Source organism: Diachasma alloeum, unplaced genomic scaffold (genome assembly GCF_001412515.2).
Source record: "Diachasma alloeum isolate Michigan unplaced genomic scaffold, Dall2.0 Dall_scaffold_00336, whole genome shotgun sequence".
Classification (NCBI taxonomy): Eukaryota; Metazoa; Arthropoda; class Insecta; order Hymenoptera; family Braconidae; genus Diachasma; species Diachasma alloeum.
In genome coordinates, this window is record NW_021680475.1 from 20,772 (window position 1) to 88,729 (window position 67,958).

Here is a 67,958-nt window from a genome sequence, read left to right on the forward strand (position 1 = left end):
CTCAAAGAAGCCTTGTTTGAACCGAAAATAACGTGAGCTGAAAATTACGGGATGGGAATTGTTTCGTTTGAACATACGAAAGTTTCGAAGGGATCGTTCATGCCAGATGGTGCCTTTTCACGATGAGAAGATCTCTCATAAAGTGAAATTAATCAAGGAGTACTTTGTTTCCAAGTTACAGGATTGCTATCGTATCATCACTCCTATTCCAATATATCTCCTCTTCTGGGCCATTGTGCGCACAATATTAACGATATTAACGCAATATGAGTAGAAATGGAAGAGAATCGTTATACAGAAAAAAATTTTTGATTGTCACACTGATAGAAAAGGTGGAACGATTCAGTTGCACCAAACGAGTCTTCTTAACTGTTACCGCGATTCGTTAATAGTTAACGAATCGTGGTAATAGTTAAAAAGTCTCGTTTGGTTCGACTAAACCGTTCCATCAGTGCAGGAAAATGTCATTGATTTTTAGGAATATATCACCAAATTTCAATGATAACAATCATTGATGATCAGGATCATTCTAGTCAGTGTCCAATATCATGAATAATTGACCGTTTTGACGTAGACGAAAGTCAGATTACACTGTTAAAAATTTTCGTCTGATTTTTCTGTGCTAAAGTCCGGTAATTTTTATTGTACTCAAGTTTCACTGAATTTTCAGGAAATCTTGTCATTGAAAAATAAAATATTCCATTGATTTTCTATTCCAATGAGCTGGAAATCAATAAAATACTTGATTTTTCAGTTCAATTCAGTACCGAAGCGATAAACCGGGTTAAGTCGATTTTGACTTTTAGTAAGTTTTTGATGAATATCTCGGAATCTAAGAGAGACGGCAAAATTATTCACATAATCTTTTTTATAACCCTCAATTGGCCGTACAAAAAGGTCATGACAAAAATTTGTCTATCTCTCTTAGATTCCGAGATATATGGCAAAAACTGGCCAACAGTCAAAATTGAATTATAACGCGGTTTACCGCTTCGCTACTGAATTATTCTCTAAAAGTTCAGAAAAGTCAGAAAAATTCAAGGAAAAATTGAAAATAAATATCATTTTATTTCTAAATATTCATGTTGCATTGAAAATTCAATCAAGTTGTAAAATTTCCATCTCACTCCCACTGAAACTTCATGAATTTCCGTGATTGATTCAAACTGTTATTGTTGCCTTCATCAGCAACATATGAGGATAGAATAACTCAATGACTTACGAGGATGCAATAAATCAAGTCATTTAGATTTTTTCCCGGAAATCTATAGGGACTAACTTTTGGGTGATACTGTCTTGGGATATACCTCAAAGTTCAAATGTCTGAAGTGGATGTGAAAACCCCTAAAAAAATCATGAGACATAAAAAAAATGCGAAAAATATAATGTCTAACTGATTGGCGTGTGACGATAACCAGTGGTACAACGTGCTTGGTGCCACTACACAGTTTTCTGTCTCTCGCCCGTCTGGATTATTGCCAGGATAATTTTAGCTTTTATTCGACGCTCAATAGACCATTCTAATTCCCCGAATCCAACGACTACTCGTACCTACGTATGTGACACTAGTTTCTGGATTATATCGAAGGGGGGATGGGTACGGGGGATGGGAAAAGAGGAAACAAAAAATAAAAACTCAAAAATTAAGAGACAAGGTAAAATGCATTTTAACGACCCTCACGTGCGCCTGCGGGTGACCTGGTGCTCCGGAGGTGTGTGCTATATGACTTGGTTGGCGCTCGTCGACTCGTTGGTGGAATTTTCGTTTGATATGCAAAATTCTACTCGTGATATACCGACAAACGAGAAAATGAAATGAAGGACTTTTGATGTATCCTCGTATGACACATTTCAAGGTACACGTTTTGACACTTTTGTACCACACGCCATTGTCTCATACCATTATACTCTGGCTGTTATGTTTCTGGTGGTCGTGTGACATTTTTTTTTTTCGATGGGAATATAGTGCGTTTCCTTTTTTCACTTTTTACGAATTTTTTTTATATGCATTATAATAGGGATAACCCGGGTCGTTCCATTCTTTTATGCGAACAGTTTTTTCTTTTTGCAGACTTCTTCTACTTTTTTGCTGCCTGATTTGAATTTATGATGAAGTCATTTCTCATGATTTTTTATGGTGGATGGGAAGGGCATTGTTCTATCTTTTGTGTAAAGGAGATATTCTCTGTTTTCTGTAGTTTAGAAAGTAGGGAAAATCGGAATTTTATGGACAGGCGATTAGTAACTTTCGGGAGAGTGAAATTGGATTCGATTTCGGGTAAAAAATTTTTAATTTCAGATTTCAATCAAGTTTCAATGAAAATCCATTTTTTTGAGCAGTAGAAATACGATAATTTCTCAATTCAGTTGCAGTTTGAATGAAAATATGAATATTCAGTACCAAATTATGCTGAATTTTTGAATAATTGGAAATTGACGAATGCATTTACCTGAATTCTTCAGTTTCTATTGATTTTTATGGAATAATTGACCTGAAATTCACAGTTCCCATTGATTTCTTCATAGAATTGTGAATTTTCAGTGAAATTCCTTGCAATTTTAGTGGAATAATAGTGTGTAAACTTTGTCAAAAAGCGTTTCGCAAAAATTTCGGCCAAAATTTTTTAACAGTGTAACAATCAGTGCCAATTTGTTTACTATATCTCCATTCTAAAATGTAATGAATACGACAGAAGTCATAATTGTAACATCGTAGGCCGTTGAGCAGTTTCTCAATGCCTCAACAAATCATAAAATCTTAGATTTGACTGAAATTTCAATGAAATTTCAATTTTTTAGCAGAAACACGAGAATCTCATAACTTAGTTGCATTTTCAATGAAAACATGAATATTCAGTATCAAATAACCCAGAATTTACAATTAATCGGCAATTGAAAAATGTATCTGTCTGAATTTTTATCTCTTCATTGATTTTTATATAATAATTGGAGTAAAATTTACCGTTTCCATTGATTTCTCCCCAAAGTTTTGAATTTTGAATTACAATATTCCTTGAAATCTCAGCGGAATCATGTGATAAAAATCTCCAAGAAGTGTTCCGGAAATTTCAGCTATGAATTTTTAAGAGTATACATTCTTCAAGAACAAGCGTTTTGCGTAAATTTTTTTACTACATCTTCATTTTAAAATGTAATGAATACGAAATAAGTAATAATTGTGACGTCATAGTCCGTTGGCAGGAGTTTCAGTTTCTCAATAAATCAAAAAATTTAAGATTTTAATAAAATTTCAAATTTTTCTGGTGTAGAAACCCCAGAATTCCCCAACTTATTGTCATTTGTAATAAAAGAATTAATATTCAGTACCAAATAATCCTGAATTTTCAATTACAAAATTCCGTAACATTTCAGTGGAATCATAATGTGATAAAAATTTCCAAGAACTGTTCCGAAAATGTCAGCCAAGAATTTTTATCAATACACATTCTTCAAGAATGATGATTTTTACATGTTGAATTTTTTACTAAATCTCCATTTTAAAATGCAATGAATACAAAAGAAGTCCTAATTGTGACGCCAGTCATTGCCAGTGGTTTCTCCATTTCTCGCTATTTCCCTGAATATTAAAATTCTATTCAAATTGTTGTCTCCGTCTTCACCTACACTCTGAGATGATGAATTGAAATTAAACCGTTAACCCAAGCACTGACAGCCAGATAAATCCGAAAAAATCACTCATCGTGGCTCACAGGGGGATGGGGGAGACGGGGCAGGGGGGAGGGGAGAGTGAATAAGTGGGAGTGGTGATATTACCGTGGGGTAGGTCTAATTAATGATACAGCACCATCCCACGACGCTATAACTGCCAAACCTAATGCATCTATGACAAGCCAAGAGAGTGGGCGTGTATAATCTTTTGACTCCAAGTTGATTATCCTAGTGTCCAATTGGCCCAACTCCCCCCCACTAGTGCGCCTCAAAAATAGTCGGGGCTGGCCTGTGACACATGTAAAACGTAAATATCCAGAGCTAAGACACTGGTGGATGATGGAGGGAGAGGGAAAAAAGGGAGGAAAAAAAAACAACGTGTGTGTGGAAGTGAGGGCCAACCATGTGGCATGAAACATTGGCTCAAAACTTTTCACTCTGATCTCTGACTTCGTGATTGTCGGACCCGGTCTACACTGTCAGAGGCGTCATATTCACATTCTCAAGAACATTTTTCATTATTTTCAAGGGAAACGANGGGGGGGGGGGGGGGGGGGAAGGGGGGAGGGGAGGGTGAATAAGTGGGAGTGGTGATATTACCGTGGGGTAGGTCTAATTAATGATACAGCACCATCCCACGACGCTATAACTGCCAAACCTAATGCATCTATGACAAGCCAAGAGAGTGGGCGTGTATAATCTTTTGACTCCAAGTTGATTATCCTAGTGTCCAATTGGCCCAACTCCCCCCCACTAGTGCGCCTCAAAAATAGTCGGGGCTGGCCTGTGACACATGTAAAACGTAAATATCCAGAGCTAAGACACTGGTGGATGATGGAGGGAGAGGGAAAAAAGGGAGGAAAAAAAAACAACGTGTGTGTGGAAGTGAGGGCCAACCATGTGGCATGAAACATTGGCTCAAAACTTTTCACTCTGATCTCTGACTTCGTGATTGTCGGACCCGGTCTACACTGTCAGAGGCGTCATATTCACATTCTCAAGAACATTTTTCATTATTTTCAAGGGAAACGAAAAAAACAAATCGCAATTTTTTACTCTTCCATTTTTTGGACAGTTGAAAAGAAAATTATTCAGTGAATAAACATAAGTTTAGTGATTGAATAATCGATTGATTAGTTATTCGATTGATAGCAGAAACAGTGGAGTGTGTGAAGTGCTGCGATAAAATAAAATTTCATGAATTGTGATTGATTGATTGAATGATCGATACTATGAGTGTTGTGAAGTACTAGATAAAAAATAAGTGCTGGTGATATTTCAAGACGTAAACACCCTGTGAAATGATGACCCTTATGACAGACGTGGGAAGCTATCCCTATGAAACGAGGCCCTCGTGCGATACTTACCATTCACATCACCATCACCATCGGCACTTTTACAGTTCACCGGAGGCTGAATATTTTCCGAGTTATGGAGGTGAACGGGATAGGGAGGAGCAGCAGAGAACGACTAGTGCAGATGGAAGTGCTGCATCACCGGAGAGCATTGCTTCTGGTCATTATCGGCATGATCAGCTAAGGTATTCATAACTTTATCAAAGGAAGAGGCAATTTGGATGATTACCAATTTTTTTTGTGAATGAAAAAAATTTTAAAGGCAGTTATTTGAAAGGGTAATAATTAAGGTGGTAATAAAAATGAATGATTTTCGGTAGAAATCATGGGGATTTTTTATATTGATACAAAGTAATGACTGTGAATGACAATGGTCGTTTTTTGTGATAATACACTGTTAGAAATTTTTTAGAGTTCAAGTTGAGAGCAGGTCGTCATGAAATTTTTCATTTTCATTGAACATTTAATCAAATCATACTTTTTATATTAAGTGATCATTCAAAAAACTTATGAACCGAAAATTTTTTACACCATATCATGCACGAGAATTCCTAATTAGACTAAATAAAAATTCTCTTGTTATAATTAACGAGTTTCTTCTTAAATGTTCCATAAAAATCTGAAGTGTATTGTTGATAGTTCAAAGTTACCACAATATCTGTAGATAGTTCATGTGGACTCATTTTTATAAAAAAAAACATGTATGTAAATTGAACTATAATTGTTCAGAAATGCTTGAATAAAAAAAAATCTCACTGAAAACTTAATGGAAATCCTAAATTTTAGCAGCAAAAAGACAAGAATTCTCCAAGTTCTTTGAATTTCGAATCGCAATCCAAATATTCAGTAGCAAAATACGTCGAATTTTCAAGAAATATCTGACGATTTTTATAGAATAATTAAACTGAAAATTAGTTTCCATTGATTTTTTCATCAATTTATGATTTTTCAATGACGAAATTCCTTGAAATCCCAGAGGAATTTTCTTCTCGTAAAAGTTCCAAAATGTACCGGAAGCTTTAACTGAAAAATCTGAACAATGAAGTCTGGAATTTCAAACTTATTAGATGCAATTGATTTTTTTATGGCTTTCATTCTCATCCAACAATTTCATCGAATATTCACTAAATGAATTGACTTGCCAATAACAAATATTTCATTGAAAATTAATGTAAAAAAATAGTTAATTAAAAAAAATCACTGAAAGAATGAAAAATTTAATAATTGTAGAATACTAAAATGAAAACCTATTTTATGAATTGAATTCAGCATTAGAATCCCCCAACGAGTGTAATAAAAATGGAAATGTTCCACCTCCATGATAAAGCCCTTCTCCGCTTCCCTTTATTCTCTTCCACTTCTACCCTCACACACTATCTTGTCAAATTGCTCCAAGTACCCGAGAGTATATAAAATCCAACCCCATGAATGATGCGCTCGAGATGCTCTGTTCGACGTTAAAGCGAGAAAGACCGTGAAATATTGGCTTTTTTCGTTCTTTTCAATTCGAGGAACAGAGGGTGATAGAATTTCTGGACACGGGGGGTTTATGTACAATGCCGAGAGGAGTGTTGGCCCAGTCGAGTGCCTATGGATTGAGCTGACACATTTATTGACGCGCTAAAGAAGTTTAACTCCGCGGAAATCGAATGACACGGGTGTAATGAACGGAAAGAGTTGATTGCTTATGTGTCAGGGAGTGACGATTGATTTGTTGACCTTTAAACTGTTTTCACTTTATGCAAATAGATGGGTGGAGGGTTCACGAGGGGGGATGAAGGGTCTCAATCATCTTGGTATTTGAGGAAAAAGAATATGATCACTAATTTCGGCAAGTGAATGTGGTATCAAATCACTCCTGGAAAAAAGATTTTAATTTCATAAACAGTTTAGTAGTAATTTTCAGGAGAATGACATTGAATTTGATTCAGGAGGAATAAAATAAAGAAATATCACGTTTCACTGATGACTACCTCAATCCTGATTTTGATCACTTCAGTGTTATTTTGATAATTCCACAGTGATTTAGCGATTGCATTCCCTTCCTTTGACAGATAAATTTCTGTTGTTCTGTCTTCTCTTCTTTTGACTTCAAAATTCACCGGGTTTTTGTCTCTGGCTTTCCTGCGAAGAAATGAGTGCATCAAGTTTTGCAGAAAAGCTCTCGTGCGGCGCACTCCAGTGTTTTAGCTTTCAAAACTTAAGGATATCCAAGTACTTTGGTGATTTTTTCTCTAGTGAAATGCTCTTTTACTTTTGTAGTCGAACATCAGAGCTTTCTTTTGAGCCCCATTTGATGCTAAGCTTGCGAACATTTTACAATGATTTTGTTATTTGAACTTTTCAGGTCTGAATTTGAATCTCGATATTGAACTGTTAGAAAACAGTTTAAAAATCTGAAAAAAATTAGTTTACTTTTAGATGAAGATTGATGGAATAATTAAAAAATTTCAATTGTTAAAAATTACGAGCATTTCCTATGAATAATTTATAAACAATCAATTTTTTACTATAAAAATCAATTGTTTTGATATTTAAATCGAGGTGAAATTTAAGCTGTCATTTAAATATCAATGATTTCTTAACATAAAAAACTCAAACGAAATTTAATCAATCATTAAAACCAAAATTAAGTTAACATTCATAACATTGAAAATTCAAATGCAGCTTTTATTTAATTTTCAAATAGAAATGTCTAAAAAGTGTAGGGTTCTAAAATCTTCAAATTTTTTTTCCAGATTTGCTCCCAATTAACCCTAGACTGGTCCCCTATATGAGGAAAACGTAGCAACGCGTCGTTCTTCTTTAATTTTCTTTCACTGGCCTAGTGAAATTTTTTTTCAAAAATCCCTCTGTCAATTGAAGTGTTTAAAAAATTACTGTAATTTTTCGAATATCCTAGTGTCCAAAATTTCTCAAGAACATAACTTATTTCCAAAACAGGAATTATTTTTTCCCACGTGGAGAGAAATACTCAATAAAAATATCTTTTCCGGAATTCCGGAGCGAAATGTGGTTGCAGGAAATTGAATCTAATTGAATCGAAAAATTACGACCTCCACTTAAGTTTTCTGAGTCGATTATGTAATCGGTGTTACATGAAATTATCCGTTAAGCGACGTTGTCAAAAACCCACTAAACGCGCTCGGGCAGCGTAGAGTGAATTAGGCAACGATGGAGCCGAAATAACACGGCGATTAATCCGCGCGGAGGTGACAAAGTCGCCGGTTCGCATCTGGGGACCAAACTAGAGTTAAAATTCTTTCGATCTCACCAAAAATGATGAAATAAACATTTACGAAAATTTAATGAAAGGAAATGATTTTATTTCCATCAAAGACTTTTTAAGAATACAATTGATTTGTTTACAGATCACAATCACACTATCTCCCAGACTCTGACGACGCATCGTCAATCCTGTCCGCAGATGCGTCGGGAGATCCAGAGTCGGCTTCAGCAGACGGTGATGAGACGACTAATGAAAGTGAGAGTGTAGAACACGTGCCACACCCCCACGTACTGGACGCAAGTTCACCCCATGGGCCACGAAGGTGCCTGCTGTGGGCCTGCAAAGCATGTAAAAAGAAGACAGTGACGGTTGACAGGAGAAAAGCGGCGACGCTGCGTGAGAGGAGAAGGTTGAGGAAGGTCAGTCCCTTGGCAATTCCATTCGAAAAATATCCCACACTTTATTCAGCGCGATGAGGGTCACACCACTTTTTTCATGTACCTGAATTTTTTTACGGGCAGTTTTGACCTTTTTCGAACCTTTTTTGATGTATGAAAAATCGTAAATGGGAGTCATGACATAACTTAAGTACCGAAGTGGTCAAACGGTTTAAGTCGATTTCGGCTATTGGCCAGTTTTCAATGAATATCTTGAAATCTAAGGAAGATAGCAAAATTTTTCTCATAACCTTTTTAGTAGCACTGAATTCGCTCTTCAAAAAAGGTTATTATGGAAATCTCCCTGAAATTTGGAAATATTTTTGGAAAACACAACTAAAGACTAAATTGACTTAAAGTAGCTCTACCCTTCGGCCACGCTACGCTGTACTTTTGGATATTTTCAGTTTCTAAATTTTTCAACTAAATTGCATGGAAAAAAATTGAAAAAATTTATACTCAGTCAGTATTATCTAAATTAAATTTCGCAAAGTATTGATATTTTTTCAAATATTTCCCTCTTATAAATAAATAATAAAACTTGTTTGGAAAACGGTGGATTATTTTTTATGAGGTATCAACAAAATTCTTGATTTTTTCACATCTAATGAAAAAAAATTCAGATTTTAATCTTTGATTACAATGAAAATTCTGATTTTCACATAAGACAATCTACTGGGCTAAATCCTGATTTTTAAACATTTCTTGTTTGAAAAACCAAAACGATAATTAAATTGAGAAAAAAATTAGAATTCCGAATTTAATCGAGTTTTCTGCAATTTTTTTGCAGTTTTCAATAATCTTTGAATTTACTGTAAGGGTAGAGCTACTTTAAATCATTTGACCACTTCGCTACTGATTTCTATTTTCTAATAACATTTATCATTTGATTGTTGTAAACAATTTGATAATCTCAATTTTTATTCAAGTGATTTTATGGAAGATCATCTAAAATCTATGAAATAAGAAAATTGAAAAATATGACAAATTGGGAGAATATTATAAAGAGTTCATAATACCTCCAAGACTCCTTAAAAATTAGGGACACATACATAAAAAATGAAACTTTTCTTATGTGAATCGAATGACAATAATGCGCTTCGCGCAGCCTGCTTCAAACTCGACTGATTGCACGACCTGACATAAATTCTCTTATTCTCCTAAAAAAATTGATGATTTCTTGGCAAAAGTAATTTTTTTTCAGTGTACCCCATTAAATTTCATTGGGGAAATTAATTAAAATTTATGAATATCCGTGGACAATCAACTTTTCTATCATCCCAACAATTTCACCATATTCCTTCAAAAAACCTAAATATCCTCGTTAAGTTTACGGTGAGCTGAGGCGGGTTTATGACCTGAGGAGTTGAAGGTGTAACCACGGCTAAGGCTTGACGTACTGGCCCGCAGAGTTAGTAAACTTGCGATGAGTTTATGGCGGGGATTAACCGCGGGTTAAATAGCTCCCGAGGGGCATGAAGGGGGGGGAGGTAGATTCGAGGCTAGTAACAAGCCTGGGATTAGTGAAATCTTTCAAATGTTGGAGTAACTCCTTTCATATTGCTGAAGACTGACGTGTGCCGGGATATCAGCGTAAATCACATTAAATACGGTAGCTTCACAGGAATTCTTGGGAGCGAGACGTATTTGATGGGAAGTTATTTCTTGTTAGAAGTACAACGAATTTCGTCATTGTCGGAAATGGAAATAGATGTGGGGAGATATTTCCAATAACTTTTTTTGATCTATTTGAATCTTATAACAGTTTTATTCCTCAGTGAACAACATTTCGTAATTTTGATACTTGAAAAACTTGGCTACTTAAATTGCTAAACTTTATTTGATTCACATAAATCGTCTTTTGTAAACGCTCGTAATAAAGCTTTCATGCAAACTGAAACATTATTTTTATTAGCGTTTTTATTTACATCAAATAAATAGTTTGTTAGATATAAATAAAGGAAATGAGAAACAACAACTGAGCACACTCGAAAGGCATAAAATTCATTGAACATCATTGAACATTAGTTCAACATTGTTTGAATCAAATTGTCAGGCCACATACTTGAATAACAGAGGATTTATAAATATGAGCAAATTAATTTTAGAACAGTCGAATCGTCAACTCAAGAACGAGAATGTTTTGATTTTAAGAACCCGGGTGTTCCTGAGTAAAAAAATCCCAGCTCTTATTTAAAAACCCTAAAGGGTCTGAATTCTAAAGCCAACATTTCTGTCAAATTGGAGAGAATTTACATTAAAGATATCCAAGTATCTCTTACAGTTTGGTACAGAACACACTATAGATTTAATCATTTTCTATCATCAAATTCGTCAATTAAATTGGGTGAGAAAAATTTGAAAACAATCCTGAATATTCAGCGTCACTCAAATGACATTTTGTACAGAATTATTATTCTTTAAACATTCGTTGTTTACAAATAAATAATTGAAGTTGTTCAAACTTTCGGAAACCTTATTTTTTACGCATGAAATCGATTTCAGCTAAAAATTATGAATATGAGTAAATCCGTTGCGATTTTAAACAAATGATTTTTATGATGGGAAATTGACAGTTTAAAATTTATTTATAGAAAATGCTCGTAATTTTGAAAAATTGCAATTTATGAACTATTTCATCAATCTTCCTCCGAAAGTCAATTTTCAATTTTTTTTTCAGATTTTTAAAATGTTTTCTAACGGGTCAATGTCCAGATTCGTATTCAGACCTGCAAAGTTTAAATAATAAAATCAATGTAAAATGTCCTGTCACATGGGGTTAAATGGAGCTTAAATGAAAGCTTTGATTTTCCACTACAAAAATCGGAAAGCATTTGGATATCCTTAATTTAAGTCTAATGATACTAGATTCTAGTAGAACTAGCTGAAAATGAGATTTTTTTCTCTCATTTCCAAGGAAATTTTCTCGAAATAAATTAAAAAATCCCTCATTTTCAGGATTGCTTATTCGTTTAATTTCAGTACCGCAGAGTTGTGAAATTCAAAAATTTGTCCTGGAAGCTAAAAACTTCTTTTTTCGTGAGAAGACCCGGTAAACCGCGATTCTAACCTCGCTTCGCTCGGTTTGATCGCTTCGCTTCGCTTCGCTCGGTTTGATCGCGGTTTACGGGCCTTCTGACGAAAAATTCCATTCATCACACGGTCCAAATGTATTTTCTGACGAATGTGGCTTTGTAGGCCGAGCCGAAGGCGAGGCCTATAATCACATTCGTCAGAAAATACTTTGTGGACCTTGTGATGAAAATAACTATTATTGTATAGGAATGAGATCGTCGTTTAAATATCTAATAGAACGAATTTATTAACGTGTTCCAAACAAAGAGTTTTATTTGCTTCCAATGCTTCATTTCCGCGGGTGCATTCGTTATTCAATTACAGTTCATATTCATCCGTTTATTATCCATATTGACTAAAAACATGATCTGTTATTCCTGTCTGTATTTGAGGTAATAATATTATATTCAGGAATGATGAATACAATATTATTATTTCAAATACTTTGACAAAGGACAATTTAAATAAATTCGGGGTATTTCAACAAACAACTCAAACATCCCTAAACCGATAAATATAATGTGATTTCAGGTGAACGAGGCATTTGAAGTACTGAAGAGGCGGACGAGTAACAATCCTAACCAGAGATTGCCCAAGGTAGAGATATTGAGAAACGCCATTGAGTACATCGAGAGCCTCGAGGCACTACTCCAGGGCAATAGATCGACGACTGGTCAGGATCACGTCTCGGAAAATACCGTGAGCAAATCTTCTTTTGTTCTACTCGCTATTTGGTGGAGTTCACTCCGCCGACTTTATTCGGTTTTAATTATTACCCCCGCCCCCTCCGCCGGGATTAAGTTTAAATCTCTTGAGTTACGTTCAACGGAGGTAAGAGTAATTGAAAGAGAGCAGAAGGAAGTTCAATTTAACTCGGAATTCCCAAACGAGGGCCTGTGAAAGAGTCCATCTCCGTGATTTCTCGTAAAAAAAAGGGAATAAAAATGTTATTTTTATGATTGAATTTTTATCGACTCTTGGGTATGGACATTGTGGAAAAGTAAAGGAGTTGAGGAAGGGCTCGATTAAGAGTTTATTCATGCACGCAGAGAAAAGTCGGATAAAAATTACCTAGAAAATCGTGGGAGAATTTACTGAACGAAAGGTAATTGTGGAGCGAAATGCAATTCAGTGAGAACGTATCTGCTTGTAGAAGATATTTCACGATTCGTTCGGTAAAAAAATACATCTAGGATTGAAAAATTTATCCTTCTTTAGAGTAAAATTTCCCACATGCATCTGAAGGTCATGGGCACGAATGAATATGGAATTTTACTGAACGCGTTCGGTAAAAAATCATTCTCCGTTGCAGAAAAATTATACGCAGTATTGAGCAATCAGTCGCGGTCACTGGGATAATTTTTGATAGAATGCAGGGTAAATTTTATAGTTTCGGCACAGATTACCCTCACGCTCAGTCAATGTTCCAGGGCGAAAGGAGAAAAATTCACTATTTGTCTCGCACTTTTTCTCCGATATAGAGTTGTTCGGTAGCTTTTTTTCTCTAATTTTCTTCTCTGTTTGTCCTAATTCAAGAATATTCTATTATTCTTAATTTTAGAATTAATACTTTCCGCTCAAAAATATTAGTACAAATTGCTTGTTAATGAACTATTTTTAAAATGGCAATTTCCGATGTTTGCAATTTTTCGATTTATTCCTCAAGTTTCCCTGGAAAATAGTGTTTACAGTTTTTTCCACATTTTCAAAATATTTTCCGATCATTCAAAATGGAGAATCAAATTTTGACCTTCAATGTTCGAATAACAAAACAATTAACAAATGACTGGTAACCTCGATTCAAATGGGGCTTCCATAGGAGGTTTGAGATTTAATTCCAAGTGTTGAAGAAAATTCCATCGATTGAATGAACAACGCATTTATAAAGCTTCCATGTGCACGGAGTAAAAAATACCAGAAAAATTACTGTGCTTGCATGGTAAAATGGGTTCATTTGGATGGACCCGGAAAAATTACCGCGCGCTACAGGAATTTTTTTCGGATTTACCGCGAAAAATTCTTATACTCCACAGCAAATTTTCCGTTGCTGGCTCGTAAAATTTTTCCGAGTTCGTCCAAATGAACCCATTCTACCGTGCCCGTAATTTCTCTGGTATTGTTTCTCCGTGTGGAAGCAAAAACACTCAAAGTACTTGGATGCACTTAAATTCCGAAAAAGTTGGAAAGGTATCAATTGAGATGAACTTCGGAGTTGGTTACACGGAGAGAAAAGTCGAGTAAAAATTGTCTATAAAATCGCGGAGATTTCCAAATGGCAATTTCATAAATAGTACTTTTTTATAGCACATCTTACGATTCGTTTGGTTAACAAACACATCTTGTATAGCAAAATTTTCCTCAATGATAGGGTATTTTTTCGATATCTATAATGCATTTTAATTAGAAATCATTGTTCATCACAGAAAAATTCCCATACATATGTGAATGTTTACGCAATATTGAGCGATTATTCACGTTCACAGGAAAGTTTTTGCTGGGATGGAGGGAAAATGTTATTGTTTCGACCCAAATTACCCTAACGCTTAGTGAATGTTCCCGAGCCAGCGGAGAAAAATTCGCTACTTATCTCGCACTTATTGCCCCGATATAGGATATACAGGATGAAAAAGACCTAAAATGGATTCCGCTCCACGATTACTTGACTTGTCTAGTCATGGTTCGCCAACTTTTTTCTCCGCATAGACAAGATTTCAGATTGCCTTTACACATTACCAATCCATTACTCTTCCAAAATACGAGATAACCCATAAATTAAAGCAAATCCTCTCAAATATTAAATTCTCTAAATTTAAAAGAACTGAATATATTATTCATTGCTCTCAAAATTTCACCGTTCACCTAAAAACTTCTTTGGATATAATCCACGATATTGAAATAAAATCCCCAAAGAACAAAAAATAACGTAAAATACCTTGGGAATTCGCATCACGACGCGATTATCGTGGCGAGCCAAACAGCCCCGGAATCTTTCAACCCTCTTTATATAGAACTTTTCTGGAGTCTCCAGCGATATCATAAATCGCCGTGAAAACGAGTACCTCTTGCTTTCTTCCCCAAACCGTGCCGCCGGAATTCAGAAGTCGTGTGAGCATCGCGATGATAATTCAAAAGGCTCCAGATATCAATTTCTTTTCAACTCCATTCACAATGTACGATTTCACATAAGAGAATCTGTATGCATGCTTTCGGGTATAAAGGAGAGAGGAAGAGAAGGTTTTTCTTCAACTGGGCAATAAAGAGATGAGGCGGGCAGGAAATATGACGGTCAATTTCTTATGCCGGTTATCGCCTTCGCTCGTTTCTTCGCGTTTGCTGGCTTTTGTGCTCGGTGCTTGGGGGGCTGTACCGACAGTATCGAAAACCGATAGTCCCTTGCGCGTCATTCCTTGGTGTAATTCTTGACACCACCAGTTGCAAGCAGGCAATAAAATATATTGTCGTGTTGTATATAAGTCTAGCAAGTTTTTAACTGCTGGCAGTTTGAAAATAGTGTATTTCATTATTTGTGCGTAAAGGGAAATTTTACGCACGCTCCGCGTGCGCAAAATCCCGCTTTTCACATATTGTTAGGAAATAGTATACACTGTTAAAAAATTTTGTCTGAAATTTCCAGTAGACTTTTTGGAATTTTTTAACGAATTTAATTACCAGTGAAATTTCAACGAGTTTCGGGGAAAAATCAAAGAGAGCTATGAATTTCAATTTCATTTTTCCCTCAAAATGAATAGAACACCAGAAAATTCGGGTAAATATATTCTTGAATTTTCAGAACAGTGACACTGAAAGCGATCCAATGAAAAATTTACCTAAAATCATTAAAATTCAATGTAATTTGGCGCTGAATATTCATATTAGATTGGAAATTCAAATAAATTATGGAATTCTCGCCTTTATGCTGCTTAAAATTCTGGAATTTTACTGAATTTTCAGCGAAACCTGGAATTTCATTATTTTTTTCCCTTAAATCGCCTTCAATGTCACTCTCCTGAAAATTAGTAGTCAACTATCCATGAAATTTTGTTTTTTTCTAACAATGTATTGTGTTACTAGTGCGTAAAATTCTACTTTTTCACATATCCTATTTTTTGTGGTACCTGCCGAGTTCACTGTTCGGAACGAAACTGGGGGTAATGTGGTTGTTTTTGTGCTCGCGTGCGTAAAGTTCAGGAGCGTGCGTAAATTGAATTTCGAGTGCGTAAAGCGAAGCTTTATGTATGTATGTATGTGCGTACATATATAAATAATTTTTTCTTCGATTGTTCGCTGATGAATCGATGGAATTGAATCTTTTTTCCCTCAAATGTAGGAGATATTGAGCTCTATCAATCGCCTTTAATTGAAATTTAATTCATTTATTAATTTTTCCATTTCTTTAATTCTTAAATAATTGTTTTTTTTTCACGATAACTAAAAAAATGTGTTTAGGGAGATTTGTGAATACAAGTGAAGATGTATTTCTGAAGACGCTTTTTTCAGTGAATATCTTTAATAGATTTAATTTTTCAAAAAATTGCCTACAATGTGTTCACTTCATGTTTAAAGATTAATCCAAGATAATTTAATTCGGGAAAGACTTGGCGTGCCCATGAGAGAGCGCGAATCACGAAAAAGACAAAACAATAATGACGTTGATGTGAATATCTCGATTCCTCATGTTCCAACAGTGCGACACTGACGACAGTCTCGCGTAAACAGAGAAACACACCGCACATGCCCAAATTCTTTCCCCCATTCTCCCTCCATCTCACTCTCTCACTTCAATTCCTCGTGTTGTGTTGAGTTAGTGGCAAGATTATCTAACACGCGATGAATTTATCCACGTCGAGGTTGACGAGGAGCAGGAAGAGCCAGTCGACCATAAAAAATGTATATTTACCATCTCGTTGAGAGTGAAATACTCTCTTCAAAATACCGTAAACATTTGTAATAAAGAATGTTTATTACAGATATCTGTTGTCATCAGTTTCAAAAATATCAATACAATTTTTAACTCGCGAGATTCAAGTTATTAATTTCGCACGGAGAAGGAAAATTAATCTGGCTCAAAAATTGTTTAGATCACATGAAGATTATTACTATGGTAGTAAATCAATTTTTCAGAAAAAGTTTTCAGTTTCTTCTAGAAATTTTCATCCGTTAGCTTGATATTAGAACTCTCTTCTTGGGAAATTTATACTTTAGTCAATAATATTCACTTGACATTGTCGAACCCTCACTTAATTTTCTATAGAACTGAAGCGGGACAATTTTCGGATTTTTTCGGGGTGACAAAGACAAGGACAGATACCGGAGAAAGACAGATACTGACGAGTACTTGACGACCCCTGGTGACATGGGGCCTAAGACAAGGGCCCGGCGGGACCATCGGGGGGAACGATGGACAAGGGACATTCGGGCTTTGACCTGTGAACTATTCACACCTCCATTCATAGATTTCTCCGTCCATAACACTGTCGCTTTTCAACATTGTATAAATACTAGTATTGTATTAAATCATCTTATTTAATCCATCTTGACTGGAAATTGTTTTACTACACTGAGAGAAAAACCTGAAGTTCGATTTACAATAAGAAAATAGTTGAGACAGTTTTGGTGAACGATACGATTTTCATTTGTATGCGGCACATAACATTATAGTAACTTCACAAGCGTAATTATTCCAAATCAAAATGCAGACAAACTAATCAAAGTTCAAAAGTAACCACGACAAATCCATCGTGAGGAGAACTATAAAATAGTTGCAATGACTACATTCCACTGTAGTAATTAGTTCTCCGGCCATAGTTACCGTAACCCATGAAAAATTGTTGAGGACTTTTTGACTATAATTCGATGGTGATGGAATATGCTGGAATATGCTGGAATATGCTGGATGGAATATGATGAAAGAGCCACGATTTTTAAAATTCATGGAAAATTTTCGTCAGGTTCTTCTTTTCGTGTGCATTAAATCACAATTACGTATTTCAATCGCGTTGATCGTCCGTCGAGTGAATAAAACAAATGCTGAAGTTAATTCACTGCTTCAGATGTGATTTTAATTTATGCCCCGACTGTCCGCAGTTTGACCGTGCGATTAATAAAAATGAACACTAGTAGGTGCTTGTAAACTTCTCATCTTTCCACCCGATGCCACGCGGCAAGCGGAGTCGAGGAATCCCTGGGGTACAACGGGCCAAGATATAATGCACTACCGAGGGGTTTAGATTGTATCCCAAGAGGATGTGTGAATTTTGCACAGTGGGCGGGCCTGTGGTATTCACCACTGGGGGATTACACAATGAAATATATTTCCCTTGTCCTCTTCTCTCACTACCTCACCCCCTCCCTCTACAACGCTTACTTTCGTTACTCTTCTGCGACTGTTGGCGCTTATTTCCTTTCACTCGTGGCTGCTCTGTGATGCCGACGTGGGCTCTTACCCCGCTAAATATAAACCCGCACCGCCACGATGCCACAGATCCAAGCGAAACGATAAATCACGATGCGACTGTATATGCTGTACTAGTCGGGAGGGAAAAATTCCTCTAATTTGTGGTCGACCGACCTCTCGACTCTATCTGAAATTTTTCGGAGGTATTAAATAGATTGAGGGATGATTGAGGGAGAGGAAAGATCGTTATAGTCCATTTTTCAACACTGAAAGAAACGATAAATCAATTTTAAGTCAAGTTAAGGCTGTTTGTCAATTACACTTGATTGTTGCTTCAGGAATTTATTTCGATGCTTATTCGATTTCGAGAAAAACATTAATTTACTCAAATGAAGAGGTCATTCCAGTAGTGAAGTGGTAAACGGAGATAAGTCGAGTTATCTCCCAGTTGAGTTTTGAGGAATATTTCCAAATCTAAGGGAGGTAGCGAAATTTTTGGAATAACATTTGTTGTAGCTCTCAATCGACTCCACAAAAAAGGTTGTGACAAAAATTTTGCTATCTTCCTTAAATTCCGAGATATTGATTGAAAACTGGTCAATAGTCAAAATTGACTTATCTCCTTTTACCACTTCGGTACTGATTTAAATTGCGAAAAAAGTGTCATGCAAGCTTGAATTTCATGTTTGTTTGGATTTTTATTCACATAAACTGAATTGTTGTTTGAATATAATCAATCGTTTCTTTGATTGATGTAGAGATGTTATTAGTTAGAAATGAAATGATTGTTTGGACGGCGGCGAGAATGACTTTATTAACATGTAATAATCCTTCATTTGAATCAAATTGATTCACTATTTTCATGGGAAAAAATCCACGAGGTTATTGATTCCCAACAGAAATATTTTTGAAATGAACACAATAATATCGAATGAGGTGCATTTAGTTTAATACTTGAAATTTCATAATCATTTTTCTCCTTAATTGGACTCAATGTCACTTTCATGAAAGTTACGAACAAACTGTCCATTAATATTGGCTAACTATTGATTATAATAATAAATCTGATTAGACATTCTCCTAAATCCACCAGCAAATATTCGTGTTTATTGAACGGTGTCTCTCGCAATTTCTAATTTCGTAAGGTTCTCGAGCAAACAACTGGTTCACTGCATTTGAATTTTCAATGTTACGAATGTGAATTCGAAACAAACTCTCCATTGAATCCCCTATTCATCTGAAAAAATTGAAAGTTAAAATTGCATAATAATTTTCTTCTTAATTGGGCAGGTTAATATCACATTTTTTAACTATTAATTATGATAATTTCATTAGACATTTTCCTGAATTCACACCCAAATATTCGTGTTCATTGAACAGTAGCTCTCTTAATCTCCAATTTCATAGTTCTTCAGCAAACAAAAGTGAAATTGTATTTTTTGCTGTATTGGAATTATTAATGTTATGAATTTGAATTCCACTCGAAACAAACCCTCCATTGAATCCCTTATGCATCTTAAAAAATTGAAATTTGAAAGTTCATCGTCATTTTCCCCCTAAATTGGACGCAATGTCACTTCCATGAAAATTGATTAACATTTTTTACCTATTAATGATAATAATCAATTTGATCATTTCCCCGAATTCACAACCAAATATTCGTATTTATTGAATGGTATCTCTCACAACTTCCAATTCCCTAAAGTTCTTGAGCAAATAAAAATGGAATCGTACTTTTTCCCCATGATCTGCCAAATGATGTGACAAAATGTCATATCCACTTATAAAGATCAAATTTTTTGTATCAATCCCCTCAATATTTTTCCTTCCCGGTGTCATCTCTCCGAGAGAGATATTTGTTGACATAACATGAGACGAAACCCGAGGAAAGTGAGAAGGTTGCCCTGGGCAAAGGAATAAGGTCGGCCCGGCTCTATATTTTCCTTTTTATTCTGTTTTTTTTTCTCTCTTCTCACAGTCTCGCGTTCATGCGTCATATATCAAGGTGGAGACCTCAAAAGAGTGTCGAGAGTGTGTCCCTCCTGTCCTCGTAGCCTCCCTCACTCCACAACGACGGTTGTACTGTGTGGGACAGCCGACATCGTCCAGGCCGAAATGTTCCACTCCTCCTTTGCTATCTACCGAGCGCAAACATTGTGCTTATTTAAAGCCCGTATCTCACCCCAGTGGTATCGTTAAGTCAGCAAGCTTTACGATAAAAGCACGCTCAAGTTGGCATTTAGGGGGGATATACCGCGCTTTTTCCATCGTCGAATTATTCTTTTCGCTGGCTGTGAAATACGGTTAGAGGTTTCATTAATGAATTTTTGGGGAGAGTCGTTTTTTTCGGGGTAATGGATGCTGAACTGCGACAGCATGGGGGAAAGTAATTCTCAAATGGGGAATATTGCACTGTTGAAAAGTTTTTGAAATTTCATGGAAGATGAGTCGGATTTAGAGAAAAAATGGTTATGAAATTTCAAGTTTTGAGTAGAATTCACGGAAATTCATGAGTTTTCAGTGGGAGTGGGATGGAAATTTCATAACTGGATTGAATTTTCAGTGGAATATGACTTTTCAGTTTTTCGTCGAATTTTCCTGATTTTTATGAATTTTCACAGAATAATTGAACTGAAAAATCAAGTATTTTATTGATTTCCCGATCAGTTAAAAAGAAAATTACTGGAAAATTTGATTTTTCAATTATAACATTTCCTGAAATTTCAGTGGATATAGAATATGATAAAAATTTCCGTAATTTGACACGGACAATGTGTTGATGGAATTGAGAAACTGACGAGATTGTGAATTATGAGTGCAGTGTTAGAAAATTACTCTTGAAATTTCAACTGAAAAAGCTGTAAATTTTTCCCACCGACAAAGTTACATGAAATGTCTGCATATTTCTTCACTGTCGAACCAGTTAATTTCTTGAATAGTCAAGTAATTCTCGATTTCCAGATCCATACGGCACTGAAAAATGTTGAAAATCGGGAAAATTCAGGCGAAAACTTTTCAAGATTCTCAATGTATTGAAAATTCAATCGCTTTTGGTGTATAATTTTCACTGATCGCTTAACATGAAAAACCCAATTTTCTTGAATTTTCAAGATGAGTGAGAAACTTGATAAACATTTTCATTTGAAATTAAATTCAAACTCACAACATTGAGAATTCAGATGAAACCATGACTGAAATTTTAAGAAATTTCTAACAGTGTACGTCAGTGACACGTTATATGACCATCACATTCTGGTATTCTATTTAAGTATTCAACGCATACCAGTTATGACAATTTTTGTCACATGACCAAATTATGTCGGCATTAACATATAACCGTCATATTCCAACCAAACAGATCATGGGCACTCCTCAATTTTATGATATATTTTGTGACACGAATTCTGTGTAACCCGTCATATTCCATCTAAATGGTAGTAACCATGCCAAACTACTCTTTCAACTGCAATTTCATGACAGCTGCTCAATTTTATGACATTTTTTGTGACACAAATCTTATGTCACCGTCATATTCTGTGTGAATAGCAGTGATAATGTCAAACTACTCGAATTATGACCAAAAAAATATGAAGTCACATGCCTGTCATATGACAGTTTGAAAAAAAATCGTACCAGATTCTCATCCATGAAGTTTTAATAGTTTTGCTTCCGCATGGAAGTTTTGTCACCGTTCCAATTTAAGTTTTAGATTTTTTGTGTTTAATTCATCCATTAGTTTTTTGAATTTTTGAATTTTTTCGAAATCAGTTGATCCACGATAACTAAAAAAAAGTCTCTGAATTGATAGAATGATGGCTTCAAAAATTTGTGTGGATGTCCGTTTGACCGAGTTCGAAGATGAAGGTCATAGCAATAATTGTTATTTTGATTTACTTGAAAATTTACAACAATTTCATATTTTTTAAAAATCAGAATTCCGGGATTATGTTTGAATATCATTTTTCAAATCTTATCTAAATTAATAGAATGAAATAAACAATGAATTATACATGATAGAATGAAATGATGTGCAAAATAACCATTCAAAACCTATTTCTAATTTATTAGCAAAAATAAATATACTGTATGCAACACAAAGCAAATTTCCCGCTTGTATTTTTCTAACAGCATAAAGTACTGGTAAAAATTCATGAAAGGCCCGATACGTTGTGTGGTGAGTAGAATCCGAGTGTAATTTTCCATCTAAATTTTCCTCCATGCACCCGCAAATTTCAGTTTAGCCTAGTTCCCGAACAATTCATTCTGTAGGTATGAAATAGCCAATAACGCAACGATTTGCAGAACTCAATTTAGCTTCAGTCTTCTCCGAATAGGATCGGATAAAGCGATTTGGCCAACTTCAATAGAATAAAAAGATATTTTCCACGAAGATGCCGCACGTTTCCTAAAACATCTCCTGAATCTGATTCAGGTATTACTGCCATTGCTTAAAGGGTCTCCATTGTATCCGGTCTCGGAACTTAATTCTTAACTTCATCACGTGCTGGGTTAGCTCACGTAAAACGGAAGACTCTTTCAACTCATATTATTCCCTGTCGCACTCCTCAGTCCATCGTCCTTCTCACAGCTCTGTGACAACCGGAAATAGAGTTCGAGAGAGCGCGCCTGTTCCTTTATTGGACGGAATGCACCCTGCCGATGAGAGAATCTGGGATTCATTGGACAAATTTTCCTGAAATTTTCTTGACCGCAAAGTGAGAAAGTGAGAAAGTAAAGTGAGAAATAATGGATAGGGGAAATGGAGTAAAATGGATAAAATTGAGTAAAATTGAAAGTAGTATATCTAAAATCCACGTAATTCATTGAGTGTGATGCGGAAAAATAAATGTAAAATGCCAGAAAAAAAATTATTCATCATTGATAATTTATTAGATGAATGCTGGCTTTGATGGGAGTAACAAATTAATCAGTAGTAATAGGGGAGGGTGGGGCAAAACGGCCCCCCTTCAATTGTCAATAACTTGTGAATGACATTGTGAAAATTCCCAGTTTCAACTTCATTTTGAAGATAATTTTTCATTCTTCAAAACGAGCTCTAACTCATCCCAATCGGATTATTGAATCGGAAAATATTGACGATTGAAGGGGGGCCGTTTTGCCCCATCCTCCCCTACCTCAAGAGCTTCAAAATTATCGGGTATTTCTCGATAATTTCGTTGCAAACATGCGGGTAAGCACAAGCGCTCGGGATTTTTTAACCTGCAAAAGTTGGCACGTTGGTTTGTTTTTCAAGGGGTGCTTGAGGGGAATACCTGATTAATTTGGAATCTCGAGGGGTATTTGTCGAATTATTTTTCCCAATTGGATTTTGGCCAAGCAGAGTGCAGTGGACAACATCAGGAGATGAATTGGGGAAGATTTGAATAAATTTTGTTAATAGAATAACCCGATTTCCGTAGATTGTCAAATATAAGATTCTATCTGAAATGAGCCGAAAAAATGAAGAGCTACTGCGAAATATACAGGTAAAAAAAATGAAGAACTACTGGGAAATATTCAAGCCTCAAATAAAAAATGATCCATCATATGCTCTCTACAATTAATTTATTAAATAATAGTTACTCATTGAACTGAGGTTCCCTGAACATTTAAGGTACTCAGAAACGTAAATTATTTATCAGAAAAGTTGGACACTGACGATATTTTTTGTATTAGTTATAAAATTTCCATGTTTTTCTGATTTCTAAAGCTTTTTTCGAGATTTTATTCTTCTCGCTAACCTCGAAACCTCGAAAGTGCCGATGGCACTTCTAAATTGATTATTATGAATAATACTAGACTGTTAATTAAGCACGAAATCAACCAGAATATTTTCATTAATATCTACTTCCGTTTAGAATTTATTTCAAATTTTCATCTTCAAAATTTAAGTTATGTAGATACTACTTCAATCATCAATGTGCCGTGATCAAGTGGTATGATTTGAATGAATCAGGCTCATTTTGAAACTTGAAAAAAAAACTTCAAAGTGAGAAAAAAAGTGGATATTCACTCTGAGGCTTTTGAGCTATTGATAATTAAAAATTTTCCAACTTACCACCGACCTAAAAAAAATTCATTTTTAAGGATATGTCAATGTTTTTCAGAGGCCTATCTTTAAATTTATTGTATTCTATTCTTTATCATGAATAATTATCGAGTATCATTAACATTTAGTGATAAATTTCCAAAAATCAGTGGCACATTCCTGGAAATCAGTGATATGTTCCTGAAAATCACAATTTTTTTCTCTCCGTGCCCTCCCCCCCCCCCCCCTTTCGCTGCACGAAAAAATTGTTCGCGCAACATCATTTGTTTTCAGAAGGTGAAATTGATCAATTTACACTTGCAACAGCACAGGCGAAAGTTCATAACACCCGTGATGAAATTCAATTACAATATTCTACAATGTTAATTACATTTCAATCATTAAAACTTTAATCATTAAACTAGTTCAAGCGTGGATTCAATCCTCATTCGAGCTAAAGTAATGAATTGATTAAAAAATCCGCTCACTGTACTTTGAGTGCCATTTCATGCGCTCCAATATTCCACCGTAACACTTGATCAGAATCAGTAGTAATCATCCTATAAAATTCTATCCCGCATCCTCGAATGAAATGGAAATTAATGTGATGCAATTTTCCCGGTATCCCGCGGAACGAAATCCGACTGTTATGGAAAATATTCCACCGCAGTAAAACGTGTACAGCATGTGCCTGAAAATCACAGCGTGCACCGAACGAGAGAATAGAAAAAAAAGGTGGAGATAGAGAACTCGATTTTTTCCACTCGACAATATTGTTGCCGACAAAACAAATATTCCACCAGTATCTATTATTCGGATATAATTTTCCAATACAATGTTTGTTTACCCGAAAACAACAGGTACCTATATATCTCCCTCGTCACAAATTCAATCCCAGAGGAATGATTGCCAATTAAGAAGCAGGGATTGTCCAAATAAAAAATATGAATACGTGAAAACACTATAGTGTAACAGGGCAAGTAATAAATGCAGAACTAAACAGTTTTTCACTCTCGGGGGTTAAAAAAATTATGTCACAAGGGAATCACACTAACGTTTTTATTGTTTTTCAGGAATGCTTGTCAATTAAAACACAGCGATAGACCCGATAAAAAAATAAGAATACGTGAGAACGGGATAGTATAACGGATTAAGTACTAAATGATTGAACGATTTTCCACTCTCGCGGTTTAAGAAAATGTTCCAAGGAGATAACTTTCACGTTTCCCTTTTTTAAATATAATCCATTGAATTTATTTCAGTAGACTTTTTACAATGTACAAAACGAGAGAATAAGCAAATAACTGGAAATGGAGGACTCAAATGTTTTCAATCGACAATATTGTCGTCAACAGAACAAACATTCCGGTACCATCTGTTATTCCGATATAATTTTTCAGTACCATTTTTATTTACCCAAAAACTACATATACCTATTCTCGTAAATTCAATCCTGGAGGAACAATTGTCAATTAAAAAACCGAGATAGTCCTTAGATAAAAAAGTACGAATAAATGAAAAAGAGAATAGTATAACAGAGTAAAGTACTAAATGAAGAATTGAATGGTTTTTCACTCTCACGAATTAAGAAAATGTTTGGATAAGAAATGTTAGGATGTTACCATTTTTCTTTACCCAAAAACAACAAATACCCATTCCCTCGTAAATTAAATCCTGAAGGAATAATTCAGTAGCGAAGTGGTAAAACGCTTTGAATCGACGTATCTCTTAGTTGCGCTTTTGAAGAATATCTCCGAATTTAAAGGAGGTAATGAAATTTTCGTAATGACCTTTCTTCTAGAGCAAATTGAGTGCTACAAAAAAGGTTTTAACAAAAATTTAGCTATCCCCCTTTGATTCCGTGATATTCACTAAAAACTCGTCAATAGTCAAAATCGACTTAAACCGGCTTATCACTTCGCTACTGATTGTTAATTAAAAAAAAGGAATAGCCGCGATAAAAAATTCGAATAAATGAAATGAGAATAGTATAACAGAGCAAGCATTCAATGACGAATTGAACGGATTTTCACTTTCGCGGATTAAGAAAACGGTGTCAGAAGAGGATAAGTCTGACATTTCTATTGTTCAAATCCAATCCGTTGAATTTATTTCAGTAGAGTTTTCACAATATACAAAACGGGAGAATAGATAAAAATCTGGAAATAGAGAACTCAAATGTTTTCACTGCAGAATATTGTCGTCAACAGAACAAATATTCCTCCACTATCTGTTATTCCGATATAATTTTCCAATGCCATTTTTATTTACCCAAAAGCAACAGATATCCATTCTCTCGTAAATGAAATCCTAGAGGAATAATTGTCAGTTAAAAAACAGAAATAGCCCTGATAAAAAAATGCGAATAAATAAAAAAGAAAACAAAGTAACAAAGTAAGTATTAAATAAAGAATTGAATGGTTTTTCACCCTCGCGGATTAACAAAATGGTGTCAGAAGAGGATAAGTCTGACATTGCTGTTGTTCAAATCCAATCCGTTGAATTTATTTCAGTAGAGTTTTCACAGCATACAAAACGGGAGAATAGATAAAAACCTGGAAATAGAGAACTCAAATGTTTTCACTGGACAATGTTGTCGTCAACAGAACAAATATTCCTCCACTATCTGTTATTCCGGTATAATTTTCCAGTGCCATTTTTATTGACCCAAAAACAATAGATGCCCATTCTCTTGTAAATTCAATTCTAGAGGAATAGTTATCAATTAAAAAACACAATAAATGAATAAATAAAAAAAGAATAGTATAACAGAGCAAACACTGAAGAATTGAACAGTTTTCAACTCTCACGGCTTCAGAAAATGATGCCCAAAGGGGTAACTGTCGCATTTCCGTTTTTTAAATTTAATTCATCGAATTTATTGTAGTGGAGTTTTCACAGTCTACAAAAATTTGAAAACAGAGAACTCAAATATTTTCACTCGACAATACTCTCGCCAACAGAACAAATACTCCTCCACTATCTGTTATTCCGATAAAATTACCAGCGGCATTTTGATTTACCCAAAAACAATAGATACCCATTCTCTCGTAAATTCAATCCTATAGGAATAATTGTCAATTAAAAAACCGGGGTAGCCCCGACAAAAAACGCGAATAAATGAAAAAGAGAATAGTATAGCAGAGCCACCACTAAATGAAGAATTGAACGGTTTTGCGCTCTCGCGGGTTAAGGAAATGATGTCACAAGGGGATAAGCCTGACGTTTCTATTTTTTTTTCATTTAATCCGTTAAATTCTTTTGTTTAGGAGTTTTTAACAGAGTACCACTATTTGTTATTCCGCTGAAATTACCAGCGGCATTTTGATTTACCCAAAAACAATAGATACCCATTCTCTCGTAAATTCAATCCTATAGGAATAATTGTCAATTAAAAAACCGGGGTAGCCCCGACAAAAAACGCGAATAAATGAAAAAGAGAATAGTATAGCAGAGCCACCACTAAATGAAGAATTGAACGGTTTTGCGCTCTCGCGGGTTAAGGAAATGATGTCACAAGGGGATAAGCCTGACGTTTCTATTTTTTTTTCCATTTAATCCGTTAAATTCTTTTGTTTAGGGGTTTTTAACAGAGTACCACTATTTGTTATTCCGCTGAAATTACCAGCGGCATTTTGATTTACCCAAAAACAATAGATACCCATTCTCTCGTAAATTCAATCCTATAGGAATAATTGTCAATTAAAAAACCGGGGTAGCCCCGACAAAAAACGTGAATAAATGAAAAAGAGAATAGTATAGCAGAGCCACCACTAAATGAAGAATTGAACGGTTTTGCGCTCTCGCGGGTTAAGGAAATGATGTCACAAGGGGATAAGCCTGACGTTTCTATTTTTTTTTCCATTTAATCCGTTAAATTCTTTTGTTTAGGGGTTTTTAACAGAGTACCACTATTTGTTATTCCGCTGAAATTACCAGCGGCATTTTGATTTACCCAAAAACAATAGATACCCATTCTCTCGTAAATTCAATCCTATAGGAATAATTGTCAATTAAAAAACCGGGGTAGCCCCGACAAAAAACGCGAATAAATGAAAAAGAGAATAGTATAGCAGAGCCACCACTACATGAAGAATTGAACGGTTTTGCGCTCTCGCGGGTTAAGGAAATGATGTCACAAGGGGATAAGCCTGACGTTTCTATTTTTTTTCCATTTAATCCGTTAAATTCTTTTGGTTAGGGGTTTTTAACAGAGTATAAGCGCCAGGTCAACGATCCGTTGATTTATGAGAGCACTCACGGGTCCTCTGGGTGAAACAGAATCAGATTTACCGGCCTCAACGGAATGTTTTATGATCCATTTGACGAAAAAAAAGATCCCGCCTACGCCTCGAGTGCTATATCCCCACGAAGAAGCTATCTCCACTCACGAATGTTTAAACCCCCCGGACCACCGTCGTCAGAAGACTCTCTGTTAAGAAATATATTGAAATGTGTCATTGGTACGGAATTATTTCCACCCATTTGTGTGGACTATTAGTACTTTCCACTTTGGTATGTAAATTTGCGCGGTCTAGAAGATGTAATTTGTACTCACAGGGTCGTTAAATGGGTAGGAATCATTATCCGGTGGGGTTTATGATGTTTGTCGGACATAAACCCGACGCTACGACGCCTCCGACGTGAACACATATCATGATAATTCTAGGATCTTATGTGCGCATGTTTTTTACGGAGAAAATTTCTGAGTTTTAAGTTCACGGTGGAATTTGCGGGACGAATACGACTCAGAAAATACAATTGTTTTGGGTACTGAAATAGTTTAAGTTTTTGGGAGAATATCCCTAATTTCTAGGAATGTACATTGTTAGGAAAGAAATGAAATTTTATGGACAGTTGACTAGTAATTTTCGGGACAGTTACATTGAATGCGATTTTTAGGGAAAAATTTAGAAGGAAATCATGACATTTCAGGTTTCACTGAAAATTCAGTAAAATTCCAGAATTTTAAGCAGCGTAAGATCAGAATTCCGTAATTTATTTGAATTTACAATCCAATATGAATATTCAGTGCCCAATGATATTAAATTTTTAGTGAAATTTCGAATTTAAGTATTTGTTTCCCCTTAAAATGCATTCAGTGTCATTGTCGTGAAAATTCAAGAATATATTTGCCGGAATTTTCTGGTTTTCTATTCATTTTTAGGTAAAAATGGAACTGAAATTGTCAGTTGGCTTTGATTTTTCCACGAAATTCTGAATTTTCAACTATGAAATTCCTTAAAATTTCCGCCGTAATTAAATTCGATAAAAATTTTCATAAAGTGTACCGGAAATTTCAGACAAAAAAATGACATTTCATGGACAATTGACTACTAATTTTCAGAATAGTGACATCGAATACAATTTCGGGGGAAAAAATGATGAAATTTCAAGTTTCACAGAAAATTCAATAAAATTCCAGAATTTTAAGCAGCATAAAGACGAGAATTCCTTAATTTTTTTAAATTTCCACACTAATATGAATTCAGTACCCACTTGCATTAAATTTTCAGTGAAATCTGAAATTTCATTATTTTTTCCCCCTAAATCGCATTCAATGTCACTCTCCTGAAAATTCAAGAAGATATTTACCGGAACTTTTTGGTTTTCTATTCATTTTCAGGGAAAAATGGAACTGAAATTTACAGTTATCTTTGATTTTTCCGCAAAATTCTGAATTTTCAATGATAAAATTCTTTTAAATTTCTGTGGTAATTAAATTCGATGAAAATTTCCAAAAAGTGTATCGGAAATTTCAGACAAAAACTTTTAGCAGTCTACAAATTTGAAATTGAGTAAAAAATTTAAAAACTACTATTGTTATCATTAATTTTCTAAAATTACTAAACAAATCAAGTAATCGTGGAGCGAAATCCATTCTTAGGTTTTTTCCACTCTATTATCAATCCCGATAAAAAAATATGTGACGTAAAAATAGAATAGTATAACAGAGCAAGTAATAAATGAAGAATTAAACCGCTTTTCACTCTGGCGGGTCAGAAAAATGATGTCACAAGGGGATAACTCTGGCGCTCCCATTTTTTAAAATTTAATCCATTGAATTTATTCCCGTAGAGTTTTCAAAAATTAGCGTAATAAATTCCACCGCTAAAATAAAATAAAAAGTAAATTTATTTCAATGACAGGATACGAATTAGCAATTTACTAGGTCAAATGACGTGTGTGCTCGAGAATAAGGGGGTGCAAGTAAATATATTGCATTTCCGCGATCGAAAGGCGGAGGATGGAGTAGGATGAGAGCGAGTTTAATTGGACTAATCCAAACCCCACAGCTTCCTATCGAGTAATTTACTCCGGTCTGATTACTCCGGAACAGTTATCGCTCGTTGTAGCTACTTTCCGCCCTCTCTCACCCCCTCCAATTAGATCTCACTGCATAAATTCAATAAAAAAAAAACAGTCAGACAGCTTTTCAACGAATTATTACGTTTCATTTTCTCTCACACGTGAGAGGTGCACCTAAAAAGAGGGGGCAAATACAAAACGTTGGAAAATCGTAGCCATTTTCCCTCGTTATCTTTATGGCCTGAGACATTAATTCTCCAGCTCGTGGTACAGCTGGGGCGAAACAGCCAGAGAGAGCGAGGGAGAGAAAATAGTAGTCCACTTAACTTTATTCGCTGGGATTCCTTGATGCATCCGCAGCATCTTCGCTCTTGAAATCTCGCGCCCTCTCTTTCGCTCCCTCGACACAATTATGGACAATTTATTTTGTCGTGTGACATTTAGTCTATCTTAATGTACATTTTCCTGGGGTAGCTGAAACCACCAGGTATAATGTACGCCATCGCTGACATATTGTGCTATGTCACGCGTCTTATGGCATTGTGAGGTGTGATTCCAGAGGGGGGGAGGGGGTCACTTGATTTATGTTCGGAAACTATGATACCACGTGGATTACTCAGGTTCTAGCTATTCATCGACAGACTTTACTACCTTCTTCCATAACTGGGGTTATGATTTTTGTTTCATTATATGTATGGCGCATTTGAGACAAGTAGAACTCTATATTTTACATTTTTTTATCAATTACAATAACATTTTTGTTGAAAATCTGTAATTCTAAGAATTTACTTCTATTAAAATGTTCTAACTACACTGTTAATAATTTTTGGCTGAAAAATTCATGGGAAAATCAATGAGAATTGTAAATTTCATTTCACTTATTCCCGGAAAATTAGGAGGAATTGGAAAAATTCCAATAAGTATAGTCTTGAATTTTAATTAATTGAAAATTCATTGAAATTCGGCACTGAATATTCATGATTTTATTGAAAATTTGAATGGGAATAATTTAAAAAGTGAATTTTTTTCAATTCCGAGCATTTTTTATGAATAATTCATAAACTATCAATGTTCCACCATTAAAATCATTTGGTCGGAATCGTAACAATAGTATATTTCACCACGTGTGGGGCAATTTCGTCTTTAACGTGTGTGGGGTTTACAGCATGAGCCGAAGGCGAGTGATGTAACCACATACGTTAAGGACGAAATTTCCCCACAAGTACTGAACAAAATTTTATGTCACGAAGCCTGAAACCGGCTGAATTAGACACGAGACGCGAAGCGTCGAGTGTGTAATCCAGCCGGTTTCAGGCATGAGTGGCATAAATGTATTTATATTCGTAATTTTACCAGAAATCGATGTCATACCTAAAAAAATCAGATTTTCGAAAGTTTAAACAATTTCAATGATTTATTTATAAACAACGGATGTATCAAAAAACAATAATTCTGTGCAAAATATAATTTGAATGACGAAAAAAAATCGTGATTTTTTTTTCACGCAACGTAATTGACAAGTTTGATGATTGAAAATGGTTGAATCTATAATGTGGTCTATATGACAGTCGTCAATCCTCCAAACTCAATTATAGATTGATAACATAATTCAGAATTTGGATATTTATTTCATGATTAATTTAATAATTACAAATTGAGAAGTACTATTAACAATGGACTTCCTCAAAATTTAACTTTAATTAAAATGTATGATTCTGTCGATGTTTGCATATCTCCTATTGTTCATGATATTGTCATTTTCGGGAATGAAAAAATATCATGGGAAACCTCAACTTCCCGAGGAAAACCGGAAAAACTGTGAAACTGAGCGCATAGTATTGAAAAACCAATATTGATGAATGGAAATCAATTAAAACCTTCATTTTTCAGAGTGGTGAATCGCCGCAGTATGTCACCGACAGACTACGTCAATTTTCGGATCCACTGGCGAGGTTTCAGCCGATCAACGGTGAGTGGTATTAATTTCTATGCAAATTTATTAAAACCCCACTCAATAACCCTATTATCGGAGAAAAAAGCGAGGAAAAAATGGGATGAATGCGGATTTTAATCGGGTTGAAGGGACTAATAAAGTGGATGCTAACAGGATTTCTCGTCATCCGCCATCGCGTGGAGGAGGCAATTGAGAAAAATTAGAATGGTAAAAAATGAGGGAGAAAAAATGAATCGCCAAAACGAACTCGATATCGCTGCTCATCATTCTCTGGGGCTTTTCCCGTTATGCTTTTTCCCTCTCGTTTTCGAGGGACGTGTCTGCTATCGCTGCTTGACGGATATTGATGATGCTACCAGGCTCATCTCTCTCTCTTCTTTTTCAAAGAGCTAACTATTATTTTTTTTTGCGAGGGGAGAAGAATTTTTCTCCTTTGTTTTACTTAACTTCTTCCTTTTCTCGTTTAGTACTTCCGCGTGATGGGTCTGAGTTTGAGTTTACTCCCGCCTTTTAATTGGTGATTTTTCATCCTCGGTGAGGCTTAGTAGGAGTGAAGGATCGAGTTTGCGTTAGTTTTGCGCTCATCTCGTGGAATCTAAAGAGAAGGTCAACTTACAATTAATTTTCTCTACGTAGAAGCTTTGAATTGTTAAAAGAAATTTTTTAAGACAAATTTCAGCAAGAGCACGAGAATTTTCCAACTTACTTGAATTGTGAATGAAAACATAAATACTCAGTATTGAATTGTGGTCAATTTTGAATTAATTGAAAATTCAAGAATACATTATTAATTTTACTATTTTTAATGACGTCCACATATCCACCTGAATTGATACTGAACTGATATTTCTCTGATTGCTTTCAATTTTTATGCAATAATTGAACTAAAAATAGTGAATTTTCAATGATGAAATTCCTGGAAATATTAGTCGAACTGGCACATGATGAAAATTTCAAAAACTGTGAGGGTTATTTTTCTCACTCGGATTTCAGCCAATCAGAGCGCAGTATTTGAGGCTGTCAAACAGTTTTATTTCGGAAATTTCTAAAAAATTTCCAACGGAAATTCACTAGTAGCTTTTCAAATGTTTTTCATCTTTCAACGCATTTCACGTTTAATATTCTGTGTGACAGATAAACAAAAAATGGGTTGTAAATGTATGGCTGTGTAAATGTATCCGGATGTTCGCTGCATTCTGCCTGCCCGAAATCCGAGTAGAAAAATAACCCGTCAAATACCACTCGTGCTTCAAAATTAATCGGATATTTTCCTCAAGCTTCCCTGCCTAGGAACAAGTGTGTCAAATTTTGCAGGTTTAAAATCCCAGGTGCGAAGCACGAGGGATTTTTCTGCGAAATTTGACACAATCGTTTCTAGGCAACGAAGCTATCGGGAAATATCCGATAATTTTGAAGCACTAGTGGTATTACTACTGGAAATTTCAGACAAAAATTTTTAGCAGTGTGCTTGAAATTTGGAAGACTTTCAGCATTACTTTTATTGAAAAATTGTGGGGTAGGTCGCCTAGAAATGCGGATGCATGGTTTTCAGGATATCACATTGTTTACTTCTATAAAAATCCGCAGATCTGAAATTCAAGGAGGAAGAAATGTCTAAAACAAGTGATTGTGTCAATGATTGTCAGACGAAACGACTGATTTTTATTCCCTGCTATAGTAGATTTTCTGTAAGATTTCAGAGACTTCTGCTTGAAAAATTTGTCCCTAGGATTCTGTGACTTAATTTCTAATTTTAGAAATTTTTCTCCACTTTTTTTGTCGTTCGGTGACACTGTTAAAAGAAATTGACTGAATTTCTCGCAAAAAGGTCTTGACTTCGATTTAACGGGAAAAAGTCAATGAAATTTCAAGATTTTTCTGAAAAATTAAGTAAAGTCCCAATTTTTTAGCGGCAGGAAGTGGGAAATTCCACAGTTTGCATGATTTTTCAAGTGACAATGAATATTCACAAATTTTTATGTAATTCCAATGCTAGAGTTATCTTTTCCTTATGAGAACTTATTGGGTTTCTTATTTTCCCCCCTCAAGCTCTGCTCAAAGAATTATCTTTCCTTTAAATTTTCGTTTTCATTCAAAGCAAAGCAATTCCCAAATCAATTTCTTCTCAAGTCCTGGTTTATGAAGTTGATGTTGATAAGAAGTTATACGCTTAGTTTTATTTCATTTTGAGTTAATGGTTTCCTGGAGTAATCTTGATATGTCCGTTCTATCAACTTTGTGATTATTGCTTCAATATCAGAGTGCTGGAAGACACTTTTATCGTTCGAATAAAAATTTCCAATTTTTATTGCTTTCCTTGCGCTTTTAAGTCTATAGATAGCGAAATCCTGTAATCCCTGATGGCTCAGCGCAGCGAGTAAGTTTGCTGATTCGCATGCGAGATGTTGTAAGTTCGATTCCCCGTTGAATAAAATGTTAACCGTCAAAAATTTCCGTCGGATTCCTCAGTTTTCTCCCAGAATCCGTGAATTGTTTTACTGATTTGATGGGACTAAATATCGAAAAATGTGCATTATTGAATGTCGTCCTGTTAACAATAATTTTTTTCAAGGGAGTAGAATTTTCGTCAAGTGTCTTCTACTGATAATATCAAATCTGGGGAATTTTCTCGAAACATTTGGCGAAAATCGGAATTTTCTAATTCAAGAATAGTAGCGATTGGGCAAAAAGTTATAAAAATTCTGATGAAAATTAATTTTCCATATCTTGAAAGCTACTAGAGCACGATAGGTCATATTTTTTTTTCATTTAACATGACATTTTTTACCTTTTCTACAAATCGAGCTCTCGCAAATTACAACAAATTTATTTAATTTCTCAAACAATGAAAATTCTTTTGCATTGAGGATATCCAAGTCCTTGATTCAAGTTAGCAACTTTCTTAAAGCAACATTTCAGTTTTGCCGAAAATCTAGCTATCCATACTTTTCCGGATTTTTCATTCTTGAATAAATATTTTCTGTAATTTCTGCAATAAATGTTGTGAACAATATTTTTAAATCTCATTGTGCACGGAGAAAATTATTTGGTGAATTTCACCAACTAGCTGTTGAAAGAATGAATTACGAAACCAGTTATTGAATTTCAACAACTAGTTGCTGAAATTTAACAACCAATTAATTAAAATTTAGAAAAGATTTTTCATTTTCATTCGACAACCAGTTGTTAAATATTCGATTAATGTTTGTTAATTTTTTAATGGATCAAATTTAACAACAAATTGTAGATTTTTGCGAAAGCAACTTCTAGGCGAGACATTGATCAATTATCAAGATACAACTGATTGCGGGATTGTTTCCAAATATGTATATGCTCTCACCATCTAGTTTGGTAGTCAAAATGTACTGAATTAATTGAATTAGAGGCTCTGTAACTGGTTGTTTTTTCTTGAAATCAAGAAATCATCAAAATCTTCTAAAAATCATGGAAATCACGAGAAATCCGAAGAATTCATGATTTCTAATTCTTATTGAGAAATCACAGAAATCATTCAAGAAATCCCAGGAAATCATCCCATTCTGGAAATCAGTGAGCCAACCGATTGAGGAGTGGTCAGCCCCTCAAAAAATACTTTTAGTCTGTGTTATAAATTGTGAAAAGGACTTACCCCAGAACAAGTGGTTCGAACTACTTTGATATCCTACAGATCAATATTTGTGATGATTCGAAGTTTCCCTTTCAGTTTTTGTATCGCGTAAGAGGAAGTCGAAAGAGAGGAAAAAAAAAAACGAAAATACTTGTACATCTTCCTCCTCTTTTGTTCTGTTTTGCAGCTTTTCTGAGCTCAACTGTCGCTTTTAATGAAGCACGATGAATCAAATAATCTGTGGTATTTAAGCAGGGATTTTCTCGGGCGGTAGAAGAGGCAAGCGACATCTACGAGATTTTAATTAGCCCTGAGGTCTCTCTCTCCAGAAATGGTCCCGAGGAAAACCACGGGAAATTGAGAACGTTAATTGAATCTCTCCCCCTGAATCTGTCGTTTTTCTCCTCACGTCTCCCCATCGATTTTCATTTTATTTCTTCTCTCAGTCGCTTTCGGCCAGAGTAAATCTTTCAAGTTTAAGTTTAAAAGAGATTAAATGTTATTTCTGAAAAGAATAAACGAACAGCATTGTCCTGGACAGTTGTATTTACCTTCGGATATGAAGTTTCAAGATTTTGCTGGTAGTTAAAGTTTCTAGTAATTCTCCCTCCCTCTCATGTTCGAGCCGTGTTTATTCAATGTTGGGGGAACTTATTTGAGTTATGAAATGAGAAATTAATTCCCTGAACGTTGAATAAATTGTGGCAGAGGAGGATGTCTTTTCCGAAACTTGGAGTGGAATTTGGCGATAAAAAACTTGAGGGATTTTGATACATTTTATTAAACAGATGCACCAGTTTCCATCAATGATGTATGACCTATTTCTTGGTAAAAATGGGGAGATTTTTTATCGGAATTGTTGCATTTTGTACCCCACTGGTAGAACATTACACTGTTAGAAATTTTTTGAAATTTCATGGTAAATCTGGTAGTAATTCTCATAAAAGTGACATTGAATCCGATGTAGGGGGAAAATGATTATAAAATTTCAAGTTTTAGATAGAATTCAAGGAAATTCATGAGCTTTCAGTAGAATTGAGACGGAGATCTCACAGCTTGATTGAATTTCCAATGAAACCTGAATATTCAGAAACAAAATGATATGAATTTTCAATTTTTCCTTGAATTTTCCTGATTTGGGCAAACTTTCAAGGAATAATTGAATTGAAAAATCAAGTATTCTGTTGATTTCCTGCTAATTCAATCTGGAAATCTACGGAATATTTGATTTTTGATTTTTGGTGGCGATCACGAGATTTCCCGAAGTTTCAGTGGAAATTAACCCCTAACGTACGAGGTCGATGCATGGTATCGACCCATGTGAATGTGAACGCTTGCTTTCAAAATTTATTATTTCCAAATCTATAAGACTATATATAATTAGAAAATATCTTCTTTTATTTTCAAAGAGAAGGAGAGTTTTGTATAAACGAGGATTTTCAGCAAAGATTATCCAGTGAAGATTAACTAACGAATGGACTCTGTTCTACCCGGAGAGAAATGTTCGGTAAAAATTACGGAACTCACAATTCGCTTACCGATTACCGAATCGACTCAGAAAATTTAAGTAACAGTCTTGTAATTTTTCACAGGAGATTCAGATAACAATTACGGCACGCTCTGGAAAAATTCCGTGACAGTTCCGTAAAATTTCCTACAACCATATTTCGCTCCGGAATTACGGAAAAGATACGTAATTTTTGAAGAATATTTCTCTCCGTGTAGATACTTTACGGAGCAATCTAACTATCTTGTGACATAAAGTAATTACTTAGTGTAAATCGTATAATTCTAGTTGTGATAAGTTATGATAAAAATGGGACATCAAACTAAATTTATGTGATTAATGTTCCTTATAGTATTTTTAAAAATAACTGAAAGAATAAAAAATCCAATGAACCACTAACTTAATTATGCGTGCGGTCCTTTTCTAGTAATTGAAATTTCAAGCAGAATGTGAAGTTTTTATCCAATTTCTACCTGAAATATGGGATTTTACGAGCCTTTCCCCCTAAATAAAATTTCACGTCACTCTCCTAAAAATGATTACCACAGTATGCATAAAATTTAAATTTTTCCCGGAAAGTATGAAGCCGAATGATAGAGTTGAAGCAAAGTGCGAAAAAAAACCCACGAAAGTTCATTCAGCACCACAAAATAATCCCCAAGTGATTCTGTGATACATTTTAAAACGGATGCAGCATACTTTGTCAATGAAATAATTCCCCTGCCACGTGCAGTCTCTCATCCCAAAGTTGTACCATCTTTTTTTTGCCAAGTTCAGCCACCCTGCACGTGGTCCTCTCTCATGCCCCGTTCATGTCTACTGCTGCAGTGAGAGAAAAAATCGCTCAGCATCTGGCTGACAACTAACCCGGGTCCTCTGCCCTCCTATGCACATCTTGCATCTGGCCAAAATGATGCAAGAACAGACGACAAAGGTGACTGACCGTTTTCGCACGCTCCGTCAGCTTTTTTATTTCACGATATCGGTGGCAGCTACCAATTACTAGACCAATTAATCATCTCGGGAGGGCTAGAAAGATACGTGGCGTGTGGATTGACATCGCAATTAGTTGAAACGTGTAGGAATTAATGAATTGACGTTGCCACTCACGAGAAAATAAATCGCAGAATGAATGAAATGAATGAAACAGCAAGAATGAAAACTATCCTCACGATACTGGTGGATAATATCCCACAATATCGAATATTTCATCGTATTGAATTTAAAAAAAAATTCGCGAGCGCAGAAGTTCTAGTGAAAATTCACCTTCAAAACCCATAGTTTTTTCAACTACAGATTTTTCTCTCTATGTAAGAATATTGATGAAGTCCTCCGTTTGTTCCTTAGATCGACTCCCAAAAAGTTCCCATCCATCATTCGACATTTCTCATCATTTTTCTTACTATTTTTTTTCACTCATAAGAAAATAAATCATAGAATAAATACAACGACTCAAACAGAAGAAATGAAAATCATCCTCCCGATTTTATTGAATTTCAAATCTTCAGGGGTCTCACGAACGCCTCGATTTTAAACACAAAGTGAATTCAGTTTTATATTCAACGACGGTGACGCATTAAACCGAGAATCTGGTTCACGCCGCAAAAATCTTGAGAAAATCCTCAATCCCAAGTGTTTCAAATAGGAATAAGTCACATGAATCTGAGAAAATTGAAAAAATGAGATTGGATCCCAGGAATTAGGGCACGAAGAGGTGAGAATTATTTCCTATTTTTCCACCCCTAAAGTGGTATTAAGGTATTTTTAAGTAGATTAATGCTGGACACGAGACGGAGCATTAAGCAGATCGGTATTAATGAGTTTTGTCACCCCCGAGTGGCACTCTGGTTCCTATTTGGTTACACTCACCCGTCTATAGATAGCCCACCCGTGAGTCTCATCGTGGTTTTCTCACTTCCCTCTCCCTCTCTCATGGTGTTGCATTTCTGTGTCTGTCTCTGTCTCCCAATGAGAAATATATATACTTGGGTAATCCACCGAAAAAACAAAACGTTTTCTCGTGTCTCTAATTTATCCTCCCAACTCCACTAATTTCTACGCTTTTATTTCGCCGCTCTCCTCAGCTTCAACTTCTCATGCTAAGAATAATAGTAATTGTTGTTTGAGTAAATATTTTGAGAGAAGGCGGATGTGATCGTTTTCGTTTGTAATAGTCTTAAATGGTCGTTTTGAATGACTAGTTGGGAGTTTTGACGCTCCTTTTTGCGACGACACTCGCATTTTTTCATGTCATTATTTGCAATTTTTTTCGTATTTTCATGTCTTTTACATGGAGAGAAAGATCTGTTGGTCTTACTCCTGATACTTACCAATATGGATGCTTGTTAGTCTATAGTAACTGATATTTCTAGTGATTGTTTTCAATCAGAATCTCCAGGGCGGCATTTCATGTCATGTGAGACAACCTGCACGGTTTTTATTCGGTAAAATTTGGTAAAACCCGACATGTTGCTATGGAAAAATTATATATAATAACAATCCGATAAAATTTTTAGTCTCCAATCCTCAATTTCTGTCATTTATTCTATTCATTCTATCAAAAGACAAGGATAGAAATCGAAGTTATGGGTATTCTTCTATTATTCGAAAATAGTATATTGCGCATCAACGGCGGAAAGTTGACTTTCCGCCCGAGGTGCACATGCGATTTTTTAACAATCCTGCAAAAGAAAGTTCGTATTTTGCTCTTTGAGCGGGAGGAAAGTGAGCACTTTCCGCCCTCGGGTGGATGAGCGGGAGGAAAGTATGAACTCTTTGTGCAGGAGTGTGAAAAAATATATTGATTTTAAAAATTTCTGGAGACATTGAATAGTATATTTCGTAACGAGTGCAAAAAAGTGTTTTTTGGCGAGCGGGAGGTTTATATCACGAGCCGAAGGCGAGTGATATAATCCCACGAGCTAAAAAACATTTTTTCACGAGTTACGAACAATATTTTTCATCACAATGTGGCGGAAATTGGACTTTTAGGCACGCGGAGCGTGCCGAAAAGTTCACTTTTCGTCACAGCGTGATGAAAAAACTATTTTCTTACTTCTTCTCACCCAAGTTTTTGCACATTTTGTTCATTTCTTCTTGTTAAAATTAGATTCTAAAATTTGAAAATATTCACATCCCGCTCATATTCGAAGAGAAAGCAGTGATTCCAATTTTCCACCGACACAAATGAATTTTCCAGATTAAATACAACTTGTCCTAGAATTTTTCTGTATTTTTTTCCATTTGCCAGATTAATTGCAACTTTAAAATTCTGAAAATTGAACTGCGGAAGTGTAGGTTGTACTGCGTTCACATTAAATGCCATCCTCCATTGGCCAAGGTACTGATCGGGGGAATAATAAAAATTTTCTGCAAAACTTGACTCTCATTTGTTTGCAACGAACCTATCGGGAAATTACTACTAAAAAATTTTAGTGTAAAATTGTAATATTTTACTTACACTTCTTGGAAATGCTTAGCAAAAGGAATTTCGTGATACTAGATTCACAATTTGATGAAATAATCAATGGAAACTGTAAATTCCAATTTAATTATTTCATTTATTATTTAATTATTAAAGATCGGTAGAAATAAGGATAATTCAGGTAGATATATTCTCTAATTTTTTAATTAATAAAAAATTCAATGTCATGTGGTATCGAGTATTCATGTTTTGATTGGAAATTCATCTAACATAAGTTAGGTGGTCGTTCTTTTACTGCTGCTCAAGAATTGGAAATTTTATTGAATTTTTAGTGGAATTATAAATTTTATGGCTTTTCCCCCTCGTTGAATTCAAAGTTGAACTCAATTTACGCAGCGTAAATGACAATTTGACACGCATTGTATTATTCCACTCCACATTTCTATGATCCATCATTGAGTAAATTGATTAATTATGGAGTTGAACATCATTAATGGTTCCGAATTCTAAATCTATCCAATATTCTCTAATCTTCACTGATTTCCACCCTTTCATTCAGTCTCTTTCTTCCGCTTGAACTTCTCGTGCTAAGAATAATAGTAATTGTTATTTGAGTAAATATTTTAAGGGAAAGCAGATGTGATCGTTTTCATTTGAATAATAGTCCTAAATGGTCGCGTTCAATGTCTCATTCAGGTTTCATGGGTGTATCTGCCTGGATAGAAGCTCAGGCGTAATCTAACAAATTTTTCTCTCCATGCACGCACGAAAAAATTTAATAGTAAAACCTATCGAATTCGTTAGAAAATTCTATTGAATTTCTATTGAATTTTCTATTAGTTTTTGGCAGATTCCATTGACATGTTCAATAGAAAACATTCAATAGAAAAAGTCAACAGAATTCGATTTTTTTATATAACTTATTCTTTTCATATATTTTCTATAGAATTTGCTCGACTCAAATTTTCTAAGATTTTTTCATTCTATTTTTCTTTTCTTCTCATCAAGAAAATCAAACGAAAAAACTCAGAAAATTTGAGTCGAGGAAATTCTATAGTAAATATCTCAAGAGAATAAATTATATAGACAAATTGACTTCTATTGACTTGTCTACTGAATATTTTCGATTGAACATTTCCATAGAATCGGCCAAAAACTAATAGAACAGTTCAGTAGAAATTCAATAGAATTTTCTAACGAATTCGGTAGGTTTTTCTATTAAATTTTTTCGTCCGTGTGTAAAGATATTGATGAGCCCTCCTCTCCCTCCACTTCGACGGGCAAAACGTCTCCATCCATCAGTCGACATTTCTGATTATTTTTCTGACGATGTATCCGAGTTATTGCCGAGGGATTCCTTCGTCTCACGCCTCGACTGAGAACTGGTTGAACGAAAAGTTTCCGCGGGAGCAGCCCACTCTGCTGATGGAGTACCCAGGGATAAATGATTATTCACGGCGCCACCAGTGGCCCCAGGCCCTCCCAGCCTGATTTTCCAACTTCAACTGTAGAATATCATAAACTCGCGACATCTTTATCTATCTCTTCATGCTATTTTCCTATTTCTTGGAAAGAAAAAATTCCCTAAAGGTACTTCTCCTGCACGATATTCTTCCTTTATTCCTTCTTCTCTAAAAATATTCAGTAGTGATACCACAAGTGCTCCAAAAATGTCGGTTGTTTTTCGCTGAAATTGTTGGCTGAAATTTTCCGTAGATTTCTTCTAATTTTTTATCACGTTATAGTTGCACTGAAGTTTCGAGGGAGTGTGTCATTGAGAATTCAAATTTTTTGGGAAAAATCAATATAGAAAACTATAAATTAACTATAAATTTCCGGCCAAATATTCCATGAAAATTAATAACAATCAAGGAAGTTCAGGTGAATATAGTGGCGATTTTTCAATTAATTAAAAATTGAGAGTAATTTGCTACTAAATATTCATGTTTTGATTTGAATTTCAAGTAACTTTGGAAATTCTCGTCTTTCCGCTGCACATAAAATTGAATTTCATTGAATTTTCAGTGAAATCTGAAATCTTACAATTCCTTCCCTGTAAATAAAATTCGGAAAAGAAATAATCACGAAAACTTTTCCTGTTCCTGAAAAATGCACTAAAATCGATCCCATTTTCCCCAGCATATTCTCAATAATCAGTTCTCCATGAGACATGCATATTTTCCATCCAATATTTTACGAGCAAATCCCTCTTGACAAAATTATTAATTGTCCCCAATAAATCGAAACTGAACACCCAATAAAGTTGAAATCTGAAAGGTTGTACTGCACGCAGTGGTGAGAGTGAAAATAAAATAAATAGGTATAACGCTCGCGTAGCACAACACACATTTAACACACTCGGTGTACATGGCACTACATGAAAATTTATAGAGCCACGATAAATAGAGCCCCGGCAATTTCTCGTCTCCAACCGCCCAGTTGGAAAACTTGAATTCAAACGGTTAGGGACTAATTTTCGTTCTTATATACTGTGCCTTTTCTCGTCGCGGTGTATTTACAACCTGGGAAAATTCATAATTCCCGGGTTATAAGTCACTGTCTCTGGTATACTGTGATTTCTTCATTATTCTCGTTCTAAACATTTCAACTGAACCGAAAAATTCATTTGTCAAATTAAAGCGAGAATTAAAATTCATTTTGCATGAACAAATTTATCAGATTAAAGTTAATTGGGTTTTGTCAATTAAAAGTTCATGCTTGTTACTCCACATATTCAATTACTTTTTATGATTTTTGACTTAACAATGGAGATTAACATTCGTGGGTGGTTATTTCCCTGCCAAAAATCATTCACTGCATGCATCCAACACTAGTCACAGAAGACAAGAGATGCGAGTGAGGGGAATTAGAGGATCAGTCCCGGTAATGGTGGATCCGTTCCAAAACAAGCCTCGTTTGCACATTGGTACAGTACTTCAGTCGCTTTCGACTCTGGATGCACTAAGGAAGGCTTCAGGCCTTTTCTCTGTCTCCCATAGTCGTTGGGTGTGCGATAATATAACTCGTGGATGCGAGCCAAATTCAACAGTATCCCATGGGCATATAGCACTCATCGCACTGCTTGCATTGCTATTCGATATGTGTACACTTGTACCGATATTATGCTCTTCGGATATTGCGACGTCTAGTTTTAGAGCTGTTTGATGAGCTATTCGATTGGAAATTTCCAGAATCTTCCAATAATTACATTTTATCTAGAAAAGAAACGATTCTCGAATCGATTTTTTTTATTGAAGGCGTTATTGGGGAATTCAGGAAATTGGAGCGTATTTTAAAAACAAAAATGGAATTTCATGCAACGTCTCAGAAATTTTCCGATGAATGATATTAAATTCGGTTTAGGGAAAAAGGTTCGTAAATTTTCAAGTTTGAAATTGAAATGGAATAAAAATGTTACAACTTACTCAATTTCGCGATGTATTCCTTGGATTTTCAGAGTTATTTTTAATTTTCATTGGGTGATTGAACTGAAATTACAGATTCCATTGAATTTTTTCATCAAATTGTAATTTTAAATTTTGCAGAGATTTCGGTCGTTTGCGAGATGCATATCGGAAATCTCGACTGAATGTGGTTTTATTCGAAAAATTGACGAGATTGTAGGATGCATCATTAAAAGAAATAGGACAGCTTAATAGTCATCCTTAGAAGAATGACATTGAATTCAATTTAGAGCAGAACCCTTATAAAATTTTCTGAATTTCAGCGGAAAATTCATCAATTCATCGATTCAAATTCAATTCAAGTTAAAATAAGACAAAAATGTCACAAGTTACTTGAATTTTCAATTGAGTCTGACTGTTCAAGATCGAATGTAGATAATTGTTTAATTAAGTTGAAATTTAAGAATGAAATGGCCTAAATTTTCTTAATTTGTCGTCAGTTTCACTGAAAGAGTGAAATTTAATTTCCACTTTCTACAGTTCATCAAATTGTGATGGTTTGATGATTGAAATGATGATTCTACAATTTTAGTAGAAATGTCGGTTCTTGAAAATTTGAAAGATTTGTATGCGAAATTTTAACCTTAATTGTTTAACAATGTCTAATCCAAAAAATAAGAGGCAAAAGGTTTTAAGTAGAAATAAACCAAAAATTTCACAACTTATTGCTAAAAGTTCGAAATGAACATGAACATGAATGATGAAATGATGAAATGACGCCGAATTTCTACTTATATTAAAATTCACAAATACATTCATTTAAATTTACCTCATATTTAGTTATTTTTACTGAATTATTGAGCGAAAATTTTCAATTTCCCCTGATTTTGTCTGCAAATTGTGATTATTCAATGACGAGATACGCTAATTCTAAAATTCCAGTGCGAATGACACTCATTAACAAGTTTATAGATTTTTATAGACATGTTTACGCGAAATTTCAGCCGAAATTGTTCAACAGTGTGTCACGTCATTTAAAAAAACAAGAGAGTTGGATTAAAATAAAAACCTCTCATTTTGGATCGGTACAACATTTTTTGATTATTCTGAAAACTATTCCTGCAAAACCGGTCGTCATTTTTTCAGTTCAGAATATAATTCTCTTATCTCCGAGACAAAACCATTCATAGCACTCCACTTCATGAAGTTCTCAAACAAAACGATTTTTTTTTAAACTTTTTCAAATGCAGGATAAAATTTCCACATTTTTTAAAAGAAAAAAATTCGTTCAAAATCGGAAAAAGATCCATTTTTTCAACATTCCGATAACTGCTTGGGTCAACCGTGTCATCTTTTTTCAGTTCAGAACAGAATTCCCTTGTCTCCGAGATAGAACCAATCACAGCATTCCACTTCGCGAAGTTCTCAAGCAAAAAGATGTTTTTTTTTCAATCAACTAATTAAAAGTTCCCAAATTACTAATTAAACTTCCGGAATGGTGTAGTCATTGTCAAGCCCTGGAGCAATAACTCAACCCAAAGACAGTAGTTCTCTCTACTCCCCATACACCATCATTATTACTTGAAACGGTCTCGCGATAGGCAGCCAACTAACACTCGATTCAAGTACCCATTTAGAATTACACTTACAACCCCCTTCAAAACACTGGTGTGAAAATTTTCCAACGAAAATTGCGTGTACATGCAATCGGCGATATATACGCCGGGTGGTAAAGAAGAAACATCCAGTGAATATACGCGGTTGCGTATCCTCACGGCTGTATATCAGGTGGGATGCCATGGGCGGTGGTGCCAAGCCATTTACCGAAGCGTGTCGCGCCAGTGTGGATTCTGATTATTTTAATTAATGCCCATGCGTTTCGCCTCGACTCCCATGGGAAATTCGAGAATGGCCCTATTCAGACACATCAACTGACAAAAACTGGGATAATGATTGCAAAAATACATCTGTTGACTATTCTCGGATACGAGAAAATTAAATTTCATGGAAAACATAACAATCATCTGGTGTTGTTCTGTTTAATCGTGAGATTGGGAGTGTCCGGAAGGGGGGGGGGGGCAGTTCAGTTGTTCGTGCCCTACCTCGAAGTGCCATATATTGCCACGGGGCATTAGCATGACTTATCGCTGCAGTTTCACTGGTTTACGGTTGAGATCCTGGAGAATATCCTCCAAATTATAGAAAAATTCAATAATGACACGGAGAAAAAAAGTTTATGGTTTCTAGCACCACGGTACTGAAATCCAGAACCATGATACTGGAAACAAGAACCGTGGCATGCACACGGTTGAAAATTTTCGTGTGAATTTTCCGTGCCAAATTCCGGAAATTTTTATCGTGTTCAAGTTCCACTGAAATTCAGGAGATCAAATACTCCTTTGATTTTCTGTTCCAGTGATCTGGAAATCAATAAAATACTTGATTATTGAATTCAATTATTTTGTGAAAGTTCAGAAAAATCGGGAAACTTCGGGGAAAAATTGAAAATTCATGTCATTTTGTTTCTGAATATTCATGTTACACTGAAAATTCAACCAAGTTGTTAAATTTCAATGTCACTCCCAGTGATAACTCATGAGTTTCCGTGAATTCTACTTAAAACTTGAAACTCCATAACCATTTTTTCCCTAAATCCGATTCAATGTGACTTTCATGAAATTTACTATAATGTCTTCAATGAAATTGAAAGGAAAATCTAACAGTTTAGAGATAAATTCAGTAGCGAAATGGTAAAAGGACATAAGTCAATTTTGACTATTGACCAGTTTTCAATTTTATTTCGGAATCTAAGGGAGATAGCGAAATTTTTGTTATAATGTTTTTCGTGGAGTCGATTGAGCGCTACAACAAATGTAATTACGAACACTTCGCTATCTCCCTTATATTTGGAAATATTTCTCAAAAACTCAACTGGGAGATAAGTCGACTTATCTCCGTTTACCACTTCACTACTGAATTGGATAAAAATTGACCCGAAAATCGCGGAAAGTTTTACTATACCAATGGTAATCGTGGAGCGAAATGTAATTCCGTGAAAAAATACTGGTTTTAGTGGATACTCTTACGATTTTCTCGGTAAAAAAAACTACATTTACGGATGCAACAATTATCATCCTATTCAGTGAAAGCTTCCCACCCTGACAGGGGGTTGTTCTTTTTGTACCCGTCTGAAAGTCACGAGGACGGATGGAAGTGAATTTTTACCAAAGGAGTTCACTAAAAATCATTCTCGTTACAGAAAAATTATACGAGAAATTAGAGCAATTATTCACGTTCACTGGGATAATTTTTGATAGGATGCAGGGTAAATTTTACAGTTTCGATACAAATGACCCTCACGATTAATAAATTTTCCCGGGTCAACGGGGTGAAATTTATTATTACTCACGTGAAATCTTTCTGAAAATGGAGCCAAAGAATGGAAACGAAGGATGAAAATAGGAAAAATTATAACGGTTGGTCTGCATTGCTCAAAAAAGTCATCAAAACAAGGTGGGCGGTATTGCACGCATGCCGGGCGGTATTACCCGCAGAGTTCGATTCCATCGCTCACTGGCCGATGGCAATTGAATTACATAATTGAATATGTTTAATGTCAATAAAAAATCAATGTCAATAAACACCTCTAAGAACCCATTCTAACTGTTTATGACTCCTTGGAGAGCGCGAGGCTGCATGCACCAGCTTCCCTACTTGACTTGTTTGGTAATGTTTCTTTAACCTTTTTCTCCATGTACACGGAGAGAAACGATTACAGAATCGACCTAGAAAATTCAAGTGACAGTATCATAATTTTTCACAGGAGATTCAGATAAAAATTACGGAACACTGCGGAAAAATTCCATGATAGTTCCATAAAATTTCCTACAACTACATTTCGCTCCGGAATTACGGAAAAGATACGTAAATTGTACACTGATAGAATGATTCATTTATTCCAAACGAGATTCGTTAACTATTAACGAATGGTAGAGTTGAATATGACCAAATGAATATTCGTTAGTAGTTAACGAATGGTTCACTTGAATGGCGAAAGTCAAGTCAAACGAGGCTCCTCAAATATACATTCGTTAACTATTAACGAATGAACATTTGGTGGGACCGAATAGACCCTAACCTCCAACCAAAATCCATTCGTTAACAATAACTAATCCGTTCTACCAGTGTATGGCTTTTAGGCTTGAAATGTACGCAATCTTATCAACATTATCGGAGTATATATAACTCCATGTCGACAAACTGGACGTTTTCATATGGACGTCCACAATGATGATAATCCGATTTTATCATGCAGAAGTTCTTCCAATTGTTGCAATACCTAAATTGACAACAATTAAAAATAATTCTTACCCCGCGATAAATTTGCCACCAGAATTTATGCTCCCATCCCCAAACACATGTCCGAAAATTAAATCCGCAAAAATTCAATGTTGCAAACTGATGTAATTTAAACTTTTACTCACCATACATACGTTATTCTACGCTAATGAGCGACGAATGAACGGGAGTCTGTCTTTCCACGTGTGCATTGCGTTTTCGGTGCACACAGGCGTTTTAACCTTTTGGATTTGGTGCTCACTGTGAGTGTGTACACTGCAGTTGCACTGGAGTACCCAGAGGAGAGGACTCGGGCAAATTAGCGACCGCCCGAGTGTCCCTTTGAAGACGAAAATGTAATTAACCCGTTCTAATTCATACACTGTGCTGATTTACATTGCATATTTATTCATACAAAGATTACTCATAACGTATTATAGTATTATAGCGAGAATTTCTCAATTAACGGAATTGTACGGTGTATAAAGGAATGGTCTTTTGCATTTTCTTTTGTCGTTTGCTTTCGGAGCACAACAAAGGGCAGAAAATCTCATTTACGGGAGTTAATGAGTTAATTTCCTCCCTACGGATTTTGTGTTAAAGTCTCTCAAGTGAAAAATTACGGATTAGTATTCGGGAAAAAAAAATTGAAGATAAAAATTTAAATATTATTTTCTCGGAATTGAGGAAAAATCACGAAACTCGTACGGAAAATTTACCTCAATTAACACAGAGAAATTATGAATTTAAATTGAATACCATTCTTGGTGAAAGTTTTGCATTTACTTTAACAATGATTTTGTTGAAAATAAATAAATTTATTTCATCCAAACGAAGGATTATCACATGTTAATAAATTCGTTCTCTTCAGCGTCTGAAGACTCCATTTGTGTTTTGCGGAGGCGTGGGGGTCCAATTATTTTGACAATTTCTTCAATTCTGATTTTGACCAATCAGAGTGCAGTATTCGGGGTCACGTGACGCATTTCACGCTGATAATTTCCCCGGCTGCAGGGAAATTATCAGTCTGATAATTTTCCTGTAGCCTGTCAATTGTTTTCCACGGATTCGACAGATATTCCTCTCATTTTGGTGAAATGTGTCCCGTAACCTCGAACACTGCACCCTGATCGGCCAAAATCAGAATTGAAGAAATTGTCCTCCGAATACCCCTCGACCTTCAAAATTCATCGGATATTTCCCTCAAGTTTTCCTGCATATCAACGATCGGGATTTTATTCTGCAAATCTGATCCCTCTCGTTGCTATGCAACAAAACATTCGGGAAATATCCGATAATTTTGAAGGTCTTGGGGTATTATAGTTGGTAATTTCCTCAATTCTGATTTAGATCAATCAGAGTGCAGTATTTGGGGTCACGTGACATGTTTCACAGTGATTATTTTTCCCAATCGGATTTCGACCAATAAGAGCTCAGTATTTGAGGCCACCTGACAGTTTTATTTTCGATATTTCCTCCTAGCTTTTGAATATTTCGCAGTAGCTCTCCATTTTTTCGACTCATTTTAGGTCGAATCTTGTATTTGATAGTGTACGGAAATCTGGTTATTCTGTTAACAGAATTTGTTCAAATCTTCCCCAATTCACCTCCTGCTGTTGTCCACTGGACTCTAATTGGCCACAATCCGATTGGAAAAAATAATCCGACAAATATCCCTCGAGCTTCGAAATTAATCGGGTATTTCTTTCAAGCTTCCCTGTAAACAAACGATCGTGCCAAATATTAAATTTTTAATTTTAATGATTAGGTCCTGAAGAGACGAATGTATCCCTAAAAACTTAAACTTTTTTTTGCTCTGCGTAACTTTTCGTGATTTTTATTCATTTTTCTGGAATAAAAACTAAAATTTTCCATTGGTTTCTCCATCAAAATGGGAACTTTTAATGACGAAATTCTTTGAATTTACAAAAAACAAGGGACTTTTCTTTTCAAGTGCACACTTGAATGCATAACACCCATTTAAATTATGCCTCCGAATATATTAGCAGTAGGGTAAGGAGGAACATGAATGTTTAGTGCCAAATTGAGAATCCATTTGCCTACAAAGAGAAAAAAAAAGTTTTAGTTTTTAGGGCTCGACGGCATTTTGAAATTCAACGATTGAGAAATCCTATAAAGGCAAGTGATTTTGTCGCTAACCAATCAGTGATTAAATCCGTGAAGTTTACGTTAATTCTCGTTAATGACCAAAATCCATGAAAATTAGGGAAGGATTTCTAAAATTTAATGATCAGGCCCTGAAGAGACTCTGTGTGAATTTTTCTGATGTTGATTCATTTTCGTGGAATAAAAACTAAAATTTTCTATTGATTTCTCCATCAAATTGTGAATTTTTATTGGCGAAATTCCTCGAATTTACAAAAGAATATCAAGTTCAAGGGACTTTTCTTTTCAAGTGCATATTTAAATGCGTAACGCCCATTTAAATTATGCCGTGAAACGAGCGTTTAACGTGGCAATGAATTATCGTGTCACGGTTGTAGGTAAATGCGCACGAGTACAGACTGCGGGAGGGTGGAGGGGGGGGGGGGAAATCACCGGTACAAGGTACCCCATGATTCATAATGCCTTTCAAGATAGGAACGAGGTACATAAATCACTGGTACTCGTACGCTGATTCGACATATCATTCGGCTCGAAGCTTCTGGTGGTGAGTGATAGAATTCTCGACAAACCCAACTATTCATAGATTGTTAACTTCCGTTTCAAAAATAATGTGTACCCTTGTAGATTGCTTCATCCATGAAAGTTGACCAGTTATTTTTGCTTGTCGGTCTTGGCTTACCTCGTTCATAATGTGAATCCGCGCAAAACGGACGATTAATTTCACTGATTAGATGAAAATCTCGGAATTGGGTCTGCCAAAAGTGACTGGACATTTTTTACTATTTATTGTTTGCGTACGGCGGAGAAAAATAATTTAGAGTGAATCTTTAGTGCACTAGTTGTACATATTTAAAAAACATAAAATTTCATGGGTAGTGACGTTGTAATTGTTAATAGAGTGATATCGAGTTCGATTTAGGGGAGAAAAAAATCTTGAAATTCCAAAGTTCAGTGAGAATTCATTGGACCTCCTAATTTATTAGCATCAGGGGGAGGAGGAACATGAATATTTCAGTAGTGAAGTGGTCAAGGGGTTTAAGTCAATTCCATTTTAGCGCCAGTTCTCGATGAATACCTCAAAGTCTAAAGGAGTTGGCAAAATTTTCCGAAAAATCTTTTTTGTACAGAAAATGGCGCTATTTTTCTTAACTTTCGAGTTATTCAACGAAAACTCAACTGGGAGCTAAGTCGACTTGAACCGATTGACTACTTCACTACTGATTTAGTGCCAAATTACGCGGAATTTGCAACTGATTGAAAGTTTGAGAATCTATTTGCCTACAGAGAGAAAAAAAAGTTTTGGTTTTTAGGGATCGACGATATTCTGAAATTCAACGATGGAGAAATCCTAAAGGCAAGCGATTTTGTCGCTAATTAATCAGTGATTGATTCCTTGGAATTTGGGTTAATTCCCGCTAATGACAAAAATCGATAAAAATTAGGGAAGGATTTTTGAAATTTAATGATCAGTCCCTGAAGAGAGGGATATATCCACAAAAAACGCAAACTTTTTTTTGCCCCGTGTGCATTTTGCTGATTTTTATTCATTTTCGTGAGAAAATTGAAACAGAGCTAAAATTTTCCATTGATTTCCCAATTAAATTGTGAACTTTTAATAGCGAAATTCCTTGAAATTTCAGTGAAATGGCCACTCGATAAAATTTTCCAAGAAGTGTACCAGAGATTTCAACCAAAAATTGTCAATAGTGGTTCCCAACTAGAATTAAGAACCAATCGAGCTCCTGAATTTTAAAACACCCAGGTAATTATCACCAAATGAGATTAAACGATCCCATTCACACATTTTCTCCTCTCAATTTTGTCTCATGTTGAGAGAAAAATAACCCCCGGTGAACGAAAATACGTGGAGATGTCGGAGTGAGAGGAATATATGGTCTTCCGTGCCATGACACCCCCGGTTCTCCCGGAAAATAGTGGCAGTCACATAATTTTGTTAGCTTTTCACGGGTATGTGGGATGCATCGGTACGTACATTAAACCGAACGAGGCAAATTGTCGGCACAACCCCACCCCCGAACTGCGCTCTATTTCTCCCCTTTTCTATTCTCGTCCACCTGCATTCGGGGGGTTTGGGCTCATTTGCATTCTGTCGACAACGCGCAATGTTGAAACTAACGATTCTCCAGCATAAAATCACTCCGAATGGCGAAAAAAGCTTGACAGTTCATTAAGTTGTTAATAGAAATTTCTTGGCTGGGGTGAAATTCCAGCGAAATCGTCTCAGCGATTGTAGGATTATTCAAATATGAATTTTCCGACATTTTTAAACTTTTTTGAAATTTTTCGTTGCACTGAATGAACAAGAAAAAGGAATCAATCGGCAAGTTGTTGGTTCTACTTCTAATCGGTCACATCTTCTCCAACACACCCCTATCAGTCATACCCCAACGCACGAGCGAGTGAAGCAACCTTTTGAATTGAATTAGATTCATCGTGCGTTTTGATTACTACAATAATAGATTGTGCACTGATGGAAAGAATTAGTTATTGTTAACGAATGGATTTGGTTGGAGACGAAGGTCTATTCGGTCTCACCAAATGTTCATTCGTTGATAGTTGACAAATACACATTTGAGGAGCCTTGTTCGACTCGATTTTGACTTTTCAAGTGAACCATTCGTTAACTATTAATGAATATTCATTCGGTCATATTCAACTCTACCATTCGGTAATAGTTAATGAATCTCGTTTGGAATAAATGAATCAGTCTATCCGTGTGGTATTTATTTATAAAGTGCTACGAAGCATACATGAGAGTAATATTAAACGGTGCTGCTTTGTATTCACATTATTTTTAATTGGCAATTATTTATGCATCTTCTTTCATTATTAAATTTTTTTGTACTCTTGTATTCAATTAATTGTTTTATAATAAAAGAGAGTATCGCAATAAACATGATTTTTCGTGATGTTTTATGATGATGAGGAGCAAATGGGTCTCGGATGAAAGGGGAGGATGGAAAATACCGGGACTGTCTCAGTTGATAAAAGTGAATTCATTAATTTCAAGCAGGGATAAGACGGACATTTTACTACTCCCTTGAATCTTCAATTGCACATGAATATTCAGAACAAAAATAAGATGAATTTCTTACGAATTCACAATTCAAGAAGTTATTTACTAAAATTTTTCTCATTTCCCTAATTCTTATTAAATAATTTAACTGAAATTTACAGCTTTAGAATATAGGATTTTTCAGTGATGACGTTTCCGAACATTCGAGTGCAAATGTCATTCATTGAAATCTTTCAGAACTTGACACCAAAAATTCAGACAAAAGTTTATGAGAATTACGAAAAATCAAGCGATTAATATCTTGAAATCTCAGTTATATTGAAATTCACTTGAATTTGGTATTTATTTGTTACAATGAGGTTGAAAGTTCAAACCTGCATTGAACTCAGTTTAGTTAAATGAATGAAAAACAGTAAAAATCGAAAGGTATACGGGGAAGAAAGAAAAAAAATTAAATACGAAATTCCATGAATGATTTGATCTTAACCTGAATTCGAATTCACACCATTGAAACTTCATATGCAGTTTTTGGTTCAACGTCAACAAATTGAAAACACGGTGATCAACTATTCGACCCGATTAGAATGAGGATTACTCTGTAATATTCATTGGACGAAAACAAGAAAATTTGATTTACAACGTTGTCGTCAGCAATCTCATTTAATCCCACGTAATATATAATTGGCCCCTGCTGGCACCCAAACGATGAAACGATAAAACTCGTGTCGTCTTTCATGGATTTGACTCTCCCAAGACCGAAGGCCTTGTTCATTACCCGCGGGGAGAAGAACTTTTTTAAAGGAACCAAAGTTTCTGCCAAGCCCGAGAGCATCATTACGACGCAAATCTTTACCGTAAAAATAGTAAAAATCATTTGCAGTGGGTTATTTTAAGCGCAAAGTTTTACCTAAATGTGTTGCGGCTAAAAACAGAATTGTACATAAAGAGTGGTTTACGAGTTCGAGATTTCCACTGAGGAAGCTCATTTTTTCCAAGCTAATCCAGAGGAAGAAAAGATTTTCATCCATAGTTATTTTCCCTGACATTTGTGACGAGAGTATGTATCAAAGCTCTAGGCGATGCCTAATCTCACGGCAGAGAGATTACGGTGGCTTATGCTCTTTCACTAAAAATAAAAATCCTCGGATATTCGATTCCTCCGGATCAATGATCAAAGAGAGTACATTTTCAATAACACGAATGTATCCAAATACCACAGGATTTGATGCTGTGTATGCCACCTGTCTCCAGGCAGCAGTCCCCATAGCTTGACATCTGTCGTCACATTTCCCTTCCAATATTATTACTTCTCCCATTCCTCCTGGTCTGCATTTCACCCCGAGGTACATCTTTATCCAACACAGCTTGATGGTCCACACGCAACTCTTTTCCTCTTCCTCATCTGGGAGTTGTGAGTGTGAGAAGATCATGCTCACCAGGCCTTCAGCCCAAGCTACGATCGATCAATGCTGAAGCCAACACTCTGCAACGTTACTTGCCACCGACGTTGGCCGTTAAGTGCCTCATGAACTGCACCAGCCGTCGGCAACGTTAAACACTTAAGACATCCACTACAGCAGAGTCATGAGTCCAATAGCTTATGACGACATTTTACCCCTTTTTTTCACTTCACTCATTTTCAAAGTCCTCGCACTCTACGAAGACCCGATAATTGGACCAGCACGATGATTGCTTGTGATGGAATTGCATCCTTCTTTTATCCAACATTCGCCATTCTCCTTTTTCCATCTTCAACGCTCGTGTCACCTCCACAGCTTTGATACGACGACAACTACTGTCTTTCTCGAAAAGTTCCAGTCTGCCCCCTCACCTTGTTTAAACCGCGGTGCGTGCCACTGTCACATGAGCCAACTGACAGGTTCTAACGCTTGTAAAGTCTTATTTCGTGGAGCTCCTTTTTCAATGGATTATATCGTTCAAAGTTGTATTCCCCACGTTTCTCTAAAACACGTTTCTGTCAGTTGCATACTGCAGGAGATGGAACATTCACGAGCACTTGGGAATTTAGATATTCACGCCAAGGACGCCAAACCGAATCACAATCAGGAGGTGGTAAATGGAGATGTGGAAAGGCTTTTCTCAGGCGAAAATATCGCTATTTTGGGGGAACTAGGAATGCGGTGAGAGAAGAGGAGGAAATAATTTCTGGCTTATTTTTTTGTACGTTTTATTTTATTATATATTAGGACTCAACTGTGTAAACACAATTGCTCCAAGTCATCAGGACCGAAACATTAGATTGGGTATAGATAAATACAAAGATGCGGAATGTCAAAACGTAAATGGCGATTAACACAAAATGCGCGGATTCAACTCGGAAAATTCAATAAAAATTACCAGATAAAAACGTAAAAATTACGTTTCGAAACGTAATTCGCGAGCGAAGTAAAATGTAATAAAAAGTGAGAGTCGGAACTGAAATTGTACGAATCGCCACGTAAATTCTACGATTTGTTCCGTAAAAATTAATCACCCGTCTGATGACTCACCGCTGTGGGGACAACAAGTCGTTCCGCAATTTTTCCCGAAGGATTGAGAAATTTTACGGATCGCAACGTAGAAATAACTCACCAGATTCATAAAAATTGGTGAACGTTCAAGAATTTTTGATTTTGGAGGCATAATAAGTCGGGAAGTTCCTGTAAGATTTTAGTTCTTCGCGAAAAATTACGCGACAAGTTCGTATTTTGTTCGGTGATGAACCTGAGAATTCACTGAGCGTCCGGATTTCTTCTGTTCCACTCCTATAAAAAATTACCGGAAGACGATTCCCCATTGCGGATTACGTGAATTGTTCCGTAATTTTTACTGAATATTTCTCTCCGTGCGTGTAATATTAAACCTGTGAACAGAACGCTTACTGCCACACACAACGCCTAAGCCCGGTTGCTCGTTCCCGCGTCCCGCTCACACCGACAGGGTTTGAGAGGATTTTTCGTCCGAGGGTTAATATACATCTGTACACGAAGAAAAAACTTCAGGAAAAATTATGTGACAACACATAAAAGTGAAACAAACTGCTCTTTCGAGAGGTTTTACGTTAAAACATGGATAAATCCGGAGCATAAAACAAAGTTTCAAAGAATTTTATGGATCGAAACGTAATTTTCCACGACACCCCATAAAAATTAGTGCGGAGAGCAGTAATTTCTGGGAATCCGTAATGATGCACGAGAATTACGTCAACCAACGTAGTTTTTAAGGGGAGACAACTGAGTTCTAAAGTTCGCGGGCTATTGGAGAGAGATTTATTATGCATTGAAGATCGATAGACATTTTCATCCTGAGAGTCACTCGATTTTCGGACATTTTTACGGAATTTACATATCAATCATAATTTTTGAGGGCTCAAATTTAAATTATCTTAAATGTCAATACTTATCAGAATTTTTTATCCTTTCCGAAGATTTTTCAGTTCGATGAACGGAATAAATATTTGCCCTAGATTTCCATCATGAAAATGTCTATTATATATATCTAAAAACGAATAATTAGTTTTAAAAAATTAACTGTTTATTATTCACTTTCCCCGCAGATGCTTGAAGTGTTGAAAATAATCCAGGCCCTCCAATTTTTGAAGTGCAGAGTTTTTTTTTCTAAATTAAAGAATGTACAATACCAATTACGAGTTAGTTTTTTGAAATTCAACTCCTACACAGCTAATTTCTTTCTTTTTATTTCAAAAATTGCACCCTTCACGTGAAATAGCCACAAAAATGATCCTTACAATATTTAAACTGTATTTTCGATTTTTTCAGAAACATTTTTCTGCCTATTTCACATGAATGGTGTAATTTTTTGTATTAAAAAAAATGAAATTAACTGTATAGGAGTCGAATTTCAATAAACAAGCTCGTAATTGTCCTTGTACACTCGTTTACTACAGCTCTAAAACAAAATACATGGGACGCAAGGGCAGATTGTTTTAAAAATTGAGTAAACGATCATGCACATTTTTTCAAAAATTTTGAAAAAACCTCTATAGCTCAAAAACTGGAGCAATTAATTTTTTTGCACTAATTACTCGTTTTTAGACATATATAATGCATTTTCAGTGGAAAAACTCATTTAAAACTCATTGTAGTCTCCGCTTAAGTCATTTCCATATTACTTTTTCCTCAACTCTTTTCCCCGTATAATATTCAATATCCTAGAATTGATAAGTTTCTACAATATTTCATATTCATTCATTCATTTATGTTTTTATTCATTTATTCATCCATTCTTATTCATACTCCCTGTGTTAATGGACAACACCCATTTTCGTTTGAAACAAAACTCGTTTCGTTCCAGCACCGAATTAAGAGAAACCTATCCTGAATTTAACATTATTCTTCTCTCCGTGAACTTCTCCTTCATGCTCTTATCATAGAAATGCCTCAAGTAAGATATGAACTGCCTCCGAAAGATACTCCGAACTTGGTTATTCTTGGCAGAGATGGAAAATACTCGTCCGCAAACCGGCTGAACAAGCACTTTCCGAATCCCACCTCAGTTATTCTCCCGTCCACCAATATCAATTCATCATCTCTGGATGTTCTTTCCGAGTCATTTAGTAACACATTGTAACAGTCCCACTGTTCACTCTCATTTCACAATTGTATTTATAACCGGGAATGTTATTCCCCAAGGGATGCGAGTGACGGAGGCAGTTGAAAAGAAAAACATCGTGAGATTGTGGCATTGACTCTATCCATGTTCTCGGGGTAATTAGAGAATGTAATTAGATGGAGAGCAAGTGGACCCTGAAGGGGACACAAGTGCACTGTTACAGTATACCTACGTTCCACAGCCCTAAAGCACTTCTCTATGAAATGCAAATGGACCGAGCGACCTTCCGCTCCCTCTATTCAATAATTCCTTTGTTCCCCAACTCCAATCACACCATGGTCTATTCCACTTCACCCTAATTATCACATCCCCCAAAGTTTCCACTCTCAACTTCAGTATGTACTCTAAACTTCATTGTCTCCAACATATTCAATGAGACAGTTTAATCATTCGACTGTCATCAATCATTTAATGCCGCATTACATATGCCAGCCCATTAGTGGATGAATCGACATTTTCGATAATTTGTAACTGCTGGATTAAAATATATCATGATGGGTTCGAGGGGGTTCGCTGAACTCGATGGGATCGATAGACATATTTAAAGAGCAGGTAGAATCGGGAGTTGATTAATTCTGGTATTTATTCATGAATGCGGACTCCATGTGCATTTTGGTTTATTTAATTAGACACGTCAATTTATGCAGCGACAATTACTGAAATTGGGGTGAATGTATCTAGGTGGTTTGGGACGAGTGAAAAAATGAGCGAGTCAACTTAATTGATCATTTTATGCCATTTTCAATTGTATTTTTAGGCTGATCAAATCCATCACTTTAGTATCTTCTTATTCCACGATTGAAAGCACAGTTTTTTGATAATGCTGTGGTTTCTCACGGTGAAAGAATCATAACACGTGATTAATTCAGTAGCGAAGTGATAAAACGGTTTAAGTTGACTCATCTCCCAGTTGAGTTTTTGAGAAATATTTCCGAATCTAAGGGAGACAGCGAAATTTTCGTAATTAAATTTGTTGTAGCTCTCAATCGGCTCTACAAAAAGGTTATAACAAAAATTTTGCTATCTCTCTTAGATTCCGAAATGTTAATTGAAAATTGGTCAATTCAAGACAAAAATTTTTAACAGTGCAGCATCGTCTTTTTTGACCTGCTGATTCGCGTGGGTCAACTCTTTTATTCATATTTCAACTCCTTTCTAGCCACATATTTATTTTCATGGGAGTAGAAAGCAATTTCCGAACGATATTCTCCGTTTTTCACAATATTCTCAATCATCCAAAGAAATATTCTCCCCAAATCCTCACAGGGCTTCAACTTGCCAAATTGCAAAATCAATGGGGGCATGCAAACTTCCGTTAATTATTCGTCTTCCATCCATCTGCTTCGTCTCTACCGACATTGAAGCACCCCCTCCGGCTGTCTGGAGCATCAAAATGCGATTCAATGCAAACCGCGACACGTTTAATAGAATTAATTGCTCTCACTTGATAGAACCGCCTAGATCGATTATCGATTCTCCCAAGCCGCATAGTGCACACTCCATTTTACCATTAACACGTGTATCTAACAATGGCTTGTTTTTTTTTTCTGATTGCAGGCTTCACAGGGGCAGAGAATTCACCCAATCAGAGCAGTGGGAGCAGCCTTGACTGCCTCAATATGATTGTGCAGAGCATAAGTGGAGAGTCCAATGATAATAGTCATTATCCACCTCATAATTGAATTATCAACAGTATTAAATGCCAGTTGTTTTTTTATTTCGTGGAACACGTGGACCTGATTACCATGGCTATTTCTAGATGATCAACAGAACCAAATGAGAGACATTTCTGTTCAGTGACTTAACTATTCAGAGGGGAATTAATTGTAAGGCTGAAGAATAAGCAATGCCAAATAATATTGCCAAAGAAATTGACAGAAGGAAAACGCATCGAGTGATGTACAATAAAAAACTGGGGAGACTATTTTACTGCTTTTTTATAGTAAAAATTATGAATTCAACTCTCTGGAAAATTGACAGAGGAGTTGATCAATAAATTAGTCATTAATTTAAGTGAATGCATAGTTGAAGAATCCAAGATTCTGTTTCGGTGTATTCTCGATTCGATAACAGGGGTACCAAATTGCTCAAGATTTATGTAAATATCAATCACAATGACAATAAAAAATACTTGAAGACGAGGTGGATTTACTGAAATTTCTTACCCGATGGAGATGGAATCGATCAGTTGGGGGATTCACATTGCGGTGGCGGAAGCATTGCGGTAGGACCATCAGTCAAACGATAATTAACCAGACTGATGGTTGGAAAAGAGGAGTCTAGAAATATTAATGGAGTTAGCTAATGTAACTCCGGTCTCCGTCGAGCGTTATCCCTCACTGACAAAAAGTTATTAATGATATTCATGAATGCTTCAACACTCGGTGGACATCAAAGTCGCTACTTACCAGTCGCCACTCAGTTTTCTACAAATATCGTGAGTACTTGATTTATGAAGGATACTGGGAGAATGGGTAAGTTTGAGAGCCTTGCGGTGAATCCCGACATTTTTAAGATTTTTTTAATGCAAAAATGGTGGGTTCTACTTGGATTGGGTGAATGTGGTGATGATTGATGGAATCAATATTGATTGGAAATCGTTTATATTGAAGACTATACGCTATACACTGCTGAAAACTTTCGTCTGAATTTTCAGTGCCGAAGCTTGGAAATTTTTATCGTATTCAATTGGTAGTAGTAATACCACTAGTGCTTCAAAATTATCGGATATTTTCCGATAGCTTCGTTGCCTAGAAACGATTGTGTCAAATTTTGCAGGTTTAAAATCCCTGGTGCGAAGCACGAGGGATTTTTCTGCGAAATTTGATACACTCGTTCCTAGGCAGGAAAGCTTGAGGAAAATATCCGATTAATTTTGAAGCACGAGTGGTATTTGACGGGTTATTTTTCCACTGAACTGCCGTCCTTTGACGACCAAAGACATGAAATAATTATGAAATGGTTGGGCTATATTGAACGACTAGTTTTTCCCATGAAAAAGTTTAGAATTTTCGAAACATAATAAACAAAAAAAAAAAAATTTGCGAAATATGACATTATATTTTCCGTTTAAAACTAGTAATTCAGGTATACATTGCATGTATTGTTTTACGATAATTTTTCCTCATAAATACGAACGAAAATTCGTGAAAAAAATCGTTTTATACATATAGTCCTCTCAAGATCCAACTGCTCGCTTCCGTCGGCACGATACTCTTTGTAGTTTTACGTTCTACGGCAAATTACCTTTATGGCTGTTTGGACAGGCCGTGAAGCGCAGCCGAACGTCCGACACTCCTTCAGGGAGAATTGACGTCGACACCTTTTCCTGACTTTCGCCGAATCTTTCGCGTCATTTGCACGTTGAGACCTCAACGTCACGCGCACTTTGAGCCCAAATCGTTTCAACTGAATTCCCCGAGTTGCCTTCTCGACGCTGCAATTTTCCACAAAAATCGGGGGGAAATGATTTCTATGGGGCAGTATCACCGGATGTGTCATGTAGAAGAGGTTGTTTGGACTTCTGGAGTCAAGTTTTTGGGGCGAAAAATATTCCCATGAAATGCGATACGACAGGGGAGGGTGACGGGTCACTCTGGGCCTGTTCAATTTTATCGGGATGTTTCTCCAGTTTTTTTATTTCAGATCATGGGGATTGACATATTTGAACTCAAATATCCGAGCTGCCATTTATGACCAACTAGATTTTATTATTTAAACTTTGAAGGTTCAAATGTGATCGTTCATCTTGGAACATTAACCCTAGCCCGGTCCCTCAGCGGGAATTCACTGCCGTGTTATTTAGGCTCCAGCGTTGTCGAATTCACTCTAGTCTGCCCGGGCGCGTCTAGCGAGTTTCTGGCAACGTCGCGCAATGAGCAATTTAATTTAACATGGGGGAAAAATTCGGGAATTATCTTTTTCTAAAAACTACTCTAATTTTTTAAATACTTCAATTTAAAAAGTTTTTTTTTAATTCTGCTGGCTACTTATATGGTGACCAATCTAGACTGATAAAAGGATTTTGTTGCTATTATCGAGACTTTTTAACTATTAACACGATTCGTTAAGTAAATCATTCCACCGTTTCTATGAGTGTAGGGTTAATCTTATGGGAAGTGCACAGTGTTGGAAACGCTTCAGAGGGTTAAGGAACATTGTTGAAATTAAAAAAAAATGGAATTGCAATTTTTCAATATTAAGACCTCTTTTCATGTATAATGTACAAACAGTCAATCTGCACCCTGAAAATCGGGTTTCCGAATTTTTACTCAATTCTTTGACACTCGCAATTCTTCTAGAAATTGTTTCAATCTCAAAACATAAAAGTTGCGATAGTTCTAAAAATTTGTGTGACTTGTCTATAAAGAGGGAATGTTTAACAGAACATTTGATCAATATCGCAATTCTTTAACAACTTTACAATATAGCGGGTTATATTATATATTTTGGATATTTTGTCGATTTTTAAATTCTCATAATTCTTATTAAATAAAGACGTAACTATTTTTAAAAAATCAATCCGTTCAATAGGACACCGATTCCGGTTGTGCGTGGATTAAAAAAATTTCTGACTATGATAATTGAATGAAAAATTTTCGATACAATTTTCTTCCATTTTGGTCAGTGGTGAGAACGTTCGCATTGTGACGTGTCCAACATTTGTTTCAAAATTTTTGTTCTGAAAAATAACTCTTAGATAATTTCATTCATGAATTGCAATTTCCGCATTTCATAATTGCATTCAATAAAGAAATTTCCTGCAACAACCCAATTTCAAAACTGAGATGTTTTCCTCCCCATCTTGTCGCGAAAAAGTGTACACAAGCTTTGTGCATAATTTCCCAAACAGATGTTGACGGAGTCTAGTGATCTCGGTGTATCGGATGCGGCGCTTCCGGCACTTGGCCTTAAAATTCAAGTGCGTCGAGTGCCGCAAAGTACCCTGAAGTGTTTATCCCCCCTCTCTTTTTCACCCTAAGACTGCAACAAATATTCACCTTGTGGCTCTTCGAGTAATGGACGAGCCATAAATCGCCGAGGATTTTTTTTTCATTTCTTAGAATTACAAATACAAATTTATAAAAAGGGAAATGTGTTTATGAAAAAAACACTGGTGTGTGCCAGGATCGGGTGAATAATCCGGGCCAGCTGAGTCCAACGGATTCCCAAGGATTTAGGTGGAATGAGATGAATATCCTTGAGGGATGTGTTCCCTTGCACACACGTGCCCTTATAAAGAGGTTCCGGAGGTGGGGATCACTCGAGTGTTTTCAGTTTGTCGCAATTTCGGCACGTTTTCAAAACACAGCGATGTTGTACAGTTCCGTGTTAAGAATCTCTCAGGGGTCCAGGGGAGCATCTGGTCCTGTTCGTCACGACTCGCCGAGTATTATCGGGAAAATTAGAGATTTTTCTGTCTATCTTCCCGAGGGGATACGCCCTTCACTCGCCCTCACCTACCCTTGGGACTACTCTGTATTTTTTTTTTTTTCGATTTTCTGTGCTCCGGAAAACACGTTCATTTGGATTGACTTTTGGGGGATACCGAGTACGACGGACATAAATTAATCACGAAGTAAACATTCATTTGGAATGATTGATGGAATGAGTTTTTCCGGAAGGAAATAATATTTCAACAAGTAAAAGTGGCTCAATTCGATGAAATACGTTCATGATGATGAGGAGGAAAAGACTTGTGATATTTGAAGTTTCAACTGATATCCAAGTGAATTGGAAAGTCTCAGTAGAAATAAAATAGAAATTGAATAGAAAATGGAAATAAAATATTTCGCATTACATTATTTATTATCCCCTAAGCTGTAGTACAGATAGTTAGAATTTTTTTCAATAGCTGGGGAATATTATAAACATTGTCTATGAAAAACATGCGGTCAATCATAAGAAAAACCTGTTCTCTACACTGTCAGTAGAAAATTAAATTTTATGGACAATTGACTACTAATGTTCAGGATAGTGAACTGCATCATGAAATTTCAGGTTTCACTGAAAATTCTGTAAAATTCCAGATTTTTAAGCAGCATAACGACGAGAATTCCTCAATTTATTTGAATTTCTATTCTAATATGAATTTTCAGTGCCAAATTACATTGAATTTCCAGTGAAATCTGAAATTTCAGGAGTTTTTTCCCCTAAATCGAATTCAGTGTCACTTTACTGAAAATCCAAGAATATATTTACGGGAATTTTCTGGTTTTCTATTCATTCTCAGGGATGAATGGAGTTGAAATTTAGAGTTCTGTTTCATTTTTCTACGAAATTCTGAATTTTCAATGACGAAATTCCGTGAAATTTAAGTGGTAGTTAAATTTGAAAAAAAATTCCAAAAAGTGTACTGGAAATTTCAGACAAATTTTTTTAATAGTGTAAGGACATACACTTAAAAAAATTTGTCGCTACCACCTTGTCAATAGTGTGAGGGGTAAGGCACAACTTGAATAATTAATTAAACACAAACGACACCATAGAACTACTGAAATTTTTTTAAATAATTTTCTTTTGACCATGTCTTAATATTATACGAACTAAATGTTCATATAATAATCAAAATAGCAAAAGAACAGCTTGTATTTTGCCCTAAAGTACTGTGGAGATCCATTACTTTAAATAATTTGAATATCGGAGAATAAACTCAACAGAATTTTCGTATTTCAAAATTTTCACGGGTTCAATGAGAAACCACTATTTTTTATCGCTGATAAAAATTTCATTGGATCTGTAAGAAAACCGATCTACACGATAACTGCCTTGAGGATATTTTTTCTTCCATCAGCTTAACTTCTATAAAGTTGTGAAGATGTACTTAATTTCATCCCTACGCCCGAGTGAATCAACAATCTTCTGAAAAGATTAATTCGAAACTTCAGAAGATGCTGCGAAAGGACTGAAACATCTGAAATGAAATGAGAACGATGAGCAGCTTTTCCATCACGGGAGTAATGCAAACTTCTCTATACAGTCGATATCCAAGGGTTTTATCATCACTCGAAAACTCGTATTTCAAAGGCGTTGCTTTTCATTCTCCTTTGCTCCACGAGCTCCTTCACTGACCACATACTTTCTCCACCATTTCCTTTATTTTTGTGGATCGAGCTGTTTTGTCCGGGGTTTTTATAATATTTCCCTGAGGTTTCCCCGGCACCGACCGTTGGGGCAACGTCAATGTGTTCGAACCACTTCCAACGGGTTGCCCTGCTCTTATACAAAAACTTCCCTTTTGCGCGATGAAGGAATTTGATTCTTTGAGGAGATGAAAGAGTGAAAAACTTGATGAAATTTTTTCTTCTTTCTATTTTCCTGTTCTATTGCCCTCTAATTGATAAAACGATTGTTGAAATCGCCTGAAATCACAGTTTCCACTCTGCACATACATATGTATTTTTTCATTTTTCACCCGGAATACAAAACGAAGTTGTGGAATTGTGAATGTGTCGAGTTGGAAACTATCTCGTCGTCGTGTCCGGCGCAACTGCTACAGCGACAACAATAAATTGACCGCAATGCACCTAGGAATACATGCGCTCTCCTCCCTCCCGGAAGTATGTGGAGAGGACTTGTGCTGGAAAAAGAGTCATGAAAAAATGAAAATTGTGGCGTATAAAAATGATATAGAATGCCGGAGGAATGCTTGATGTTACATACGATGAAAATGCTGCTGACCACACCCCATTGCCCCCGGAATAGTACAATGTTGTAATGTATTTATATAATGTATTTATTTATATTTAGATAATTAAAATAAATTGAATATTTCAAGGTGACAGATTTATAATTTTCATCATATTTTTTATTGTTAATTTAATAATAATCTCATCCAAACACGTATAATTTAACCATTCCTGAGACCCAATTACAGAGCTACATCATTATTGATATCAATTCTTTCAATAACATAGATCACATTTTCTAGTAATATCGAGATTCGCTTCCAATATATCAAATTGGCAATTTCCCAGTTCGCCACTGATACCCAAAAACGCTAGGCTGACCTACTTCGCCCTCCAAATTGATTCAATCAGAAACAGTTTAAACCGAGAGAAAGAGAAACCAGATCCCAAAAAAAGAGGCAAAAAATAGGAAATGCATATTTAGGAGGGAGGCGTCGTGCTTCCGGATGGGGAAAAAGGTCAATCCCGCCTACAGTCTAGAGTTCTCTTCCTAAACTCATTAAGAAATTTGCCTCTCCCCCCCCCTCTCCCCCTCCCACTCAAAAAGGCCATTTAAACTAAGATGTAAGATATATCAAGAATAGCGTTGAGATGAAAGAGACCCAGGAGTGTTATACGAGGGTACTTACGTTTACTAGGTGGCCAGTGGAATAAACGTGATACTGGCAGTAAACGTCATTCACATATTGTATAAATACAAGTGGAGAAGATGTAATACTGCATTAGCCCGAGTTTGATGTTGTATATGTGCCCGAGTAAAGGGACCACACGATGTGACAGTGGAGAGTACAGACGCATAAGTAACATCTGGAGTGAGAATTCACTACGGGTGGTGCGAGTCACAGATGACCCTTTGGAGCTCATTGGAATTCACGCGATCCGGGGGGTCACTCATGTTCGAGGAGACCGTTTCAGGTGATGAGATCAGTAGCACTATATGGAAGTCAAAAATGGGGTCATGAGATTCGTGTCAATCGTTGAGACGAGGAGTTTGTCATCGGCTGATTGGCGGCAGAGATGCCCTGTTCAAGATATATCCCGAGAAAACAGTTTTTTCTTACGACTAGATTAGTCCGCGCGCTACAAGCGCGTATGTCCTACGCCACGGGGCTTAATGTATGTCAATTGGAGTGAATAATCTTATATTATACGGAGAGAGATATTCAGTAAAAATTACGGAACTCACAGTTCGCTTACAGATTACGAAATCGACTCAGAAAATTTAAGTGACGGCATCGTAATTTTTCACAGGAAATCCAGATAAAAATTACGGAACGCTCTGGAAAAATTCCGTGACGGTTCCGTAAAATTGCCTACAGCCATATTTCGCTCCGGAATTACGGAAAAGATACGTAATTTTTATTGAATATTTCTCTCTGTCTAGATTTCTGAAGATGGGTTTGAACCTGGGGAGACTCCTAGACCCCAATGTTCTATACATACTCCTAGACCCCATTGTCCTCCTAGACAATGTTGTCACAACTCTGCTTTTCAATTGAAAACAGACACCATCTATAGAGACATTTGTTATGTTTAGAGGCCCTAGCACGCCATTTCTCGAACCGCTCTTTCATTTGAGCCCAAAAAAACATTCATATCTTGTCTGACATCGCTGCTACAAACTCGGGTCTACAACTCGGGCTTTCAATTGAAGGCCCGAGTTGAAGACCCGAGTTTGGGGCAGAGATACCAGACAAGATATGAATGTTTTTTTTGGCTCAAATGAAAGAGCGGATCGAGAAAT

The 67,958-nt window shown here is 35.8% G+C and overlaps 1 protein-coding gene across 1 annotated transcript; it reads left to right on the plus strand.

The window, feature by feature from the left end:
- Positions 1 to 4,615: 4,615 nt before the first annotated feature.
- LOC107040470 (myogenic-determination protein) lies at positions 4,616 to 60,667 on the plus strand. The gene is made up of 5 exons (XM_015260566.1): positions 4,616 to 5,209; positions 8,396 to 8,672; positions 12,297 to 12,464; positions 32,387 to 32,465; positions 60,084 to 60,667. Exons 1-5 carry the CDS (start codon positions 4,971 to 4,973, stop codon positions 60,206 to 60,208), a joined length of 888 nt encoding a protein of 295 aa, XP_015116052.1. The 5' UTR covers positions 4,616 to 4,970; the 3' UTR covers positions 60,209 to 60,667.
- Positions 60,668 to 67,958: the final 7,291 nt, after the last annotated feature.

Bases quoted from the DNA above. Each gene is read 5' to 3' on its own strand.
- LOC107040470 (XM_015260566.1), top strand. From the start codon at position 4,971: ATGATGACCCTTATGACAGACGTGGGAAGCTATCCCTATGAAACGAGG. The intron at 12,465-32,386 runs GTGAGCAAATCT...TTCATTTTTCAG, and splicing joins ATCACGTCTCGGAAAATACC to AGTGGTGAATCGCCGCAGTA. The intron at 32,466-60,083 runs GTGAGTGGTATT...TTCTGATTGCAG, and splicing joins GAGGTTTCAGCCGATCAACG to GCTTCACAGGGGCAGAGAAT.